At 45.0% G+C, this 60,948-nt stretch overlaps 4 protein-coding genes, 2 long non-coding RNA genes and 1 pseudogene across 7 annotated transcripts; 3 read left to right on the top strand and 4 right to left on the bottom strand.

The window, feature by feature from the left end:
* Positions 1-32,471: 32,471 nt before the first annotated feature.
* LOC136192553 (uncharacterized) lies at positions 32,472-34,062 on the top strand. Its single transcript, XR_010671172.1, has 5 exons — positions 32,472-32,534; positions 32,583-33,584; positions 33,660-33,727; positions 33,779-33,938; positions 33,986-34,062. It is a non-coding gene; the product is annotated as an uncharacterized lncRNA (long non-coding RNA).
* A 116-nt stretch (positions 34,063-34,178) lies between these two features.
* On the top strand, positions 34,179-35,411 carry LOC136192552 (uncharacterized). Of its 2 annotated transcripts, none has more exons than XR_010671170.1 (5): positions 34,179-34,253; positions 34,305-34,696; positions 34,751-34,825; positions 34,889-34,970; positions 35,025-35,411. It is a non-coding gene; the product is annotated as an uncharacterized lncRNA (long non-coding RNA). The 2 variants fall into 2 exon arrangements; XR_010671169.1 differs by having other exon boundaries at positions 34,305-34,690.
* A 3,975-nt stretch (positions 35,412-39,386) lies between these two features.
* On the top strand, positions 39,387-40,501 carry LOC136192222 (uncharacterized; annotated as a pseudogene).
* Positions 40,502-41,800: 1,299 nt separating this feature from the next.
* Positions 41,801-42,609, bottom strand: LOC136192223 (uncharacterized). Its single transcript, XM_065980749.1, has 3 exons — positions 42,327-42,609; positions 42,017-42,265; positions 41,801-41,901 (listed from the first exon to the last, which is right to left on the bottom strand). Exons 1-3 carry the CDS (start codon positions 42,607-42,609, stop codon positions 41,801-41,803), a joined length of 633 nt encoding a protein of 210 aa, XP_065836821.1.
* Positions 42,610-42,650: 41 nt separating this feature from the next.
* On the bottom strand, positions 42,651-43,179 carry LOC136192224 (uncharacterized). Its single transcript, XM_065980750.1, has 2 exons — positions 43,045-43,179; positions 42,651-42,989 (listed from the first exon to the last, which is right to left on the bottom strand). Exons 1-2 carry the CDS (start codon positions 43,177-43,179, stop codon positions 42,651-42,653), a joined length of 474 nt encoding a protein of 157 aa, XP_065836822.1.
* A 1,332-nt stretch (positions 43,180-44,511) lies between these two features.
* LOC136191846 (uncharacterized) lies at positions 44,512-46,178 on the bottom strand. The gene is made up of 7 exons (XM_065980256.1): positions 45,677-46,178; positions 45,601-45,627; positions 45,526-45,546; positions 45,450-45,476; positions 45,291-45,393; positions 45,129-45,229; positions 44,512-45,062 (listed from the first exon to the last, which is right to left on the bottom strand). Exons 3-7 carry the CDS (start codon positions 45,532-45,534, stop codon positions 44,985-44,987), a joined length of 318 nt encoding a protein of 105 aa, XP_065836328.1. The 5' UTR covers positions 45,535-45,546; positions 45,601-45,627; positions 45,677-46,178; the 3' UTR covers positions 44,512-44,984.
* Positions 46,179-59,261: 13,083 nt separating this feature from the next.
* On the bottom strand, positions 59,262-60,712 carry LOC136192225 (tigger transposable element-derived protein 4-like). The gene is made up of 2 exons (XM_065980751.1): positions 60,085-60,712; positions 59,262-59,890 (listed from the first exon to the last, which is right to left on the bottom strand). Exons 1-2 carry the CDS (start codon positions 60,710-60,712, stop codon positions 59,262-59,264), a joined length of 1,257 nt encoding a protein of 418 aa, XP_065836823.1.
* Between the last annotated feature and the right edge of the window lie 236 nt (positions 60,713-60,948).

Here is a 60,948-nt window from a genome sequence, read left to right on the forward strand (position 1 = left end):
AAAAAAGAGAACTCCCTTTTCATAGTAGAACAACATAAACGTAATCTGCAACTCTATTCGAGATCTTGCGTACGAAGACCCTGCCATCATCGTCGAAGCCGAAGCCGTGTCTAAGAAATTTCGAACGGCTTTTACCCTATTTCGGAGATGCCACGCCCTGTATAGCCTTTGCAGGAAGCTTTCAGAAAGCGAAATTGATGAGCTTGGTAGAAAATTGTCTTTATTGCCCGATGCTTTATGACATAATTTCCTAGACATGGCGATAAAAGATTTCATGAGATTCTATAGAGAATCCTTTGAATCGTCGATCATTGCAAAGATGCACTTTCTTGAAGACCATGCCGTTCCGTGGATTCAGCAGTGGAAAGTCGGTCTATCGTTTCATGGCGAGCAAGCCGCAGAATCGATCCATGCCGAGTTCAACAAGGACATGAGACCATATGCTTCCATTAGGTACAACTTCGAAATCTAACAATTAAATTAATATAAGTTATTTAATCGGTTGCGTTATAGAGATCCATTGAAATAGCTAAAGCTCGTCTTTACGAATTACTATGCGAAGCATTCAGCCAACCTAAGGAAAAGGTTTCCTAAGTCCTGAATACGCGCGTGGAGGTACGTTTCAGGCTAATGAGAAAAGTAATTAGAAGAGGGAGTACTAGGCGACGAGGAGAAGGCGGAAATTCGGAAGAGGGCTAGTGGGGGTGGAACGGGGAGTGGGAGGGTGGCGATACGGCAGGGAGGTGGACGGGTGCCGTATTCCCGGCTTTTCTAAAAGCCCTAACCGGTCTCAGAAAATCGGCTCTGAATCGCGTACACCAGGCCGCGGGAAGTTCAGTCTGTCACCGATAGGTTCGTATTAGATGTATCTATCTTTTCCAACCGGTCGCTTGGCTCTGATAAATGCAGGGAAAGAGCAGGAAGGTAAAAAAGAATAAGAGAATTGCCGCCCATAATTTGATAAAAGAAGCTTTCCAGACCTCCTCGAGCAAAGAAAACGTTCCGAAAGTTCATTAGGGCCCGAGAACAACGTCGAAACGCAGTGCGTAGGCGCTACACTTGGACGAATCGCCACTGATGAGCGAGGACGTCGGATAAAAGCACTGCGCATGCGCAGCTCTGAGTTGCCACTTACGCATACAACGAAACAGCCGTGCCTTGTCTGTGATCAGACACCCGTATCGACGCAACGGGGATTGTTTTTCTGGAAGCTATCCACGATTGTTTTCAGGCCTGCCCGAGTTTCATTGGAAGTGACGCAGATGGCAACAATTTCGCTCTGGCCATTACCATCAACGGCGAGAAAAACGTGAAGGGGCATTCTCAAATTATTTAGCTTGTACGTAGCATCGAGAGCGAGGACTTCTGGGAACGATGCAAAGGCAGATACCATATCAGAATCATGAAAGAACAAGCCGCTGAATTCTGTTCCGCCGTCGGTGAATACTTCAACAATCGATCCTAGGAAATAAAAGGTACGAGAAACGATCACAGCTAAATGCAATCTTGTAAGCTTTATTCAACGCCCTACGTGAAACTAACTTGTTATATATGTACCGTAAAGTCGCCATTAAAAGCCGCGGCTGAAGTCAATAGTAGCCGCAGAAAAAGTGCGGTTTATATTCGAGTGTGTGCGTCATGTTTCTTCTAAAAACGTTTGCAGTGGTTTCGGAGTGGTTTTGCATTATGCGAAAAGCAGTTTAGCGCCTTTTTCAAGGTAGTGCGCCGCTTTTCCTCTAAGATAAAGGAATTTTTTCTGCGGCTTCTATTCGAGAGCGGCTTTTATTTAATTAAGGGCGGCTTTTAATGGCGAATTTACGGTATGTATAAGATGTATATATGATACCAACGTGTACATGCCCATGCATACAGTGGTACCTTCAATGCTTTTCAACCGTTCGATTAAGTGGTTAGGATGAAACTTCTTCTTTCCACGTATATTGGTAAGGTCGCGAAGGGTGACAGTTTTGCCTGTCAATTCTGCAATGTGCCCTTGGACCAGCTTTTTGTTTGCTTTCGATTGCAATAGCTCTTTGGCATCTTCTCTTTGGGTGTCGTTTAGCCTGCGCTGACTAGGAAGATGATTGCATACCTCCTTTTATCAGAAAGTAGAAATTAGATGTTAGCTTCCGCGCCCCTACTAGGTCGTGTAATTACTCGATCAACAACATGATTATGATCATCGTTGAACTCGCTGACGACCAAATGCCGTCCGTCTTCTGAGAGAAGGAATTTGATTCGCGCAGGACAGTCTTGCTTGAAGGTGCCAGGTGAGTAAAATATTCTTTTATATTCATTTTAATTTTTTTCTAATGTAGAACTTTTTATTGGGCTGGACACCCTTTCCCTTCGCTGTGTAATTTTTCCCGCCGAAAATGCAGGCAAAATGCATTGAAAATACTTAAGGTCTTTGTTCGCCTGTTCCGCCCTCTTAGGCGTTCGCTTCCGAGCCGCCTCCAGGAGCCTGCAGTCTCGTCGGATGAGCTGGACGGCATTCTCGGCTTCGTAAGCTTGAATCCTCGCTTCCAGCTCGGAATACGAAGAAAATTTGTCACCTGTGCTGAACATTCCGCGAAACATCCGGGTAAGTTCTGTCTGATCTCGCGGTTACGCGACGGACGACTCCGCGTCTAAGTGCCAGAAAAGTGTCTCTTGGCATGCGCGGGACACGTACGCTAACTGCCGGACCAATAGCTGTAATGATATTGGTCCGGCTGCCGGACCAATTCAGTTTCAATTCCTAGTAAGAACTTTTTCTAAGTTATGTAATCGGGCTCGTATACCCTTGGGGGTTAAACGACACCTCTTCATTACTCTCTTCCAACACTTTATTTAATAACACTGTCACACTCACAGTCACACACACTTAGACTAAGAAACCCTTCTCTTATTAGTCCGCCGGCCCACGCCCATTTTTCTCCTTCGTTACCGATTTTCGTAACCTGCAGTACGAACTAAGTTTCGGCTCATAGATCGCTTCCTTTACTTGTGCCATGTTATTCTCAACCGACGATTATCCTGTCTGTGCGTCCGTTCTATGCGAAGAAATGAGAAAGCTTCGTCGAAACTTTCCTCCGTAATTACCTCTTTCGACGCCGATCACAGCCTTTACGCATCGCTAGAATGTACAAGTTCGCCTACATTCGTCCCATTCACGTACGGAAAGAACATTAAATACCCTGTTTGAGGCCTGATGCCCCGTATCTGTTGCCCGTACCAAAGAGCACGCTGTGTGGGAAGGGGCTTGTAGGAGGCATCTCCAGGTATGCGACAACCCACATAAATATAACTACTAATATTTCTGATTTAGTCATGTCAGGCCCACCTCGCAAGAGAGCCAACACTGCCGGCGGTAGTGCAGATGGCAGCCGCCAGACTAGATCGTCTCTCCCCGCCCTCGATTTGTCCAAGTGTCTTCTCTGTCAATCAGAAAAAAAGAAAGCAAGCAACAGGAGGGTTATGGAGCCGCTCTTACGCTGTACACTGGATCAGGCAGCCGAAACTCTACTCCATGCTGCACGTGTTCACCGTGACGTGCGTGTCTTGCTGGAAATTGAGAATGCAGATCTACACGCAAAAGACATCGTCTATCACGCCACGTGTTACAGAAATTATACATCACCGAGAAGTCTTGAGTTAATTTTGAAGAAAGAACTGGCAGAGGAAAAAGGAGGATCCCCACACCAGCAAGCCTTTCTGAAATTGGCGCAATATTTACAAGACAGTCTCTTCGGCGAAACTGCATCGGTTATGTCTATGACGGAGCTCTCGTCCATGTACAAACAATACCTGAGCGATGAAGGCGTCCCTGCCGACAACTATCGAGCACATGTGCTCAAAGCTCGACTCGTTCGCCACTTCGGAGAACGCTTAGCATTTCATCGTCCTAGAAGGCAAACTCAGGCGCAGTATGTTTTCAGTAGTTCGGCTGACCCTGGGCAACTACTGGAGGATATTCAGCAAAAGACCGAAGCCGCGGCGGCCACTGTAATGGACGTCGACGAGACCGATGTCAGTGCTGCAGAGATCAGTTCAGCCGACGAGACCCGTTGCGTCTACTCTGCAGCCACGATCATCAGGCAAGCTGTGATCAATCTTAAAAATAAAGTGCCTCTACCACCGGCACGGGCTGACCTCGAAGTGAACAGGGCCCAAATCCCGAGTCCTCTTTACAATTTCCTATGCTGGTTGATTGCAGGGGATGAATCGGCGGAGGAGCTACGCATTGACAGTCATGTTACGCTCGAGTCCCCAGCACTGCAGAGGAGAGTCCTCTCAATAGCCCAGGACATAGTTTTCAGTGCAACTAGAGGACGTGTCAAGCAGCCCAAACATGTTGCTTTAGCGATGACCTTGAAGCATGTGACGGGCAGTGCTGAAGCCGTCACGCTGCTTAACAGATTTGGGCACGGAATCTCAGAATCCCAGCTCAGTGAGGTTGATACCGCAATAGCTGAAGAACAGATAGAAACACAACGTCTAGGAGAGACAATAATCCCATCCAATATCAGGCAGGGATCTTTTGTTACCCTCTGTTGGGATAATAACGACATTTGCGAGGAAACCCCCTCTGGAGAAGGAACGACTCATTGTACAAACGGAATAGCAGTACAAAGAATAGTGCAGTGTTCCGAGCGGCAGGATCTTCCTAGAAAACGAGGTGTTCCAAACCGTCATAAAAGGTCATTTTGTCTACCTCCAGTTTTCGATGAGGTTGACTACACCGCCGGACGACGTGGACAGCCTGAAGCAATTGCTGCAGATTTGGAAGACGTTACCGTTGAAGCAGGGAAAGAGATAACTATCTCTGACTTCACTTGGCTTATATCACGAATCCTTGGAGCTAACGATGAGAGCGTCAATGAACGTCGTACGCAGATGACGCCAGGTTGGACAGCGTTCAATGTTTTAACTGCCAATAACGAGATTCGACGTAGCGCGGTGGGATACTTGCCTGCCATTCCTTCATCGCCAACACAGATGTCGACTGTATACCAACTGCTCCTGCGTTCACTTGCAGTAGCAAACGAATTATGTCAGGAGAGCGTCGTTATTGTGCTCGACCAAGCAATTTATTGCAAAGCGCAGGAAATACTGTGGAAGCATAAGGAGCAGTTTTCGCGCGTCGTTCTCAGAATGGGAGCATTCCATACATGCCTCACCTTTTTGGCAACTATCGGCAGGCGCTTCGGAGACGCCGGGCTTGCTGATTTGATGACAGAAGCAGGCGTAGTTGGATCAACAGCTGCTGCCGCAGTAATTTCTGGCAAGCACTATAATCGAGCTGTACGGGCTCACAAGATAGTAATGGAAGCTTTGTACCGGGTGCTCTGGCGCAAATTTGAGACTCACGTAATTTGCTCTCACGAGGACGGGCGAGCGACTATCACAACCGATTTACGAGAGCGGATATTGGCTTTGCAAATGTCCGGCTTCAGTCACAGTGACTTCAATTCGATTGCTCAGTCGGATGCACTTCGTCAGCTGTTCGGATTATTCTCTCAATGGGTGTCTGAGTTTAGATCGCCTGTTTCCAAGCTGTGGGTGTCCTACCTGGACATGGTCTGCCTCCTTCTCAACTTTATACGCTCCAGTCGAATCGGCGATTGGAAACTGCATCTCCGCTGCATCCAGAAAATGTTGCCGTGGTTCTTCGCCTATGACAGAATGAACTACAGTCGCTACCTATCGCTGTATTTATGTGAGATGCAAGCCTTACCAAAAACGCATCCTGAAGTTCATGAGCAATTTCTTGCCGGTGAATTCTCCGTGCAACGAGGAGAAAACTCTTTCAGTCAAATTCCAGTCGACCAAACCATCGAACAGACTATAAATCGTGACTCGAAGACACAAGGAGGGATTATAGGATTCAGTCAGAAGGCTGGCGCAGTGCAGAGATGGATTCTTACCGCGCATCAAAGGCCAGAAATGCGAAGTATTTGCAGAGAAATGGCGGGACTCACCCAATATGAACGTGTACACAAAGAATGTGGTGGTATTCGAGTGGACCGTGACGAGAATGCCGTCGAAGCTGTCATCTCGGCTCTTTCGTCGCTCATTGATCCATTCGAAGAATCGAATGAGAACAACATAGTCAACATTACCTCAGGTGCTATCGCGACTGACGCTATCACGGCAGATTTAGAAGGAGCATTCAAGTTAGGCCATCAGCGCTTCTTACAGTTTGTGGCTGAGAGGGTTACATCGACAACTGTCCTGTTCAGTAATCCACTGAGCAAATTGAAACTGAAAACGTTCTCTTCAATGTCTAAACGAAAGACTGTCAGAATCACCGGAAGAGATGTAATTGTTCAAGCTGACAGGAGCCTCTTTGCAAGAATGCTCGTCGTCGCCCAAAGCCGATGCTTTGACTTGAGAAGGGTGCTGTCTTACGAACTCGGACCAGTTCCATGGGCGATAGCAACCGTCGACGGAAATCCTGTGAAAACGGCAAAGTCAAAATTGCTCGATATTGTTGAAAATGGTGTCTCTCCGGCAGAAAGTGTACCGCACGACGCAGCTTGGATGATTGATGCAATGGCCGTATTTCACAGCATAACGGCTCCTACAGCGACGTTTGCAGATTTGGCAAAATTAGTATTTGACATAATTACGGCACCTTTTCAGCAAGGATCGAGAAGAGTCGATTTCGTCGTTGACCGCTATCCAGCGGTAAGCATCAAGGGCAGAGAAAGAGAGCGCCGTACTGTGCTAGGAGCAGTCAAAATTAAAATAGCAGGCCGGACACAGAAGTGCCCTACCCAATGGAAAAAGTTTCTGTCCGTTGACTCAAACAAGGAAGACCTTACGAAATTTATGGCAAGGGAATGGTCCAGATCAGAATATGCGGAAAAGCTATACAACAGAACTCTATACGTTACTCACGGAGAGGTCTGCAGTCGATATACGAGTGACGATGGGCTCCAAATCATCGTCGAAGATATCGACGTCCTCCGTTCAACTCACGAAGAAGCTGATACTCGTCTGCTCCTGCACACTTCCCACGCCGCATCAGATGGCTATGCTGCTATTGTGATCCGCTCACCAGACACCGACGTGGCCATCCTGACGGTCTCCCTAGCGAATCGGATTCCGAGTCATATCTACTTCCGCACTGGAACCAAAAGCAGAACACGTTTCATCGATATAAACGCCGTTCGAGTTAACCTGGGTGACGGGGTGTCTGACTCTCTATTAGGATTTCACGCATTGACCGGCTGTGATACAACTAGTGCCTTCAGGAGAAGGGGAAAGAAAGCGGCATTCGACATTCTTCGAGATGATCAGGACGGAATATCATGCCGAGGATTGCAGCGTCTTGGACAGGAGCTCGATGTTCCGGACGATGTCTACGCCATTTGCGAAACCTTCGTTTGCCGGATGTATGGCTGCAAGACGTCCAATTCTGTCAACGACGCGCGCTATCATCTCTTCTCATCCAGAGCTATTTCAGGAGAGAATCTCCCGCCAACACAGGATTGTCTGAGAAAACATATTGACAGAGCAAACTACCAAGCACTAATCTGGCAGTGTGCTTTGGAGCCTAGGCCGTCTGTTCCCATGCCAATGGGGCATGGATGGTACCTCAAAGGGGAAAGTCTTGAAGTGACTTGGATGACGCAAAGCCCGGCACCTGACGAGTTATTGCTGCTGGTGAACTGCCATTGCAAGACTGGCTGCAATTCAGGCAGATGTTCTTGCAGTCGCGCAAGAATGCCTTGCACGGATGCCTGTACGTGCAGTGACTGCACAAACCAGCAAATAGCACACACAGAATGTGATGATTGTGAAAGTGACAATGACGATACTATTCTTAACTAACTAGGTAGTAAAATAAACAGTACACCCTTGATTCTAGTCATCCATAACGAGCTTACCTTCAGCGATATGGAGATAACGTAGCTACGTAGAAAAATATGCTGCAGGATTGTCATCCATTTGTTGGCCAGCAGTCTATTCCTAGAAAATGTCAAACACAATGCTGACACGAATTCTCAGCGAGAGAGTACCTAAAATGCAATGAATTTCAGCCTCACAAACGACAGATTAGCCATTCGTCAGCGTGGAGAGCTCAAAGAGTTAGGAGAAATGCCCTTTCCCGCCCATCTACGAGAGGAACATACGGGACAATAGCAGTGATTCGCCAGACAAAGATATCTCGCGAACGGACAATCTTCGAAGTTCTTAACCAAGCTCGCGTTGGTACTTTACCTCTGTAAAACACGTTGATGTTGTCAAATGCAGTTCGTACTCAGAGTGCAACGACATGGAACGATATATGGGCGTGGGCCGGCGGACTATATATAGTCCCTCGTGGACAGACCGGTAGGCGTCTGTCCACCTTCTTGTACGCCTACTCTATGTCCCTAACTCTTTGTACCTACGCGAACTATTTTCAGATACTATTGTGCGAGGGCATGCGCTACGAGGGCATGCGCTACGGCGCATGCCCGTACTCATTTGTGCTTACGATGAGGAGCCGAATGGGTCTCCTCGTTACATTTCCGCCGCCTCAAGAGGAGCTCGTCCTCGAGCGCAACGGGGCTCGGAGCTTCTCTCTTGGGCGCAGACCATACAGTGCACCCACGCATAAAGTTCCTCACTTTAAAGCGCGCTAGCGCCTTTGTCGAATGTCGTACGTCATCGGGAATGACATCATTAATTCGAATCCTCTGTCCCGTAGGATTCCAATGATGTATGGCGCGTAGGCGTTCAACAAAGTACGTATATGAAGGTCACGTGCTGCTACGTGATTGGCTCGTAGCGTATGCGACGGTTAGGTTCCCTTGGTGACGCCCTAGCGCGCTACCACTACTCTGATACCGTTTCTTCGTTTTCTACGTATTATGCGGGATGACAATTTCGTACTTGCATAGAAAAGAAACGGGCAGTACCACAGTAAATCGTTCAGCGCGTTTTACTGTCTTTTTTGGGGTGGGACCATGTGCGCGCGCTAGCCACGCCCATGAAAACGAATAACTTCTAAACTACGCGAAAGATTGAAAATCGCCTTGACCAATTTTTTTAGCTTTCCTTTTTATGTCGTTTCGCGTGGGTGCCGAATCGCGAATTGCTTCGTAGGCTCTAGAAAACGCCCTTAGCAACGATACTTCACAGCGAAATTGTGGGCAAACGAAGAATCAAACTCAAAATCGCTTCGACCAATATTTAGAAAAGTGTAGGCTGTTGCTTTCCGAAGAAAGAAGTAGAGTGGTTACCTAGGGATTGACGCCAGCAAACGGCGAAAAGTACTTTTGCAATATCGCGAAGGATTACTCTATCAGTATGCATGCAATCGACTAATCCTTCGACCAAATCTTAGAGAAAGTATGTCATATATACGCGAAACGATAATAAATCTGAATGACGCGGCTAAATCCGGGGAAGGGTCACGTGGGAACCTTATGCATGGGTGCACTGTACCTCCGAAGCGGACGTTCTGGTGAAGGACCGCCTGCCTCTCCACCAGGGTCAACGAATTTTTGCAACTCTTCCCTCCTTCCCTCAATCCAATTTTCGATGAGGGAGCCGTTTTTCCCAAGGCGCCAAGCGTACTGCAGTCAGAAGACGTACAACAGCCCGGTGCTTCTTGGCCCTTCGCTTTCGATTCCTCCTGGCGTTTTTCTTCCGGTTGCTCGTTGCAACGTTATATCAGCTCCTGACCTCAACATAGATGTGGATCACGTAAAATGTCGCGGAAAACAGCAATTAATTAGAATTTATATTTTATTTGCAATTCGCTATTCCTGATCTGCAATTTAGCTTTGGAATTTTTACTCGCCTTTTTAATTTATTGGAAAGTGCTTGTCGCACATTGGATGATCAACATCAAAAGGAAAAGGAAAAAGAATTCATAAAAAGAGCAGAAAAAACGAAGCGTCTAGACAAAAAAACGGTCTCTTTTCTTCAGAATCTCACATGGTTTTGCTTATCTGGCCCGGACGAATATCAAGAGAGAATAGAAGACATAAAAGCCGAAGTTAATCGACTTCAGCTGAAAGTAAAGATGATTCAGATAGTAACGCTGCACTCTCTGATCATTGCGGGGGAGTCGGCACTGTCCACGTTGCGGAATCCAAAGGCAAGCGTACTTTGGCTGCTCGTTTATGGGAAACCACGTGCATAAGAGACCCTCAGAGTTAGTCCCATTAATATACTGTTTTCAAGTCAACTACTTCTAATTGTAGGAAGAGAATATGCAACGAATTTTCGAATCAGTCCGACTGCCATTTAGTGAAAGTTCCTTCACTATCGAGCCACACTCTCTCAGGCGCCATTTGAGCATTTGGCCATGTTTCGTCTAGGAATGCTATAGGCCTTCATTCTTTTCGATATTTCCTATATTCTGGAAGATACTTATTTGTCGACTCAATGATATCTCGTCGTTCGTAAAATAAGACCTTGTCGCTACGCTTGGCTTACCTAATTTTCAGCTTCCGTAGGACTTTGTGAAGAGGCGATCGTCCGTACGGAAAATTTCCGTCTGATTTTTAATTTAGTCAGAATTTTGTCTAAGGTGGGGTATGATAGACTCTCGTAAAATGGAGGCACTGTACGTCTTATTAATTAAGACCCTCATCACTGTAAGCTGACGCGAAACACTAAGTGAACTATCGATTTTACGAGACGGAATTTATGCTCCACTAGGCGGAGTATCAATTCCAGCAGTTGGAATTTATCCTCCGCTTAGTACAGTAAAAATTCCAGCAAACGGAATTTATACTTCACTAGGCGTAGCGAGTTGCAGACACTTGTACCTCGGGGATTTCTTTTGTTTCCTCGTCAGAAAGAACGTAAAGAAAAAAAAAATGTTTCGAAAAACTCCTTCCTAATGACCCCGAGGAAAATCAGAATTAAACGGCCTCAATAAAAAATGTCGCAGGTCTCAAATAATTCTGACTGCACCTTTCCCGGATGGTTGCGTCTAAATGTAAAATGCTGCGTACACAATTGAACATCAATCTCGACGGAGTTGTGCCTGTATTCAACCAATTTTGTTAATGCGTTGTGCGATGTTATGCAATTCTCCGCTTCCAGTTTCTCCAATTCTGATAATATTACTGCCAAATACAATTTTCAAATCGTCCAAGACAATTTCAAAAATCTTCTAAGAAGATTTTAAAAATGGTCCAAGACAATTTTAAATACGCCCAAGACTATTTTAAAGATAGTATAAGACAATTTAAAATTTTGAAATGAGAACTACGGTGACATAATAAGTACCTAATGTAGAAATATAATATGAAAAGAAATAATAAATATACCGAAGACGTAAAATACAAGGACATACGTGTTGCAGTGGCTTCCACAAATTCTCATTTAGAGAAATAAAAGTCAATGTTTAAATACGTTTGTAGATTTTCTTCTTACGTCCTTGTAGACTTTTGACACGTGAAACTTGAAAGATTAATCCAGCCTAAATAAAGGTGCTAAATGTTACTTTCTCGTTTCAGCGCTTCTCCCGCCTGAGGTTGCTGATATGGATCGGGTCCAGGATCGAGTGCAATCGCTGGTGAGAATTAAAACTATTTACGCAGTTATAATTAACTTTAAATTGGATCCTACCCTGAGCAACTCCGTGGTGCGGTGCTGGTACCAAGTGGCGGCGGAGGCATTGGTGATGATGGCGATGGTAGTGTTGCTAGTGAGAATTAGAACCAATCACGCAGTTAATCAACAATAAATTAAGATTGGATCCTACCCTGAAGATAGTCAGGTGGCTGTGGTGCAGGAAGTGGTATTTCTACAGGCAGTAAATTGATATTAAATTTAGATAGAATCCTACCCTGAAGGCATCACCAACATCATGTGGTCGTGGTAATTCTTCTACAGGCGAGAGTAAGACCAATCACGCAGTAAATTAATAGCGTAGAATCAAATGACCTTCGGTCATCTAAGAAGAAAGAAACATAATGTCTATAATTTGAATAATCGCAATATTGTTATTTACTTTCATTTGCTCAATTTGGTCCTTCAGTTTGTCAATTTCAATACCTTATCTTTTTTCTCATCATTGTCTAAAAAGCAAAATTTGCAAATAGTTACTATTAGTTACTATTAGAGTAACCGAATAATTGTCAGCTTCATTTGTCTCTAAAGTTTCTTATTTTCATCTAACAAGGAATATTTTGCAAAATCTGGCAACGTGACCCGGAGAAACGGTCGGATCAAACGACCTTGTAGCCTCAGACCCTTTCCAGCGTGCTAAACGTGGGCGTGGTGGCTGCTTGAACCGTGTGGGCAGTATACGGGGATCGAGCAACCGCTCCTGTTGCTCAATCGCTGATTCGCCGAAGCCCTAGACGAGTTATGACGAACCCAAAACTCTAATGGTTGGCGCACTTAGAAATGCGCGCACGCTACCCAACTCTTTAACCTCAACGGCCACCAAAGTGCCTCGAAAGAGACCCCACTTCTCGACGCCCGCAGAAATGAGTCGAGAACGTTCGTCGCCTTGTGCGACTATCCATTTACGTGTCGAGGGGAACTTACGCCGTTCTGATTTGTGGACGCAATGCGATTACGCCATTTCCTCGACACGCGAATTCGACGAACGTTCTCGATTCATTTCTGCGGACGTCGTCTCTTTCGAGCGCATCCACCACGGCCACGTGTTTTTGGATTCTAACGACCTTGGCAGCGCGGCTGCCACGCACGTACTCGCGACTCTTTACGCTTTGAGTCGCTACTTTCGCCTCTCGCGTGACGAAAACAATGCCTGCAGAGTACAGTACTGTATGCGAACGAAGCGTGTTTGCGTGGGCGTTTCGCATAGCTGCAATTTTCCGATCGATCTTCAGCACCTCGTATGCGAAACTAGCACTTGCGCAAACACGCGTCGATCGCTGTTTATCGCCGACTCTCTGCTGAGATCGTCCCTGCTATTCCGCGGGGCTGGATGCCGAGTCCAGACTACAATAAAAGCTAAAAGCATCTTTCTCATCGTAGATGTTCCTTGCGCAATGCCATGTCCACGCTCTGACGAATCACTTCTATTTTATTATCCGTTTTCGAATGCGTAGGTGCCTGCCGGATACCTTTGCCTGTCGCTTTCCGAGTCGCTAAAATAGGGATGCCAGTCCTGCTCCGAGTGCGTTGACCTGCCTGGCTCATAGTTAGTGTGCAAAATAATCAGGAAGTTCAACACAAGTGACGCTGTCTGCTGCAGCGTTGCGAATCCCCGGATAGCGCAACTTAGATTTCAATAACCGGTGACGTCGCCGTGTTGGCGTCGCTCGAGACTGTCGCTTAGTCCGTCGCAGAGACGTCGCACGTCTTTAAGAAAGTGCATTTGAGTTCTGCTGTAGCCTTATCAATGTGGCGACCGTGAATTGCCAGCTTCTCTTGAGTAGTGCAATATGTTGTCTCATCAAACATTAAAGCAAAATGCTCAGAATCCTTCAATTTTTCGAGAGTTCTTTTATCCAAGAGCTCAGATATAACGTAAGGCATCTCTTGTATCGATTTGGGACTGGTGTAGATAGCCGTTCGAGCTACTCTAATCTTATCTTTAATTTCTACTCTCAACCACGAAGGCAGATCTAGGATCGTTTCAAAATTGGTAGTTTGAGCCAAACGTCGCTTAGCAATGAAATGCCGACAACAAATTGCTTGCTCGATTCCTTCAGCAGGAACAACAGGATTTATACCAGACGCAACGTTAGGCTTTGAAGCGAGACGCTCCAACTTTACACACGTTATGTGTGACTCGCATTCTTCGTGTCTAATTATACTTTCAAGACTCAATCGCGTACAGGGCTTCTTAATCCACGATTCGTGCTTAAATGGCCTCGCTCCAGAGCAGTGCTTCTGGCAAATACTACATGTCATGCCCCTTGTAGAACGATTGTACTTGAGTCAGCTTCTTCCCGTCAGCCACTCAATTTGAAATCGGAACGATCCCTTCGAAGTCGAACTCTTAGAAGTAACACGACTCGAAGTAGAAGCCGCTACGTGAATCGCATTCTCGGCAGTGTCGTCGTCATCTATAAGCTCGCCGTCCGCGTCGTTATTGTTGTCGATGAGCTCACCGTCTGCGTCGTTATCTTCGTTGATAAGCTCACCGTCCTCGTCGTTATCGGCGGCGATATCGACGACGAACTGTGACGAGCCTTCGTCGGCGTTGGATTCTTGATCAGAGACCAACCAACTTGGGAGATTTGAGGCTGTTCTTCTTCCTCACTTTGAGGAGAGTGCGATTGCTCGGTTCGAGACCGCTTTCGAAAGTATTTCAGGAGAGACGTGACTCATAGAAGAAGCTCTTGAGATAATCACGTTGAACAAACAGAAGAGAATCACAAGATTTCCGTAAACGACCTCAATAAGAGATGTGTACGCTCTGCCGCCTCGATTTGAATAAGATAGCGTGCTCTCTGTACGCTTAAATGCTGCCTTTATGCTCGCGGTAATTCTATTTATATGGGTAAAAAGCAGCTCATATGGGTTCAAAAATGGGGAGTATGGGTTGATTTCCCCATTCCGCCCCATGTGGCAGAACCCTGACGACGAAGTGGCTAAAGTGCCATTCAACGGCGACGAAGTACGGGGTAGTTTGGGAGAGTGGGAGCGTTCTCTTTGTAGAGACGATATGAGAAAGGCCGGCGTACTTCTCCTTGAATTCTAACGAAAGCTTCGTCCTCGTTCAAGCGCCACAACTGCTGCCAATGTCGTCGGACCCATCTTGTCTTGCTCTGGAAGAAAAATTCCCCGCTGGAGAAATCAATGCTCCATCAATAGGGGCGACATCGATGAATATGGCCGTGGAAAATATCAGCATGACAGCCTCATTCATGACGACGACTTCTGCTGCCGAGCAAGAAATTGGGCTCGACAACACTCGAACCAACTAGGACAACCCAACATGACAGTCCACGACTTCCGGCAGTTCTCTCTTCTGCCCGATATGATGCAGAAGAGAGATAATGTAAATTTTTAAAAAAAATTATTTATTTATTAATTTTGGTTTTCTTCGTTGCTCTATCGGAACGGAGACAAGCAGGAAGTCTCTACATCATCTTGGGTTCGAAGTTCGGCAGACGGGGCACAAGTCGACGTACAATCATGAATGACGGTAACGAACGGGACGACGTGAGGCTGTATCGTAAAACTTATATAGAGTATGTAGATACTTGCCCACATTCCGATGTGTCGTCTGTCTTCTAGTGTACAGTGGGGTCAGAAAGGTTTCGGCACCTTCCAAATTTGCTCAGTTCATGGCTATACGATCCAAACTAGAGTCCCTGTCTTCTGAGAAGATTTACTGTCTTCCTCTGTAAAAAGTGTAGATCATGACGTCATCGTTACGTAGCCAAACGTAACGATGACGTCGCATTTGTCGTATGATTTTCTTTACCTTCCATGCTCTCTGCGGCACTCTCTCTTCTTTCGGCAATCCCTATGCCGAAGACTCCTTGGCCAGTACGATCTACCACTGATCTTTAAGGTCGGTGATCTTTTATACCGCCCGCAAAAAAGATCACCGGCATAAAAGATCAAATTGAAATAAACGTAATCGTCCTCTAAGGCACGCTGTTACGACGTCACTGCAAGCATTGACGGAGCTGCAAGACAGCAGGGCAGCTTCCATTGTTATTTTGCGCCCTAGCTAACAAGCTCCTGACAATTTGATCTTTTCGGCCGGTGATCTTTTTTGCCGGCGGCATAAAAGATTACAGGCCGAAAAGATCAGTGGTAGATCGTACTGGCGGAGGAGTCTTCGGCATAGAGATTGCCGAAAGAAAAGAGTGCCGCAGACAGCATTTAAGGTAAAGAAAATCATACTCCACATGCGACGTCATCGTTAAGGCCGATGCACACTAGCGACGTAACGTAACATAGCGTAACTTATTGTTACGTCAAAAATATGCAACGTAACGCAACGTAACGCAGCGTAAGAGGCATTCACACTTGCTAATTGAACAATCAACAATGGGGCGTGTGAATCGCAGGCGGCGTTTGCTTTTGTTTCTTCTTCTCCTACGTCGAAGACTGCGTCGCGAGCGTCAAAAAAGGGAGTGGGTACGAAAAATTAATCAATCAAGGGAAGAAAAGGGGGAGTATCATAGCCTTATCAGCGAAATGCGATTATCGGAAAATGAAAGTTTTTACAAATATTTTTGATGACGCCTTCTCCATTTGATCATCTTTTAAGTTTAATTGGACCATCAATTTCAAAACCATCAACAACATTTCGAAAGTCTATCTCTGCGGCGGAAAGGCTAGCTATTACTTTGCGCTATTAAGTAACAGGGGATTCTATGCAAACTATCGCCTTTAGCTATCGCGTCGGACATTCTACCGTCTGTAAAATTATCTATATTACTTGCGCAGCTCTTTGGGATATTGGCTTGTATATATATTCGCACGCCAAAAGCGCTACTAACTAGAAAGAAATTATTGACGAATATGAATCACTATGGAACTTCCCTCATTGTATTGGCAGCATCGACGGCAAGCATGTTGTTATTCAAGCTCCCAAAGGAGGAGGGTCAATGTATTTTAACATTATTAATTAATTAATTAAACATTCTCACAGTCTAGTACTCCTTGCGACTTGCGACGCCAAATATTGCTTTACCTTACTCAACGTAGGTCATCAAAAAAATGCACGGAGAAGTTGCATTTACAATATGTACCGCTAAACGCAGCTTTAGGCTGAAGATATTTCCACTGAAGAAATCGACCCCTTTTCCCAGCGCCGAATGGTTGATTGCTGACGACGAGGATTTAGCCACGAAAAAAAGACTTTAGAAAGCGCTTCGGTAGCGACGATAGCCGACTTATCTGGTCGTCGAGAAACACGTGACTGGGGCACGCTTCTAACTCGTTTCCAATCCCCTTCTTCTAGTATCCGTGTTAAACTGTACGCAGTACCCGTCCAAAATGTTTCCACGTTGCGGAATTACGGATTTTAAGTTTGAAAAAAGGGATATGCATGTTTGTGGTAAGACTATAGAACTGCAACTCCTTTTTCAAAGAAATAGCAGACGTTACGTACATGTAGGTTTGGTCATAAACGGAGAGTTCAACTCATTGAGAGGTCGGTGAAAACATACCTAGGCCGACTAATATGTTTGGTCACAGGTGGCTGAAATAGGCATTCAAAAATCGCCACCAAACATCTTCACTCCAACAAGTTGGCAACAGAAAGCTATACGAAACGGACAGCGACATTGATTTGTACAGCAGATTTAGAAAATATTTCGGCAGTATCCCGCATCCATCTGTTCCTCTCGACATCTCGAGGTAGGCCTGACAACGTCTCGTATGCTCGTTTCCTCAGAAACCCGGGCTTAGATAGTGTTCATGATGTTTATCATGAACCGGAAGTAGTCGGTCTCTCTCAGAACTTGATTTCAACAGATTCGTCAAACTTTGACGCGGTCAAACAGAACGACGCAGACGGTATATGATTTTGAAGTGGACAAAGACGTCTACCAAAGAGAGAGGATCACGGTGAGAAACCCGCAATGCCCACAGGTAAGTCGATAACGGACGCAATCGCGCGACCGATAACGTTCACAATCGCGCGATCGCGCACTCCCGCCAAACCAACGACATGCGCCGAACCAGTGAACCAAAGACACCAATAAACAACGCAACGGATATCGCTAGCGTGCGTCTCGTCTACGAGAACGTCGCTCACGTCGCCAGATCGCGACTGTACTGAGCCAGTTGTTGTGGCTGGAGGCGGATGTAGCGCGTAAACGTCGCGCTCTTCCAGCGCCCAAGAGTACGGATTGTCGAATCGTTGAGACCTCGCGCTGCTGCCGTCGTGGCCGATCCAAAAGCTATGCCGCGCAATAGTGATGCGTCGACGCCCGCTGCTGTCAACGCCCTCCGCACTTCAGCAACAAGCTCACGACAGCGTCTGTCCGTTCTCGAATCAGAACAGCGGACCGGGCGCGGGTCCCCGACGTGCCAGGTACGCCAACAAGGCCTCGACGGGGCACAAATCCGTGCGTGTCCGACCAAGCACGATCGAAACACCCCGCCTGAATACTTCTGGGCATATCACTCTTGAATTGATTGGAGTTGCATCCAAGTTATGGCTGGTTAGACAACGTGATTATATTTCGATCGCAACAAATGAGGTAATTTTTGCTAATTAACTTGAATTGGCCTTCATTAGTCATTCTGTATTTAGTTTCGTTTCAGCTTCTCTGGAGTGCAGCCTCGCACATAGCTGTATAGGGAATTTGAAGCAAAATGCCGCAATCCAACCTATTGATGAAATAGGAATCGATTGCCGTTGCTATGACAATGGCGTCGGCTGTTGATATCAGTCCGCTATCATCGCCATCAAAAGCTGTCGATCCACTGTTTGGCAGATCGCTGATCACTATAACTCGCATGCAACTAACCGAACAACAAAGCTGCAGTCGATATGGTGCAGCTTTTGACATACGATTTTTCTGCTGTGTCGCAACGTCGGTGAGAAAAAGAGCTGAGCGAAAGCTGATTTCTTTTTGATTCTCCACAAGAAACAAAGACCGAAATGACGGAAAGATTCATAGCGCATTAATTTACTGCGTGTCAAGCTGTTTTCGACACCATCGCCACTTCCACAAAGACAGTTCAAAAACAAAGAGGTTTCTGAAAATTCCCTGTGGCGTACGACCTTGTTTTTTGACACATTAGTATATTGTATTTGTGGGAAAAGCTTACAGTTCTGTTGCCTGATCTTTTACGAGCGACGTCGGCAACTTCATTCTCACAATTTTACAAGGAATGCTTGAACTGCAACGCGCCAATAGCACGAACATGCTTTTGGAAGTTGCGCGTTGTTACGGCATTTGTAGCAAAACTGGCGAACCAACGTACGGAAGCGATACAGTTTAGTCATTTTTTCCGCCAGGTTGACAAGTGTCAGACAATGTTTCACAATTTTTGGAAAAGATGGATTAGTCTTCATAGAGGTCCTGGGGGGAAAGGAATCTCTCTTTCTCAAATCGAAATGATCCCGGCTAAGGCCAGAGATCATCAAAATGAGTAAAAACGTTTAGGCTAAATTCAATAACGCTATGTCTCAATACCAACAATACAAAGGAGCTGGGCATTGTGGGGGTTTTTTGATGGAGCGGAAATTTAAGTATCAAATAGACATACTGAATTTTTGACAATTAAGAAAGTGAAGAATGGATAGAGGATTATTTTCGTAGCTGCTGCATGGCATCCCGTGCTGAAGGTATGATCCTAACAGTCTTAGCGCGCGATCACGCAATTGTCGCGCAATTTAATACTTATTGTTATTTTGAGCAATACGATCTTCCTTTTTTGAAAACAAATCAGTGACATCTCAAGCCTAATATTATTATTACCTCAGTCTCATGGCGCAAGGGAACGACTCTGACATCGGTTAGATTAAGGTGAACAGCGTGCAGTTTTTCGCAACACTGACTGCGTTCGTCCAACGGACATAGTCGGTTTATCAGTGGAGCCATTGGAGTGTGTTGCAGCATCCGTTGCAACACAACAAAATATGAGGATTTCTGAAAGAGTGCATCTAAAGAGCGCCGAATTGTTGTACTGTGAACCGTTACCTGGGTCGCATAACTTCGCTCAACCAATAGAAGGGCGCAAGAAGCTTTTCCCATTCATCTCTAAACGTCTTATTTAAAAATGGCGCATCGAATTCATCAATTCGAGTGACGGCACGCTCTTCTTTCTTTCTAAAGGTTATTGGAATGAGATCAACAAAGAGTTCGGTCATCTAATTAAGCAAAATGTATCACATGGTGATAAACTGATATTTGACTTGTGTCGGTATACAGTGAAGTAAGAATAGCGACGTACCTGCCGCCGGCGGCGTTCAAAAATTCATCTTACAGAAAGAAGAAAATGAAATCATTGCCTTTCCTTCTTACCAGGAGGTAAACAATATATTGCAGCAACTAAGAGAAAAAGGCGCTTGAATTTATTATTGACTAGCTAGCTACACGGCAAATTCTTACTGGTCTCTTCGATGTTATCAGCGTCGTTCTGTTCGTCTTCTTGTCATGCGCAAAAGAAAATATTTCGAGTGAAGATGAAAATCAGTTAAAGGGGCACTGTAACGGTTTTTCGATTGTAGCCTAATCGCTTCGTCTTACCGATTGATGTCTTCCTACGAAGCGGTACTTCTTCCAGCTCCTCCGCGTAAAGTATACCGAACGTTTTGTACTTCGGCAGCGTGCGCGCGAGCAAGGAACTATGACGTCTCGAGTCCAATTTCTCTTCCCGTATGTATATTCCCCCGATCGTCGTCGGCGTCTACACCGCTGTTCGTCGGCCGTTTGATCCTTGCTCGCACGCGGACAGCTACTAAGGTATAAGCCGTCGATAGTGTCCTATTTGGGGGATCGTAGCAGCAACCGCTATCGTAAACCAGTGGACACGCCCATTCGCTCGTTTATCGCTTTCTATTGCCATAATGGCGCGTGACGCCATCCATGCCGCTCCGCTATAGCAGTATTATCTCAATTAAGACTAGCTGATTGGGCCTTAGTTATTATGCCTCCTTACGACGTGTTCTTCAGCAACGTTCTCACTCTTGAAAGCATTGAGGACACTATGCACGCCATGATTACGTCCCGGACCACTTTTTATGATAGAAAAAGTAGTCCCCCGGATAACTTTTTATGGTAGAAAGAGTAGTCCCTCGGACCAATTTTTATGCTTGTGCTCGCTTCGGCCGCTGTGCTGCGAATGGGTCTGCCCGCGCACGACGCTCCATATAAACGACGGCTAACAATGATGTTAACCTGCCAATAATACGACTCCCATGCGCGATTAAATTTCTTCCACTTTCGCCGTTGTATGTCGGATTGCTGAGATCGAGCTGCTCGGACGGGCGAGTTAGAGGGGTAGCCATAATCAGACTCCTGTCATCATGGTATGTTCAGAGTAATCTATTGTGCTAGGGTACACTTGCAGCCTTAAATAACTAACAAACAGGAAGTAGACAGAACACAACCTCACCCAACATATATAGATATTAACTGTCGGTTCGTCACACCTTTGCCTCCCGCTCTCTCTGCTGTGATTGGCCTCCCCTTTTTTGCCACTCTTTTTTCCTGCTCCTGAATTCGCTTTTGCACTTTCCCCTGTTTTTTCTCTTCCTGCTTCGGTTCTTCTTCCTTTGTTTGCTTCATTTCTGTCTGCTGTTTTTACTTTTGTCATCGGGGCCGGCATCAGCATCGCTCTCTTTTCTCTCATCACCCTTTTTCGCTGTATGACTTATATTCCAAATTAGAATTCGAGAAAAACCCGCTGCAACTAAGAAAGCAAGTTGAATTTAGTAAAGACCCTGCCTACGGATACCTACTGTTGAACAGCTTCTGCTCTTCCGTTTGTTTCTATCAGTCCAATTTCTGTTGTTCCAGTTCGTTTTGCCTTTCCTCTCCCACATGCTCACGGTCTCTCTGCTGTTTGGCTTCCTCTTCTATGCGCTTCTATCTTTCCAGTTCGTCCCGCCTTTTGTTCCCCTTTTGCTCTCCCTGTTGTTTGCTCTCCTCTACCCGGAGCTTTGATGTCTTCTTTTTTCCTTGCGTTTTCTTTTCCCTTTTCTTATGCTCTCTCTGCTGTTCTTTCTCTTGTCGGAGCTTCTGTTCTTTCCTTTTTCCTCTTTCTGCCTCATTTCTTTCTGCCTTTTTTCTCCTTTTCATCGGTATCGCTTCCCTTATCTGACTCCATTTCAGAGTCCGACTCGGAGAAATAGCCAGATGAGACAACTATTATGAATACGCGTCATTGAATTTAGTGAAAACTCTGCCAACGCGCTCAAACTTTTGCCTAGATTCACCAATGTAACTTTAGATGCGATTTTCGTTGTTTTGATTGGGCAACATTTCACTTTTTATAATTATCGGCTCACGGACGATTTCTGATGTTTCCTTTTCTTTTCCCTCGGGCACTTCAAATGGTATTCCCACGCTCTGCTGCAGCTTGTAATTCTTCGGACCCCATCCTCCTCTTTTCAATGCCTGCCAAAAGGCATTACAGTGTACAGTCAATGGTGTTGTAGTGACTCTAGTCCTGCCAGCGAAAGAAGGACATCCAGACGTCCGCATCGCACAACTATGCATCCCGTGTATTCACAGTGCCCGAATGCCATGAGAGAGTGAGCTCGTTTTGCTTATTTAGGCACAAGATAAGGAATCGAGATTATCACTGTCGTGGGCCCGTGAAGGCCCACTGCGCTTGTGAGCTCTTCCGCTATTCGTCCACTGTAGGATACTTCAATACTGATCTTGATTCAGCAAGACTCGCGGCAAAAGACAGCGAACTTTTGGCGTCAACTGCGAAGAACGAAAACGCGCCAAAATGGAATCCCTGGCCTATATTCCTGATTTGTCACCAGAGATCAAATGAGCGGCAATAGTAAGCATCGCTGCAAACTTACGCGAGATTGTAGCGATTATTCGCGAAATTAGAAGGCATTGTTTTGTAGCTGCAGTCGGGTTTCAGTCTTTTAGGCCGATTATCTGCGAATCTGCGACATGCCAAAAAATAGCCCCAGACTCATTTGAAAGTTTAGCGTTTCTCTCGCGAGATAACGTGGCATTTACATCTGATCTATTCCCCCAGACCTTATCAGAGCCAAAAACATTTAGAAGAAAGCGTCTTTGAATTCTCATTGGGTGATGCCTATTGTTACCTCACTCGCGGCGAGCATGCTCAGTGAAAGTTAGTCCTGCTGGTGCAGGGGGGTGTTATGCACTACCGCGCGCTAATAACCCATCTTCCTCTCAAAAATCGACTTCTCATTGTCGATTTTTGGTGTTGAACGCTTCAAACTTTTAGTTATCGTGCTATTATACGAAGGGATGCACGTTTGACCCAGCGCGGGTTTGTTTTGATACATTCGTCTTGAGGCTGAGTCTGCCTCGAGTGCTCGAGTAGCTTATCTCTTTTAGCCGCTGTACAGACGCATTACACTGTTAAAGGTCGGGTCCAATTTTGAGGCGCTCACTCTAGTACAGTTTTGAGCAGTTCTGAGGTAGCCGGTGCCCCACTCGTCCGCAATAAAGCAGACATTGCGGATTCTGAGCTCTACGAGTTTCTAGACACCTCAGATGCCAATCTGTTAGCATCTGCAGCGTGTGCGCGGCTTCAGACAGATGATAGGGTAGTTACGACTTCGTACTATATATAGCTCGACGAGGAAGTTCGTCGGAATACGGCTCTGTTTGTAGCCGGACGCATGCAGTAGAAATCGAGAGTGATATGGTTGATTTTCTAATTAGTTTGCTAGAAAACAACGCAAATGCGCTCTCTTAGGACGACGTTTTCAGACTTATCTACTATGGCAGCGTAACAATAGGGTGAGGACGGCGTAACTATAAGGCGAGGACGGCGCCTCAAAATTAGGCTGGTTTTCTACACCCTTAGCGACTAAAATGAGCGGTTCTTTGACCGCTTTAGTCGTGCGGCCGAACCGACAGAAGCGGAAATAAAAGGGAGTGCCAAACTTGAAGACGATAAGAGCTATCACCTTCAAATTCATACGATGCATTTATGTCTACAAACTCATACTAGCGATACGCAAAATATTTCTGTAAGTTGCTTATTTTGCCTGAAAAACGACTTTTAGAAATGGGTGTGTCGGCAGCGCGCGGTAGTGCACAACCCCCTGGGTTCAGTAGAATATGCCAAAAATATGAAATATTTTAAGTGTAGACTGATTGGCATATTCCATCCGCCATACGCGTACACTGCGTGTAAACACTCGCAAATTTACGATAATGTTTCTGTAGGCGTTATTAATTAATCTCCATGGCCATCATAGATAGATATCTATGCTGCCAACATTTTCTCGTGTCTTTGCCAAATCAGACTCTCGAATAAGGTTCTTTGTGATTATCATTCACAATTTTTGTGATTATCATTCACAATTTTACGGTTCTTTCTTCGTTTTGGTCGTAGAAAGCTGATTCCAGCCGTTCTGGGCGCGGCGCTGCTTCTCATGCTAATACTTCTTATTCCGCGAGATTCGAGTGCAGATTCCGCCGATTCGAGCGTAAGGATACCTGTGGAGAAAAATAGGCATGATATTAAAATAAAAGAAAATAATTCAGGAACACGCACGGCGTTGCTGATACTCGAATCTGTGTCTGTAGTTGGGCCATAACTGTATTACTGTATGGAACAGATACGTACAAGGCAATCACAGAGATAAAATTACTCTGTGTCAAAGCAGATTCGTTTTCGACTTCTCCCATTTATACTCCGAGTAGTGCACTTGATAGGGCACATAAGTGCAATGTTTTCTATGATTTATACTCAAGGCCTTGCTCCCTGAAAGTAAGTGCAAACGTCCCTCAATAACTTGGCCGTTTCCTCTTTCAAGAGCCGCGCCAATTTATAAAATCCTTGATGATATCGATCATGCTTCGGCGTCGCGTTGATAATTTTGTCAGCTGGCGATAGTTTTGCATTGATCAGTCTGCAAACGCCAATTAATCTTATTGCATCAAATTAGAATTAATTTTACTTTAATCTTAGAACCAACAAAATTTCCACTTTTGACTGTTTTGCGGCGCCACCTGGATTTTAATTGCTTCGCGCCAGATATCTCCCAAAGACATGATAGACAGTCAATAAGACAACATTGAGGCTTACGTTTTCCTTTGGCCGTAAGTGTCGGATCATCTGGCACTTGCAGAAAAACAAGTGAAGAATTTTAATTAATTAAATAAATCAGCTTGAATTCCTATACTTACTCGCACGCCCTTAGAAAGTGACATTACAATTTCAGAACCAGTTATTTTTGTTCTTACTTTTTCCCAGGGGAAAATTAAGCGTTTTGTAACTACAAAAGAAGAACGTCAAATAGGCTCAAATTATTTGAGAACGAGTTTACGTGGCCCCTTTTCCTCACACACTGTTAAAAATATGATAAATGTATTTATACTCTTTGTTGAGTTCTACCTCTTCTTTCTAGTATCAAAACAGCTAAAAGAGAAATGTCAGAATTTCAAAAATAAACCAAAGTTTAGTTACTTCTCTTCCGCTTAAGTCTTATCTCTTCTGTAAAGAAGTTTTAGAAAGATTAATTAAATCAAAATCATATACCTTCTTCTTCTTCTTCTTCTTCTTCTGCAATGTCTCTTCTAATTTTAGACAAAGCTACTCAGGGTTTTGGTTCTTACTTAGACAGCGAAGTCTCTTTACCAGTCGCTCTTCTAACAAAATCGATTGAATACGCAACTGTTGCTCGAATTGAAAACGCAATTGTTGCTCGAATAACTTCATTTCTTTTCGAACAAATGCTCGAATCGGATCCACCTGCTGAGTTTAAAATTAGCTACAAAAGGTCAGAACTCTTTAAAAATATCTATTCTGTCTTACCGACGTTCTTCGTTCCTTCTTCCATTTCAAAAAAATTTTAAAAATCTTGCATGCACGAAATCTGGTTGTTATCTTTTTCGTGTTGCTCATAGGACTCTAGAAATGTGAGAAATATAATAGGAAAATAGCACCGTTTAGAGTCTGATTATTAGCGACATCCTTCTGACTATCTTGCGCTTCTAGGAGAAACGTTACAAATACAAAAATCCGGCAGAGAAACATTCTAACGTACCCACCTGTGTGACGAGAAGCTCAAAATTAACGATTGCTACTTGTACTTATATAATGGAACGTGATTGTGATCCAATCAGGAGCGCTCATTATATGAAAGACGGACAGTGCGCAAAACATTACAATAAACAGTTTCTGCGCAAAACCGTCACTTCTCTCAACGGGTATCCGCTGTTTCGAAGATCTCCGGATGACGGTGGACAAGAAACAACTACAGGCAGATTTCACATCGATAACAGGTGGGCCATTCCGCACAGTCCATTTCTCTCTTGCACTTTTGACGCGCACGTGAACGTTGAATGCAGTCAATCCATTTGCGCTCTGAAATACCTAGTGGCGTACCTAAACAAAGGTAAAGACAAAGCCGTCGTCGGCTTGGCAAATCGGTACAGAAACGACAAAATTATGCGATATCAAATAGCGAGGTACAGAAGTACGAATGAAGGCGTTTGGCGCATCTTGATATTTCCGATTCTATCAGAGAACGCTCTTGAACGCTCAAAACGCAGAGGATCTTGAACAAGAACCCCCCCCCCCCCTTTCCCCCACGACAACGCTAACCGGTTTCTTTGATCTATGCGCTGCGGATGATTTTCCTAAACTCTTCTCTACATCGACGTTCCACGATACTACCGATGGAAAGAGATGCTTCGGTCTGTGAACTACCGGGTCGAGTAGGAAAAGGAGAAGGAATTTGAGGACAAGAAAAGGCCAGATATTGGCATATACGATTTCGAAAACGGAAAGAAGTTGCAGTTAGACATAACCGTCATTCACCCTTTAAGCTTGGTGGTCGTCACCCAAAGCGCCCATGTCAATGGCTACGCTGCGGTTTCCCGGGACAAAGTAAAAAACGACAAATACTTGGAAGTTGCGACGTCGCTGGGTTACCTTTTTAAACCCGTAGCGGTGGAGGTATTCAGCAGATGGAGCCCCGTTGCTTCGTGTTTAGTTCATCATGTTGCTCGACGCCCGTCCGACGATTTCCGGAACAACAGGAACTCTTTCATCAACTACTGGGGAGGAAGCGCCTCTCAGTGTGCCTCCAGCCAGGCAACGCTGGCATTATCCTAAAAAATCGTAATATACTCCCCCACTCCCCTACCCCTATTAGTCCTCCTCCCCTCACGCATGATGTTCGTAGTTTTAGGGCCCCAGTTAACTGTTAGAGGTTGTGCCGTGTTTTCTGTAGTTACCCCTTCCTTGTTCGTGATTGAGAAATTTTTAAAATAAATATCCCCAATGCTTGAGGCACTATGGACCGATGGGTCAAGGAAAAGTGGAACGAAGGAAGCAAGGTCGCCATTTGACGGATTATCGAGGCATTAGCGAATTGACAACTTTAGGGCGCATTTACACTGTCCATCCAAGAAACACAGAATGCCATCTTTTGCGACTTCTCTTGCTGCACGTTCGAGGACCAACGTCCTTCGCAGACCTAACGATACCGTATTCGATACGTATTCCGAAGCGTGCAGAGAACGCGGACTTCTGGCGGACGATCGGCATTGGGACCTCGCACTCACGGAAGCCTCGGTACCAGATCGTCTATAAAAATTTCGCGACATGATTGCCATCATGCTCCACATGCGCGAAATGTCCGATCCCCTTTGCCTTTGGGAACACAAAGAAGCGATGACGCAAGATTTCCTTCGAACGCTTCGCAGACGTGCAAACAACGACACACTACCGTAAACTGACGCAATTTTCAACCGAGCCCAACTTTGCATCGAAAACAAGTTTTCTTTCGTTTCCCAGAGGAAAACCACTCAGCGATTACCACTTGCCCAGTCCTGATCGCTCTTCGGAATAAAACGACGACAGCCTTCCCAGAGAAATTGCCGCCGAATACTCTTATGACACTGCGAATTGCACGAACGACTGACAACAAACGATCGGTCTCTCACGCAAGACCAAAGACACATTTACGAAGGATTACTTGCCTACGTGGCTCGAGGTCCCGACGATAGAATTATTTTTCTCGATGCGCCAACAGGAAAAGGAAAAACCTATTTGCTCAATCTTTTCCTTGATAAAATACGATGGCAAGGCGACATAGCCCTTGCAGTCGCTTCTTCCAGAATTGCAGCAACACTTCTTACAGGCGGCAGAAAAGCTCACTCCGAACGTCCCACGTCAGATAGGCTGTTTTCAAAGTCCGGCGAGCTCATCTCTGATCGTCGAAGCAGGTTAAAACCTAGCAATGTGAACATGTTTTTGTTCTTGAACGATTGTTTGTCTTTAATGTAAACGTTTTAGTTCATATTAAAATAAAAATAGCGTGCGCTAAGTATTGTATCAATATTTATCAATACGAAATGGTGTCAGATTAAAAATATCGATATATCGTATAGTCTTTAAAATACCCGTATTGCCTATCGTTGCTAGCTAGGCAAAAGCGCGCTGTCTCACAACTGTCTGGAACCTCATAGAGCGTCAGAGCGCTTGCGACTGTGGAGAATAAATTATACTATGTTCAAATGTTGTCGTTTTATTGAACCCGAGCGGCCAAGTCGACTTTAATTCTAGACTTTACTTCTAGAGTAAAACAAAAGTTGGAAGTGTTTCAATTTCAGCTTCACAAGAAAGAACCGTGCTGCAGAAGTCGTCTCCATTCCCTTGTACAATGGCTCCAAGTTATTTACTTACCGTTTAGCTAAAAAACAATGAAAATTTGAATAAAGGACCTGAACAGCTACTGTGACACCTTAATTGACCGTGACTCTCCAAAAGGAAAAGAGTGCGATAAATAGTTTCTGGTTGTTTTAATAAAATATGGAGGTTAAGATAAGAAAAAATCATTCTTCCGTCAGAGTTGAAGGGATTGGGATTTTGTAAAGTGGATTATTTTGATCTCAGATTCCTCGACGGGCAACCGATAGAATTTCCGATAGTGCTAGCTCCAACTGATCTTACTCCAAGAACTTTAAAGCCGATTAACTCCAGAATCTCGACCGCCTCTCGCATCATTAACATGAGACTTCCAGAAGTGATTCCTGTGGACCTGGGAAGTCGTGATTCATGTGACCATGAAAACTAATATGTACATAGCAACTTCCCAACAAACACCTACAGCGTCCGACTTTCCCAACATTGTATTTCTTACATTTTTTGCCTACTGATTCAAGGTCGACGAATCCAACAGTGTGCCCTCCTCCGTGTTTGTCACAAACAAGATCGGGGCGAACTTTCATTTCGTCAAAAGCAATTATAAAGTGCCTTTGTACCTCTGAACATTGGCCTCTAGTAAAAGTTGATCATTCACCTCTTCACTAAATCCCGTCGTTTGTGTGGTTTGGTCCTTTAGGTGTGGGTACGAAAAGCCCTTCATTAGCATCAAGTCTACCCTTATACACGTACAGTGACGTCACATGAGAAGGCGGGTGCATTACAGAATACGCGTACGCTACAGAGTCAAGAATGGGTACATACCACATCTCCCTTTCTTAGAGTCGTTGTTGTGGTGTAAACACAACACTCTACCACTGAGTTAAACACCTAATTTCTCCACATAATCAATATATTTCATACCTTGTAATTAATTGTTATTAGCTTTTAGTAGGAATTGAACCCACACTATTTTACTTACAATTGTCACTAAGCTGAAGTGTCGTAGTCCTGGTGCCACATGGGAGGACAGACGTTGCGCCCACTCCTCGTTTGGACGGCTGCGGGTTGTTGTCGTGCAGGGGGATCCACTGCCGCTGAGGTGGATTAGCGATCACTTCTGGTTGAGCGGTTTCCTCTCGCTCTTTTGTAAATGCCATATCTTCGCGTCGTCAGGATTGATGTCTGGATATCCGTCTATCGGCCTCAGTTTGTGACGATTGCGACGGAAGGTCCCCGTTGGCGTCAGAACATAGTAACAACGAGGCGTCACTGCTAGACGGATTGATCCTCTTCTAATTCAGGTTACTCCTTGACCAGATGACGTCGGTTGTAGGCTTCCTTTTGCTTCTCACGAACTCTTTGCTCGGATACACGTAGCCCCTTCATAGGGACTGCTGCTGGGAGTAGTCGAAATTCTACTTTTGTCACATTTGACCGGAGCTGTCGACCCATCAGTATTTGTGATGGTGACCAACCGTGAGACAAGGAGTATTCATGACTCTCGTACAATTAAGTCACCGTCCGTCTTATTAGTGCCAGGTCAAAATCATCCAGATTAACAACGAGGCGACTTTTACTGTAACGCGTTCTTTTTGATGGTGAGGGATTAATTTTTTCTCCCGATTTCTTGAATTCTTTATGGATAGAATACAGGGTTTTTCTGCTAAACCCCGTAGCGAGCGACCACCTCTCCTTCACCCGATTGAAGCTCAAACGATGCCTTTGGGCTTGTACAATCCTTCTGAAAGAATTGCCTGAGTTTCTCGACGAGGACTTTCTCGCAGGATCTGACTCGACGAGTTGACAGAGGCATGCTCGAGCGATAGAAAACAACGACAAGACCAACGCAGACAAAAGCAACTGGGAAGCGCGTACATAGGTCCGCGCGCGAGGCCATTTTTCTCCATAGGCCTCGCGGGACAAGATCGAAAACGCCCAGCGGAATGCTCTCCCTAGCGAAGAACGATAATTGTTGCCAAGGCAGTTATTACTCCAAGTCACGTGTCAGATAATCTATTTAGGGTGATGGGTAAAGTGAGCGTGGACAGATAGTAGATACGGGACTCTACGGGTAGTGTTTTCAGTCATCGTCAGAACGACTCGAAATGGAGCAAAGGGGACGGGAGAAGAAGGAGGAATCGGCTGTCGCGGAGGGTCAATTACTTGTTCGCGTGTTATTTCGTCGCCCGCGTTCCGGTTTCGAGGCCCCCGACGCGTTCGAAGGATTTTACTACTCCTTCCCTTTGCTCGCTAAGCGAGTTTTAGAGTTGGAACGCTCCGCGTTGAGGTTTTGGGCGCGGTCGAGGGGCCGTTCACGTCGGGCGGTGAAAATTGGGGGCCCGAAAGGGGAAAACAGCGTCGTTTTTACGATCCTCGTGTTCACGGGTGTCGTATACTACGCGGTTGGGGGTAGAGCGTGACCCTGAACATGGTTTTCTTACTCTTTTACCCCGGGCTTTTTGTTTTCTCTGGGGGAAGGTTTCCGTAATATGTTTTTGGGTTTTCCAAGGAGACGTTTTTTCAAGCAAGGAAGTTTTGGAACGGTCCGCGAGTAGGTGGAAGGTTTATTACCCATTGGAGTTCTATCAGGTATAGTATCAAGGAAACAAACAGTAGTGTATAATTATTTATTTTTTAAAAGTTTTTATTTGTTAGTGTTATTCCGTCCCTCAGGCTCGTTGGGGAGTTCTATCAGATAAGTGCACCGTAGTTTTATGTGTTGTATTGGCTTTGTTTTTCGTGTGTTGTGCACGGAGGCGATCAAGCGGGAAGAAGGGTCAGTGTCATAAGGTGCGGTATAGTTTTAAGCAATGCATTAGCTATCTTCAATTGCCTTTAAACACCGACTTTAGCTGCTCCAGTGGATCTCTTGTGCATATGTTCGTTGGAGTTTATTAAAGACAGCATGTCTGCCCCTTGATCTCCGTGGAAGGACAAACCAACCTTTCACACCTTTTATCCACAGTGCCACGTGATCCTCCAAAATATGAAGCTTTTAGTTACCGACGTTGAAGAATTGCTTCTGTAAAAACATAGGAAGTCTTTAGTGGCTGATTCTGCAAAACAGGGGAGATTTTTAATTATTGAACAAACAGGAAGCATTTTACCAACTTCTGGCGTCAATTTTCGTATTAGAGAGTAGAGGTTGTGGCAGCTTTGAAACAGTAAAAACACTCTCAAACTTTTCAGCAACAGCTTTTGTCTTCTCTGTGATGGTCCTCGAATAGTCCTTCCTAACATCGCAAATAGCTCTGCAAATAGCCTTTGTGTTATTAATCTACAAGATGAAAAGTTAGCTACTATTGTCTGTATTAGTATAATGTACATTTGCCTTAAGGGCTCTGTGAATGTGATTGTCAATCAATGTTCCCCCAAGATATGCTTGGCGATAGATTCCACAGTCGGACAGGGACTTGTCCACTGCAGAAAGAAAAGCACCTTTTTCATGCCTAGTATATATGGATGATTCTTTTCTCTGTAATACATAGAAAGGTGGTTAAGAGTCTATAAAATTATTTATCATTTCCCATTTTTAATTTTCTTTGATAACCAAGAATGGCAACCTAAAGCGATTTTACTTTTTCGCAGTCTTCGCTGTTTTCGTCGTCTGAAAGGCAATTCCACGTCAAATTTTGAACATAGTCTATAGTTCTATTTTTCTTCAAGGAAAGACGCTTTTTCATTTAACTGTCGGTTCATGGCCGAGCGTGTTGGGTTTCAAGTTCTCGCTCGCCTTCTCCAACGACTTTCCGAGGGACTCGGTTGAATTCCCTAAGTTCTCGCTTGCTTTCTCGAACGAGTTCCCTAAACATGTTTTAACTCAGCTGCGCATTGCCGCTGACTTTCTGGTTGTCCTTTTTCGTGCTCGACTATCTTCAGAATTTTTAATTCTAATTGCTGGCAGGCCTTTTCAAAAAGAGAAAATAATTTGCAAAATATCCCCAAGCTTATATGCGAACTGGGGGGATAGCAACCTAATAAAAGATAAGAGTAAAATTAGTCTCTATTTGTGTTATTTCAACTGGAAAAAGTGTAGACGTAAGTGAATTGTTTTCGTACTTTTACTGCAACAAAACTAAATTTGCCTATTTTGTTTGTTTAAATACTCCGTCAGAAGGACACCAGAGGTATGCACTATATGGAGTTATTATTTCATTTTGCATGTGTTGCTTTGTTCAAGGACGCTTGCGGCTTCTTTCACTGACTACAGCGACAGCGAAGAGGAAGCGTAGTTGCAAAAAGACTTGTATACTGAAGCATCCTTGTGTTGACTGCTTTCGCCTAACTTTAGATCCTTTTAGAAGGTCAATTATAGAAAGTCGCGCATTATGTCATTGTCATCAAAAAGTGACGACAAATCTGGGGTAGTGTATCACTAATTAATAACTCCTTTCTACCATAAAGTTTTCTAGATGTGTCAAGCTCAGCCAGACAGGAAAAGCCGAAAGCTGGAGACTCCGAACCAATCCCGTCGTCATGGTACCTGACGGGGACTCGTCATGAGACGATGAGAACGACGGCGCCGTGTCCGCGATTCTTGGACTGAAGTTGGATAACGAAGACAAGACCCTTAGGCAGAATTTGGCTTAACGACAGGACGATTACGGCCTTTCAAAAATTTACTTCGTAACACCTTTCCTTATATGAACGTCTGCAAGACGTCCTTCGACAGAGAGTAAGAAGCGGATTTCACTGCTTGTCGTCTGCATTTGTCCAAGTGTTGCACGTTGGTGAATGCCACTGGGTGACAGTGTGAAATGTGGATTGTTCAGAAGGAATCATCCGCTTGTACACCAGCCTTCCCAGTAACACTGATGTCAACCACATCGTCAGCATGCTAAATTAGAGTGGAATAAAGTTGCAGGTGAAAATTATGAATTTTCGGAGGCAAAAGGACTTAAGAGTGTGGCCCTTACTCATTGGCCTTTGCAACGTTCCTCAGCCACAAAGATGACCCCACGGCGTACACGTACAATCAAAGATCGTTTAGAAATCATATATCAGTGTATTTTACAAATTTATTTTCCATGATCTTTCCTGTAGTGAAGGAAGAAATTCTGCGCGCTGAAGCGTACAAACTTCCAGCGTACCGTTGCCTCGATTCAGAAAATTCGACCGAACGTGCCTGCGTCAAATATGACAAAGGAAAACAAAAGGCGTTCGAACGATTGCAGAACTTCAAAGATATCGTCATCAAACAAGCGCACAACGGATCAGGCATTGTCGTACAGTCAAATGACTCATTTATACGACATGGCGAGGCACACGTACGCGTTGAAAAAACGTACGCGCCCCTACTCAACGATCCAACTCTGGCTTTGACAAAAAAGATCAATGAAACATTGGAATCATTTTCTCAACTGGGCCTGATCGACAAAATCGAAGACAAGTCCCTCCTGCGCAGCGACGAAACGGTACGGTACGCGCACAAGTGCTCTATTTCCTTAGAAAAATTCACAAGAATCGTAAAAAATCGGTCAATCTTTCAGTTTGGCAGCGCGAATGGTTGCACTTGCGACAGGAAAAAGATGGAACACTCCGCCAACTAATGGACCAGGTAAAAAAAGACCCTATTTGCCGTTCCCAAACGAAATTCTTTTTTGTATAGCAACAGATGACTACGTTTTCCAACAGAGCACCTCTTATCCCGATTACGTCTTCTTCACCCGTGAAATTTATTGGATATGAGCGGTTTACATCACCTCATGTAACAGTGTCATCGACATATTCAGCCGGTATCTAATTCTTCGAACGCTGGAGCGCAAGACGTAATCATCTGTGGCCGCAAACCTACTGCAAGTTTACTGCGATCTAGGCGTTCCAAAGCGCATTCAGTGCGATCAAGGAACGGAGTTCAAGGGTGCTGTTCAAACACTGATGACGGCTCTCAACGTTAAAATAATCACAAGTCGGCCCTACAACCCTGAAAGACAGGGAAAGGTTTGGTCAGACAGTTTGTGTGACATTTTGCTAGCTGGACAAGCTCCATGACCTTTGTGAAGAAGGAATAAGCGTGTCGTGGGTTGATCGGCTACCTGTGTATCAACATTTAGTGAATAATACACCTCACGCAAGTCTTGGTGGTAAGCTTTTTTAAATTGGGCGTACTGAAATGGTATAATTCAAATTCTTAGAAGAACATACCCCTTTCAAAATTTTTTTAGCAACCAGTCTTTGCCCGTTATGTGTACATTTGACTACCGTATTGGGCAGGAGCGCAGTAATCATACCGACGCTAATGACGAGGTTTGTATGACATTTATTAACCATAACGCTTTCCTGAATTTAAACAAACATTTGCGACTTTTGCGACAACGAACTACAGACGTCAACACGAGACATTTGAACAGTTTCTTAGCAGTCTTCCAAACTGAGAGAGGGCGAACGTATTCAAAACCAGAAATCGTCTGAGAGGATGATTGCTCGTGAACTCAAAAGCAACCCACCGCGCGAGTACGGCGTCGGAGTCAATGTCACAATCAAACCGCCGCCGCGGCACTTCCGCTCACGGAGGAATGCAGTAAGAGTCATTTTGTAGCCAGCTCGTTAATAATATAATTTCAATCGCTTTTTCTTTTAGTTAAAGAATTAGGAAATTTCAATAATGCGGTAAACAAGCGGGCGAAACTACGGCAATTACGAGTTGCGGTTGAAGGTACGCTGTTATAATGACGCTGCTGTCACGTTATCCTTATTGATTGGCGTTTCTATTTGGCAGTGGTTAAGAGCGAAATCGTGCAGAATTTATTGCGCACAAGCAGCGTTCGCGGACAAACCTGTCTTGAGATATTAGACACCAAGTAATACATTTTAATGTCATAGTGTGAGCAAATTCAGACAAAATTAATTTTTAGAATTCAACATTAAAGAAAGCGATCTATTAAGAGAAACATGTCCCACACGCTCGAATAGAAACCGCACTTTTTTTGCGGCTACTATTGACTTCAGCCGCGGCTTTTAATGGCAAATTTACTTTTTTTAAGGCGACAGCTTATTTAGAGACAGAGTGAGCCGCAGTTTTTGCAAAGAAATGGCGAGCAAACGATTCTGTGATCCTGCACTCAGTTTCTATCGCTGCTGCGCGTCCTGTCACCAACGTCGCTCTTAGAGCCGGTAACATATGTATTCTGTTTCTTTTTTCTTCTGTTGCACACGGGTGAAACACTGATTGGCAGAGCTTCTTAGAATCTATACCGGATTTGTTGTTGGATGTTTTTCTCTTTCCAAGTTCCGCGTTTCTTTTTCTGGTCCTTTATTCACACTTGTGATTATGGTAGTGGCTTTTTTATCAAGTCTGCACTTATTGTTTGTAAACGTTTTTCTGTTCTTAGATATTAATGAAGGAGAACACAGCATCTTTTTCGAAATGTACTTGCAAAATAAGCGGAATCGTGTCGCGGGAAATTTGCGAAAATTTCTTAGACATAGCCTTTATTGAGATTATGTGTTCGTGCCGTACGTCTGATTTGTTTACGGAAAGATGCGATGGCGCAAGTCGAGCGAAATTTACCTCTACGCGACGTGGAAACTATAAGAATTTTGTTCGGTCAAACGTAGGTTTTTTCAATGCCAGCGTACAGCGAGTAAAACGTTGTCTTCCTGCCAACTTCCTTTTTTTATTCCTTCGTTGGAGCGACGTTAATTCTATATAGATAATGGGCTTCCCTCGGTTTCTCCGCTGTAAGCAGGTTACTGGAAAACTAAACATTTTCAAGAGGTTTTCCGTCCTTTTAGGTAATGCACCAATCTGTTACGTGCTAGAGGATTTTACTCATGTTTGTAGTGCAGTTCAGTTATCTTTGTGAGTCCATTGTGAAAATTAATTGCTGAGCGCAAAAGATATGAAGGGACGGATATGCCCAGATGATTGAATCGAGTAGCGTGGCAATGCCGAAGGAGCAGAAGAGTGCACTGCGGATCATCAAGACTTGGTAACATTCAGCATAACTCGTCGCCTTTTTTCGCTTCCTAAAGACACGTTTACTCGAAGTAGACGGCGGAGCCAAGAGGGCACCCGAGGACGGTGGTTCCAGACGAGTGGCAAGAGATCGGCGTTGAGGCAAGAGGCGAGATTGGTCGCACTTGTGATCAGCAACGGTAAGGCTCAACTTGCCGAAGGAAGTCTTTAGGTCGTCAAAAGCTTGTTGCACATTTTGACCTGGGCTCAGAACGAAAACGCCGTCGAGGTAGGCCAGTACTACAACATTCGGTGGGCGATTCGGAATTTCGACCAAACTTTGATGAATTCCGGTTGCAAACAGCGCTAGGCCAAGGCGATCTCCCTGGTGTACACCCTCCTCCGAAGAAAGAAGAGTCGCGCCGGTCGGACTTGAAAAGACCAGCGAGCTGGGACGGCCGTACATTTGACAGAAATGGGGCATTATTGATGGAAGCGATGACGAGAGACGGTTCGCAATTGCCAGATGATCAATAGAATTGAAAGCATTTTTGACGTCTGTCTTAAGCAGCACCCAATCCTTATTCTTGTCGAGAAACGCTTGAATATGATGCACCACACCCTCAGATCCACATGATGACGAAAGGCAATGTTGAATAGGCGCAAAGAAAGATGAGAAAGATATTTTCATATGCATAAAAATAGCTTTTGCGGTAATGCGGCGAATTGCTTGTGCAACAGCGATGGTACGAACGTCGCCATTTTGTTTAGGCAGGGCGATAAGTCGAGAAGAAGAAAGAACGCCAGCGGCGAAGTCCGGCTAGCGACCGGTAGCGACGTGCGAGAGAGTAGACAGCAAAATGTAACCCGTTGTGGAGGCGTGTAGCACACACTTAAGATGTTCAAAACTCCATCCCGAATTACCAGCAACGGAGGCGCAAGGAGAAGATCGCTGAGGTTGAATGAGTTGCGAAGAAAAGATGCGCCATTTTCTGCGAAACACTTCGGAGAATGGCTGACGAGACGACCAAACCAATGGAGGAATTTTTCGCACTGACTCAGTCTATGTTGGAGAACCCATTCTTGTGGCCAATCCTCAGCGCGATGAATTTTGCGAAAGTGATCGACCATTCTGCCGGCGTTCGCTTTGAGCCCACATCCTTTGACAACGCATACGAGTTTCGACGCTCGACATCACGGCGCACTGTTAAATTAGAATCCAAAAGAACGACGCCGAAACGACATGCCGGCGAAGCGGCTTGATTTTACTGACGGGTCGGACGCGTAACGAAGAGAGACGACGACGAAAAACACCGATAAAACGGCAAATTCAGGAGAGATGAAAAGGCGACTGATATCCGGGGGAGAGAGAATATATTTCAGATACATAAAATTAAGCTCAGCTGCGCTAGTGTCGCAAGACCAACTAAATATACAATACTATATCATAAACTGTTCGAGTTTAACGGATGCGAAGCTGAGCTTCGCGTTCCGAGTATAGGTCAATACGGAAGAGTAACCACACACACGGGAAAGCTTATGGATTATTACACTACAGACGCAGACGGAACATTGAAGAAGAGATAGATAGACGACGACGCCAATAACACATTAAACTACTTTTGCCGGCCCGACCTTCAGAGCGTTGTACAAAATTTCCGAGGCGATTGAGGAAATCACTTGCGTGCTTGCCCAGCGCCCGAACTGCTTCGCAACAACCGGAACAAGGCACGATGATGATCCGTTGACACGAATAACAAATGAGTACATTTTTCTCTCCTCGCGGATCATTGCTGCAGCCCCATCTTCAACAGCCGCGCGACGACACGCCTCAGAACTCCAGGGATGTGCCAACGAGATATCGAGCTGGAACGATTCTCCTTTTCCAGTTCCGAAAGCGACGATATCAGGGCGATTATCGTTATTGACATACTCATGACGGGGCTAGACACGGCAGGAGAGACTCGGATCTTGGACGCAGTCAGCCCAACCAGATACGATACGGTTGTGTGCCCATGTGAGACCGCCGCCATGCTTGCACGTGACAAGGTGGTAACCATTTTGATCATTGGGCTTTCTACGTAGATTTGCACGTCGTAATGCATGCCGGAAAAGGAAGAGGCTGGCCCAGCCTCAAGAACACTGCTAAGCGAAAATCGCAAGGTTTCAGGGCCAGCATCCTTGAAGCCTCCAGCCAACGACCGGCATGCTTTCCTTGGCACGGAGACGCGGTAGATCCTTATTGTCAACAGCTTCCGACAAAAGAGAGAGACAGAGATATTTATTATTAGAAGAGACAGTGCACGGACAGGACATAGGCTAGGACAAATGTCAACAATAGTGAAGATAGCTAGAGTAACGCGGGTGAGCTAGCGGATGTGGGCCAGAGCGTCACGATCTGAGACAGATAAAACGCACGCAAAGTAAACAAAGTAAAAAATTTGCGCCTGCTGAGACAGCTATAAAAGCACTTTCGAGATTTGACAGAAGAGGATACCGAGAGAAAAAAGCCATATTAGCCAATTGAAATCCGAAGTAGCCGCTTCGACTACAAGAGCCAAGGTAAAGGCGCCGGCTGACTTAGGATCGGGACGAGATTCATCGACTTTAAGAAGAGAGAAGAGAACGTCGTGACCGACAAAGCAGAAAAAAAGAAAGCCAACTTAACTGCTTGCAATCCAAAACAGCCCCTAAAACTCCGTAGAGCTAAGGTAAAGGCGCGCACCGAAGGATCAGGACCAGCTTCATCAACCTTGAAGAATATTGTCTACTATCTATTCCAGCTGACTTCGTACTCGGAAGTAGATAATGAGATTAGGCTCCGCCTACCGTTTCTATTCTTGGATCAAGCTCCACCTCTTCGTAACTGAGATTAACCGGAAATGCGAACAATGCATACGTTTTTTTACGCATAAGTTCTATTGTGTACATGCTTCCTACATTGTATGACGCAATAAGTCGTCACCTTTGTAAAAGAATTCTTGGGGCGGGTGGTCGACCTCTTACACTGCTCTGCCATTGTTCATGATCCATTCATTGCGCCGAGTCTCTTCCTCATATAGCTCTCTAGGACTCGAGGCAAGCGAATCACTTCAAGAGAGAAGAAATTGGTCCAAAACGTCCGCGCCTTTTTTGAAAGAGAGCGTGGCTCGAAATATAAGATTAGCACGTCAAGGGTGATTGATCGTGTGTGTGCGGCAACAAAACTGAGCCGAGATGTCGTTTGCCGGATCAATAAGGAATACCTTGAAACTGGTTCCCAAATTTTAGATTCTCTCTCTAAAAGAACGCGCTACTCTCAAAGGAGAATAGCCATCCATGTCGATGACTTTGATCAGGCAGCTATAAGAAGAGCAATGCATTCTCTGTACGAAAGGCGCACATATCCTACCCTGGACAGTCTTCTTACGGAGGTGAAGAAATTAGGCGTGTTTCCGGGAGGGAGGTCGACGCTCTTTCGTTTGGTCAAGTCGATGGGATTTCGCTATGCGGAAAGAAATGACAAAATATTTGTACGAGAGACGAGATATCATAGAATGTCGTCACAAATATTTACGGCTAATTCGCAAATACCGTTGTGAAGGGCGCAGTATAATATATCTGGACGAAACCTGGGCCAACTCTCACATGGCTCTTGAGAGAATATGGATAGATGACACTGGAGCAGGAGGCTGGAAGCGACCAAGTGGGAAGGCCAGAGGCTAATAATTCTCCACGCAGGTTAGATCTACCTTTCTCTGCTGTAGTAATGACCTTTGACTATAGGTTATGAAAAAGGCTGGATCCCGGGGGCAGCACTTGTCTTTGTGTCTAAAACAAAATCAGCCGATTATCACGACGAAATGAATGGGAAACACTTTACAGAATGGTTTGAGAAGCAGCTACTGCCAAACATCCCTCCTCAGTCGGTCATTATCTTGGACAACGCTCCATACCATAACGTTGTTGTTGAAAAAATTCCTACAAAATCGTCTAGAAAAGGTGACATGCAGGAATGGCTCAGACGACATGAAATAGAAATTGACAGCAAAGATTTGAAGAAAGACTTGTTTGAGAAAATTCAAAAAGAAGCGTCACAGAAGCGCTTTGTGGTTGACGATCTAGCCAGAGAAAAAAATGCACACTGTTCTTCGATCTCCTGTAGCCCACTGCGAACTGAGCCCAATTGAGCTTGCTTGGACTAAAGTCAAAGACTACTTGAGAAAAAACAATCAAACGTTTCGGTTGGCTGACCTGCAAAAGCCTACACCAGCAGCGTTTCAGTCAGTAACGCCGGAAATTTGGGCAAACTGCTGCAGAAAAGCTATTGACGAAGAGAATCATTTTTGGGAAACTGACGAACTACAGGAAGATGCAGTGGAACAGTTTTTGATTGATCTTGGAGTTGACGATGAAGACGACACTGACAACGAAGAAGACGATCAAATCGAGTAGGACGACGAAGATATGGACGAAGACGACAGGGGTTTGCTGGAGGACGACAGTAGGGAGGGGCTTAATTAATTAGCTATAATTGGGTAACGCCCCCAGAAACCTTTGATATGCGTAACTGGTGTCGAGCCAAACAGGGGCGTCACTCGCGATCAGTTCCGGGCTAAAACAAAATCCAAGCTAACGCACTTTCGTTTGGTATAAAGTTGACCTTTCTACGTCCTACTCCGGCGCCGCTATCGATGATTACAAAAGTACGAAGTCAGCTGGAATAGAGAGTAGTCTGCAAAGGCGATATTGGTTTGCGTGCCGTCTGCTGCTCCCGTTTGGGGGTCGCCGCCAATTAAGAATGTTTCTACAATGACCGGTGCGTCATTATCGATTTCGTAGAATTTTTCTGTCGCTTTTTTGCCGGCAGAAATTGCATCTTCTTTTGGGATGCTCGGGTAGAGGGATTTTACATCCAACGCTACAAGTATTGCGTCGTCGGGAATGAGAGTTTCTTCAATAATTTTACAAAAATGTCCGCTATCCTTAACGAAACTCGGTAAGGTTGGGACTATGGGTTGTAGTATGGTCTCTACGATTTTTGAGAGGCCTTCCGTGGGCCCAGATGACGCGCTACAAATTGGGCGCACTCCCATAGGATTTTTGTGAATTTTCTTTAAGAAATACATCAATTGGGGTCTGACCTCTTCTGGGTTTTTCAGAAGAAAGGCAGTCGTTTCAGCGTCAATTACCCCTTGGTTAGCTAGGCTCTCTATGGTTGAATTTATTGATTTAACCAGAGCTTGAGTTGGGTCTTTGTCATATATTTAATACGTATTTTCGTCGTCCAAGTGTTCTTGTCCTTTAGTAATGTAGTCGTTGACGTCTTCCACTATAATCGCCGCCCCCTTGTGAGCTCTTCTAATTACAATATTTTTATTGTTTGCTAAAGTTTTTAGCGCACGTCTCTCTTCTTTTGTGACGTTGCTTTTAGGCGTTTTCGGTCGCAAATGTTTGATTGCATTCTCTAATTTAGTAATAGTTCTTTCTAATTTTTTGTTTGTACTTTTAGGGGGGATCCAGGTACTTTTAGGAGCCAGTGGGTGTTTTGACTTTGATATGGCGTTTTTTCTTATTGCCCAAAAGTAACCTATTCTTATTTTTCTAATAAATGATTTTAGGTCTTTGAGTAGCCGCGCTTTGTTAGGTTTTGCTGGTGTAGGAACAAATTTTAGTCCTCTATTTAATACTTTTATTTCTAAATCGGTTAATACAATTGAGAATAAATTCACAACTCAACAATTATTGGCTTTTTCATTGTCTTTCTTGGCCTTGATCTTCTTCTTTCTTCTCGTTCTTATCTCCTTCCGTAGTCTTTGCATCTTCTCCGGTTGTCTCTTCTGTCTTCTCTTCTTCTGTAGTCCCTTTCTTGGTACTCCCTCCTTTGATAGTCTCTCCTTTGGTAGTCCCTTCCCTGATAGTCCCTCCGTTGGGCTCCTCTCGTAGTTCCTCTCGTCTTCTTTTTCTCGCCGCTCTTCTCTTTCTCTTCTTGTTTTTCCTCTTTGCCATTTCTTTCAATTTCGTCCAGCACTCTGAGCAGTCGCAGTTTTCGACGCCAATCGTACTCCCAGTCTTCCATTCTGTCTTCCTCCTTGTATTTGCGTTTCCACGGCATTTCCTTGCCCCTTTCCCGTTGTTTCTCCTTCTCTCTCTCCTTCTCCTTGTCTTGTTTACTCTCCTTCTGTTCCTTGTGGTCTTTTTCTTTTTCTGTTTGTTTTTCTAATTTTTGAAAGAGAATTGGGGTCAGATGTTTGGTTAACAGCAATGTTTTGGATCTAACTTTTGTCGTTTTTAATTTTTTGAAGATGTTTGACCTTTTCTGCATGTTTTCTTTGCATTTCGAGTAATTCCTTTTCAGTGGCCTTTCGTGCTCTTTTCTCCTGGTAATCGATATCTTCCCAAAATTCCTTTTCGCCTGGCAGTATTCTTTTGAGTTGTTTCGTAGTTTTCTCGTCTTCTTTGATATTCGCTGTCATTTGAGGTTCTATTTTGGTGTGATGGTCGATCAGGCTTTTCATCGTGCTGATTTCAATGTTCTTTTTCTCGGCAGAAAACGTGTCCATTCAATCCGAGGCCTTTGCCAGCATTGGCGTGATATTCACCGTTACTTTGAGACCCTGTCAATGAAGTCTTGAAGTTCATTTTTTCGTGCTTTGGCAATTTCTTTATTTCTTTTGTTCTCTTTCGTGCTTTTGACGAGCTCTTGAACCGTTTGTTTTCGCTGCTCGATTACATCTGGTGTGAGCTTGTTTTTTGGAATTTTGAATTCATTTTTCTCTTCCGTTTTCTCTTCTTTTTCTTCTTCTTCCTTCTTTTTCTTTTCCATAGCTTCGGTTTTTTCTTTCTTTCGTAGTTGTTCTTGTAGCTCTTTGATAATCTTTGCATTCTCTTCTAACTGTTTCGCCATCGCTTGTTGGTGTGCGCTAGCCATGACGTCAACCATCTTGGGCGTGGTTGCGACCGCATGGCGGGGCCCCTTCGTTAGGACATTCTCGCACCTCTTCTCCTTCGACGTTTTCATCCTTTTCGGATACTTCGTCGTCGTCGTCGTCTTCGATTTCTTTGTTCTCGACCGTTCCATCGGGGTCTTCGAAGCCGTCTTGATCCTTCGGTGACGTCGTTTTGACGACCATGTTCTTCGTTGGAGTATCCGGCACAAATAGGACTTCGTCCTTGTTGACTTCGTCGTCTTCCGCGAATAAACGTCGGCGTTTGTGAGCTAGAGTTAGCTTTTAGCGTCGTCCTTCGTTTTTGCGTTGCGTTGATGCTCCGCTGTTTTCTTCGACTTCGGTTTCTTCGTGTGTTCCTTGTTGCTATTCTTCGCGTCCATAGTTGATCGATACCGCAAAAAGCAAAAATCACCCGGGTAAATTTTCGGCGGTTAGGCCTTTGTCAGTTTTATCGAATGGCGTGTTCCGGTGCGTGCGCATCCTTTTATAGGAGCTGGTGATGTAATGATCATGTGATATCCGGGATTTCCATATAGGCGTTCCCTGTAACAAGTGTATTTTTTAACGTTTCATATTGGCATTCCTTGTGACAGATGTATTATTTTTTAATATTTTTTCTCTTGTATAATTTTGTAACCCAAATTTAGAGAATATTCTCGAACGTCATACCACCTCAACCGCCTGGATTAATTGACCGAAAAAATAAGGTTAGCGGGTAGGGTAAGGGTTAGGGATTAGGGTTTAATTGCCCCTCATTCCCTAATTTCAAACTCCACGAACAAAAAAGTTTATTCGTAAGGTCAATTTCTATCCTGGCAGGAGTAGGATTGCCAAACGAGTATATCCGTCAATCAAGATGGGTTTCTTTAGTTGCCGGAATGGTTTAGTAATTTTAGAGTAGAGTTTGTAGTTATTTGGAGTGTTAATTTGTGTATTTCCTTATATTTTTATCATTCATTGTCTTAACGCGCGTTAAAACAAGAGCGAGTTTCATTCATTTTGTTTTACGCGGCTGAATGTTGGTTTTCCTGGTCGTTTAGCATGTTCTTATCATCCGGAGCGGCGTTATTGGCTCGAATGACATCGGTAAGATTCGTTTCTGTTTGGTTTTTAGCCCGTTTTCGTCGATTTCCGTTCGAGCGTTTTTTCGTGAATGGGAATCGGCGAAGTTCTTAGTCTTTTTGTTTTTGAATTTTCTTATTGGTTGTTTCGCGTCATTTCGCTCCGATCAAGTTGTCAGATAAGTTTATAATTCGCCAATTTTCGGTTGTTGGCTTTTTCTCGTTTTTTTGATAGCGTGCGTTAGATTGACGGGTTTTTAACATCCGTTTTGATGGATTTTTTTATCTTTCTCTTTTTTCTTCGTGGTGGAGGGTAAGGGTCAGGGTTTGGGTTGGGATTAGGTAGTATTTTTATTTCTTTTTCTTCTTTCTTTGTGGTGGTGGGTAAGGGTCAGGGTTTGGGTTGGGATAAGGTAGTATATTTATTTCTTTTTCTTCTTTCTTGGTGGTGGTGGGTAAGGGTCAGGGTTTGGGTTGGGATTAGGCAGCGTTTTCTGCTTGGTCGGATTGTTTTTCGAATTTTGTATTGAAGCTTTTTGGGTGTAGTGTTTTAAATGTTTTTATCCAGTGTGTTTCTGTTGTCAGTAGGTCTTCCTTTTTGACTTGCTGCAGTGGTGTGACGACGATATCTTCTTCGAAGGTGAATTTGTGGATTTTCATATGTTCGTATATTTTATAATTCTTTTCTTTGAAGTGGTTACGGTGTCTGGTTATTCGTTCTTGGAGGGTTTTGGAAGTTTGGCCAACGTATTGTTTTTGGCAGTGTTTACGTAAAGGTGAGCACATATATGACGTTTTCTGATTTACAGTTCATTTTTTGTTTTATTGGGTAGGTTTTCCCTGTGTGATGGCTCTTTAGTGTGTTGGAGGATGTCAGGGTTCGACAGCATTTACAGTTTATGTAGCGACAAGGGGTTATTCGTCTTTCTATGTTTGGAAGGATTGGAGAGAGTGGGGCCTTGTCCCTTTCAGTTTCTGGTTGAGGTTGGTTGGAGTGCTTCTCTTCTATAAAACTTAAAGTGAAACGAAACAAACGCTAACATCAAAGCCAAACTAGAAAATATGGTTTACCTTTGTCTGACACGTATTATTCCTTTCCTTTTCTGCTAGAAAAGTGCTACCAGATGAAAATCCGCAAGAGAATCGTGCTGGTTCTGACCTTCTCGAATTCCCTAACCAATATCAACTACGAAATAGGTCAGAATTCTTCAAAATATCTCTATTCAGTCTTACCGACGTTCTTCGTTTCTTCTTCCATTTCAAAAGAAAATGTAAAAATCTGGCATGCGCGAAATCTGGTTGTTATCTTTTTCCTGTCGCTCATACATGTAGGACTCTAGAAATGTGAGAAATATAATAGGAAAATAGCACTGTTTAAAGTCTGATTCTTACCGACATCCTTCTGCCTATCTTGCTCTTCTAGGAGAAACGTTACAAATGCAAAAATCCGGCAGAGAACCACTCTTACCGCTTCCATACTAACGTCGCTCTGACCGGCAAGAAAACAAGTGAAAAAATCAAAAAATAATTTATCAATTTGTACCCTTCTTTTTCTTTTTCTGTTTGGCTTCTAAAAAATCAGACTACTAGAAAATAGTTAAATTACATTTTGTCTTTACTTCTCTATTCTCCTCCTCCTCCTCCTCATAACTGCTGACGTCGACTTCTTCTGTTAATCTATGTTTTATGTTTTCGGTAAACTACTACCGTTTTGAGGCCTTCGGTGAGGCCAGATGCACTCCCATGGGATTTTTATGGATGTTCTATAATTAAAATACCGTCATCTCTTTCCTGCATTATTTCGGGCAGAAGAGTCGTTGTCGAACTGCCGAAAGTCGTTGACTGTCATGTTGGGTTGTCCTCGTTGGTTGGAATGTTGTCGAGCCCAATTTTTTGCTCGGCAGCCGAAGTCGTGGTCATGCATGAAGCTGTCACTAATATTTTCCACAGCCATATTTATCGAAGTCGCCTCTATTGTTTCAGTATTGTTGTCTCCAGCTGCGAATTGTTCTTCCAGAACAACAACAGAATAATCCGACGATATTGGAAGCAGTTGTGGCGCTTGAAAGAGGACGAAGCCTTGTGTAGAATTCGAGGAGAAGTAGGCCAGTCTTTCTCGTGTCGTCTCTACAAAGAGAACGCGCCCACTCTCCCAAACTACCCCATACTTCGTCTAAATGGCACTTTAGCAACTTTGTTGTTGTCGTTGTCGTCATCTTTTTCTTGTCTGTCTCTTTCGTCTTCGTCTTTTTCGTCTCCACCTTCGTCTGTCACCCAGCCGTCGTCGCCCGCGTCGTCCGGTTTAACGGCGATGGCTTGAGGCTGAAAGTCCCTGCCATCGGCGCGATCGACGATGTCGTCGATCGTCGCGACATCCACCATAACGACTGGGAGCCCCAAAGTGGGCGACACCGGCGACTAGGCAATGGAATTTAAGTCAGGCGAATGGTAATGAGCTTCTAATTCATTTCACCTCAGCAGGCGTGACCCGATCTTCAGGGTTGGTACAGTGCCGGCCAGCATAAACGCCCCCCGTTGATATTTATTATCTTGGCGCGCAGTTTGAATTTGGTAAGGGGTGGCCTTTCTTTACTTTGTTCCTTCAATGTGGAGTCCATAAATCTTTAATAGTTTCCTTTGGTTACGCCATACATGTAGAGAAGATTGTCCAGATAAGGCATCTTGCTCCTTTGATCGTTTTACAGCAAATTCCTTAAGAAATTTTTATTCCTTGACGTTTTGTTTCGCAGTTTTTTGTACTTCGTTTACGCACTATCTGCAAGCAGCTTGTCAGAAAGTTTTTGCATTTTATGCGCGCAATCATGTGTTTCAATTATTCGCGTACGGAAGAGAAATTCCTTACCATTTCTTCATTTAACGAATAACAAATTCTTTTCTTTGCATTCCGTGCTTGATTGATCGCCTATTAAAAGATTGTTAGAAAATATTTTGCGATTTGCTTATTGGTTTCAGAAATAATAATGGTATTTAATTTCATACGTGACACGTGCACAGCGCATGCGATTTTGCTTAACGCACGCGTTGCTCAGATGTCGTTTCGCTGTTTTTTCACAATTTGTCGGCTCCAAGGAACGCGAATGCGTCAAGGATCGTCGTCATTAAGCGAAGGAACCGAGATTACGTTATTACGTGAAAGAGACAACGCAAAAGACCAAAATGCTATTCGAGCATCGTTCCGCGGCTCGACAGTGGGGTATATAGAACGTGATGTGGCTTCAATTCTGGCTCGACCTATTGATGATAACATTCTGGTAGTCTCAGGGTGAGTAGATCGCTCTTGAAATTCGCGTGCATTGCTAGACCGGCCGTTCTCAGCAAATTGAGTGGCAAGCCCTATTCTTCTCATCCTGAGGGAACTACAGTTGGCGTTACCGATCTTGGGACATCCAGCTGAAAGTGGAGTTTACTGGTCAAACGACGATTGGAAGAAAAGAAGAAATTTATCAGGATTTTTTATCAAAGAAATACTATTCTTGGAAGGAGGTGCCGGCAGGGTATAGAGGCTCTACCATACCTGTTGGAGAATCAATGGTCATTCCAGTGCTGTCAGAGAACGTCGAATTAGACAGTGAGGAAGAGAGCCAGGTAGTTGTTTCTTCTAACAAAATTCAAAAAAGGGCGACAGACAGTAGAGACGAAGAGAATGCTCCTACTTCCGAAGTGGAGAATGAAGACGATGAAAACGTAACGGGAAACAGAGAAGAAAACCTAGATACAGTAGAAAGCCAGTCCGAGGAAGAAGAAGAAGAGAAAGAGGAGAGTGATGTGTCATCGCCTCCCTCAAAGATCCCCCGGCTAGAATATTGCTGGAATTGCGGGCAGAGACTGCTATGTAAGCGTACGGATGTTACACTTAGTTATTGCTGGAAATGTGGCGTAAACCTGGTTGTTGTTTTTCAGTGACAAACAAACAATACATGTTCACTAAAAACACATGCTTACAGCTGTTCACCAAGAATTCGCCTATGGGATTTGTATACTTTTGCAGCGTTCTCTACAGTCCATCCACTACTGCCTTTCGCGTAAGCTTCAACGTATTCGCGACATTTTCGAAAGAATTTACGAATCATGTCGGTTGAGATGGAATCAAACACGACTGAGATTATCTGTCTCAACGAGACGATGTTATACCTGCACTTCTCTCTAGCAATCCTTTTTGCGACGCACCAAACCCTTTCGATTGGGTTCAACTCACAATGATACTTGGGAAGAAATCTGCAAATGTGCCCTCTGCCTTCGATCGCCCTCTCCAGCAAAGACTTCTCATTGGCAAAGTCGTCATGCTTCTCTAGAATGGCGACCATCTCCGCACGCTTTAGTCCAGCACAGTTGACACCTCTCTCTTCCAGAACAACTTTGAGACCTTTCGGTTTACCGTCGGGGAACACCATTTTAAAAGGCCTGCCGTTCCAGACAGTATCTCTCATTGTCGGCTGTTTCTTTCCTGACGACAAATTCATGCGATCAGCAACGAGTGCGTCTTTTCCTTTTGATGCATGATTAGAACTGTGGTCGAAAATCCACAGCAGTGTGTACTGATCTCTCGGGTACTTCTCTTCCGCGATGGCTACGGCTTTCTCAACTTGATTTAAGAAGTGATCGGCCGTCCAAAAGCCGTCCCTATTTTTCCCGAATTCAAATTGCCTTCGCGCTTCTTTTCCTGGAATTCTAAGGAAGCCGTCGTGTTCTTCAATAAAGTCTGAGATCATGATCCCTGCCCCTCTCCCCTTTTTCCGTATGAAAAATTGGTCGTCCTGACTCCAAGCCAATGTCTGGTCTTCGTTCGATTGGAAGACAGTCTCATCGTGGAAGATGGTAACGAGGTGCTTTTCCGCCAATGGATTGCCAAGAAAACCAGGTTGCTCGACGTCAGGCAAAGCATCATTAGGCAACGGCGGGACAAGATGGTCTTTTTCCAGCGATTGCAAATTTGACACGTATTCGGCACGACTTTTTACAACATCTTCCCTCTCATGCCCATCCATATAAACCGACTTCTGTGAAGTCTTTCTCCGCGAAAAACCCAAGTCATGCAGAAAACGTTTTGCAGTCGTTTCGCTAACCTTTTTGGGAAATTCGTCGGGTAGTTGCAGCGAAGGAAGAAGTTGGTCATTGATGTAGCGCTGGAAATCTTTGATTGTCATATTTCCTTTTCCCTTGACGCACGTATTTTCACGAATCCATTTGGTAGCTTCGCGTCGAACATCTTCATCATGCATGATGCTTACGCGACGATATTTCCCACGACCGTATGTAGGGAATTTGCCGCCGTTTGATTTCAAGTCAGTCATCCACACTCGAACGCTCTTCTCACCCACGCCGATCATCTTTCCCACTGCCTTCGCAGCACCTTCGACAGTTTTCTTTCCGCTTGTCCGCAGATGTCCGTAGAAGAGCGCAGACACCATCTGGCGGACTTCACGGCCGCGCTCAGGCTCACGAATCCACTCCTGAGCAATGGAATAAATATCTTTGTCCTGAAGAACAGCGCAATAGTCGTCGTCGTCGTCGTCGTCGTCGTCGTCGGAATTTTCAGCGTCGTCGTCGTTCTCAGCGTCGTCTTCATTACCGGCAACAATGGTAGCATCGCTGTCGTCGTCCGAAAGCGAAGGATTGGCCACGACTGGAGTATTGGACTCAGTATTGACTGCGGGACAGGGGTCGGACTCTTCAAGCGTAGAAGGCCTCCGAATGGAATCCGACGACGTTTCATCCGATGTTCGACGTCTTTTTCGAATCGAATCCATTCTTTCGAGGAGCGCTCTACGTTTTTTCCATCGATTATCGTTGCCCTTACTCTCCATTGTTGAAGCTTTATCCGGGTGATTTCATGTGGGTCTAACGGTCAATTAAGGCAATCAACCAATCAGCATGCGTTCACGTGAGCAACAAAATAAATATCACGCTTACGTCATGCAACCGTATTAATTCAAAAATGCATTCTATGCACTTTACAAAAATGCCAATGCTGAGCTGCTCGAGATGATTTACAACACGAAAAAACAGTCACAAAGCGGGGACGTTTATGCTGGCCGGCACTGTACCTTTTCCGGAGTGTCCGGCCACTTTTGAGAGAAATTCTTATGAACATTCGGCTATAAACGCAGGAGAACAAAAGAGAAACGCCAAGGAATCACCTTAACGCACTAGGGCGTGACCAAGGAGACATAGACATTTGGGAAAACATCTAACAGTCGCGTACGTAATCAGCCAATTTCAACGACCCACGTGACCGCTATGTTAAACAAACCCTAGATCATCGGAATGCTGCTATGGGACAGTCGAGTCGAATGATGTCATCGGCTTCCACGTGGAACGAATGACGCGACATCTAGCGCGCTTTAAAGATGGTGGCTTAAGGCGTAAGTTCACTGTGCCTGTGCGGTCTCTTGCTTTAGCAAGTTAACCGTCGTTACCAACTAGTTACCTGCCAAGATCAAAAAATCTTTTTCACGTCGACAGGTCCTTTCATTGTTTCACCAGGTGCAGTGTCAACGAACTGTGCAATACTTCGCATGATGAAGAATTTCTTTACGCCAATTTGTGCCCTTCGTGTCTTTTTCAATCTGGCACGGAAAATTATTGAAACTGTTAGGATCCCCCGCGATGCCTGGCCGCGGCCTCTAGGCGACTCTTTGAGAATGATAATAATTGAGCGACTGTCTGCAAGGTTTGTATATTTCCCAACTGACCAACGCATGCGCCCCAGGTTATAACATGCAAACATATAGTGGATCGCAACAACTCACTCCCTTCTAGAGGAGTGTGCGTCCTCGTACATGTGTACAACCAACAAAACAAAATAAAAGGAGCAGCTGCCTAACAATGTGGGTAACAAAAACGTCGAACAACAAGAAATGAAGACAATGTGAAATAATTTACAGCTGTTAATGGGTGAGACTAACAACAAAGCCGTCAGGGAAACGACTGGAAAGCGTGCCCACGTTGCGTTGCTTAGGACGCGAAGAAGTATAAGTACGAGTATTAGAAGTAGAATTAGAGCGAAGATACGGGTTACGTGAGCCTCAGCTTCTGTCGCATTGAAATCCTTTTCGTCTGAAGTAGCGGCGCTTTTGACCATCCTTGGAGCAGGATTGATCCGAGACGAAATCGGCGCTCGTGTCGTCGCACGGCGGGGCTCCGGTAGCGAAGCGACTTTCGCATCCTGATCACCACGACGATCCTCGACGCTGATTGAAGAAGCGTAGTGAGGCCCTGCGCCGTCGCGCGGTAAGACTGGCTTGGACCCGTTTGCGGTCAGTGATCCATCTGATGTAGGACCCTTATCGTGAGCAGTAGTCAAATTGGCGGTGTCGGACGAAAGTGCTGGAGTAGAAGAACAAAGACGAAAATTGTTGTGAGGATAATAGCGAACAATCCGTTGAACATGAGCCATGGTCGATTTCTGCGTGTCCAGATGAACAAGCTCGTACGTAACGTCGGAGAGGCGGCATCGAACACGTACGGGCCGTCGAAATGACGTCGTACCTTTGGCGAAAGACCAGGTGTGCGAACGGACGTATGAAGTAGAACCAGAGAACCAGGTTCGAACGAAACGGCGATATGACGCGAGTCATAGTATTTCTTTCGGCGAACGTCGGTTTCTGTTTGAGCGGCACGAGCCAACTCGAAGGCTCGGCGGAGCTTTGAAGTGAGAACAACTTCGTAGTCGTTGATTTGCCAATAACCGGATTTCAAGTCGAGTGAGGTAAAGTAGCGATTTCCGCCGAGGAGGTCGAGGCTGTCATCAATCCTTGGTAGAGGATAGCCCTCGTCGATCATCAGTTCGTTGAGCAGACGGTAATCGACGCAGAATTTAGGATTCGGTTGTTTGTTTGGCGCCGTCGGCGCTGGCAAATATTGAGAGGGGGCTGTACTAGCCGCGGGAACGGAAGTGATTGATTTCGATGCCGAGGCCGCCAACTGTTGAAGGATTTGCGAATTCTGTTACATCAACTGCGCTGGCTGCTGCACGAGCGTTTGCAACAGCTGAACGGTGGTGTCGGACGCCTTACCCATCGGGCGCGATTGTGCCTGCGGCGCCGACGCAGCTGGCGGGCGATCGTATCGCAAGGCGTAGCAATCGTCGTCGTGAGCAACGGTTCAATTGTGATTCCAAATTCGTTCGGCGGTTTCGGCAGTCCTGATCGCCTCCTTGAGCGATTTCGGTGGTTTCCGTTCGAGTTCGTCCTTGAATTCGCGACGAAGTCCGGCCTGAAAGCGAGATACAGTTATCGTCACCGAGACAACGTCAGGATCTGCGTTCTGGAGCTGTAAAAGAATTTGTTTGAAGCGCGAAGCGAACTCGGCTACGGTCTCACGCGCCGTCTGTTTGCAGACCATTAACTTATTAGTCCAATGATGCGTGGGATAGCGCGGGATGAATTGTTCCTGAAGGAAAGCTTCGAATTGGTTCGAGGTGAGATTGCCGACGTCGTCGTTTCCCAGGAAAGCGCGGAATTCGGATCGGGCATCTGCAGAGAGAGCCATTGCAGCGGAGGCTAGCTTGCAACGATCGGGCCAGCGTGAGAATTTCGCGGCGGCGTTGACGTGGAAAAGCCAATTCTCGACGTCTTCCCCGCGGCGTCCGAAGAATCGATCGAGCTTCACTGACGATTTCGCTTCGTCAAAGTCCGATTCAGGCGTCGGGAGTGCGCCGTCGCCCGCGCGTTTCTTCTTCCGCTTCTTTTTGCGAGTTGGCTCGGAATTGTCGGGCGTGGCCGCGCTGTCTTCGAATGATTCCTCGGTTGGGGTTTGCGATCGAAGAGGATCGCGACACCTAGAGACATCGAAAAGTAATTCATATTGGTGATATTTCGCTGTTCTTCTCTCGAGAAGACAAAGTTGAACGTCGTTCGTTCGCGAGCGGTTCTTCCCAAATATGGCGTCGGAACGCTGAAACAGACACGACGGGATCGTGTGAATGGTAGTAATTGGTAAAAGCAGCGAGACATAGTGAGAGATAGAGCAGATCCGAAGGTACGAACAAGTCTGGCGATCCGCCGAATCGCCGGCAGCTGAAGTACGCGAGCCAATTCCTATGACCCGCGAAGATTTCGAATAGATTTGAACTCTCGCTACGCTTCTGTATCCATTGTCGGGCCATTTAGAAGCTCATAGTAGCCGGTGACGGAATCGCAAGCTTCGAAGCGCTCTCCTGAAATACTGTCCCCCCAACTAAAAATTCGTCGGACCTTAAAACGAACCTTTGTCTTCAAAACTTCGATTGTTTCACTGAAAACCCAAAGCTTATCCATTTGGTCTATACCTATACCTTACTCAAACCCATTATGTGGAAGGGGTCATTTAAGCGGAAGTCCTGACATCTAATTGGGCTTCGCGAGAGCATGCGCATTTCAACTTCTTTTTATTGGGTGACGTCGATTATTACAAGTACAGACAATGGCATGCGCATTTGATAGCCCGCCCTGCCGCATGACTCCGCGAATCAAAACTTGTCGTAGACAAGAGGGGAGAGATAGATAATTAAATAATTAATTCTAAAAAAATTGAACATACTGTCCCCTCATACAAAGGCAGTTATTGATGACGGGGTCTTGTCCAGGACACCGGCAGAGCAGTTTTTGATCGAGGGATCAGGACCCCAGACCTACAAAAAGAATATTTAGCCCAATAGACACGTACATCCTTCCTTACACTTGAATGCCATTTTGTATAGAATTCAGGCGCGGTGGCGACGTTATTCGTTGAAAACTTCTGCTAGTGAATGAAAAGAGCCGCCGAATTGATCTTGACAACTCGAGACGCCTCCAATCATTCGAATCAAATTTAATAATTTATTTAATAACCCGGATGGCTTTGTCGCCGATCCGTCATCGCACGGAGCATCCGAAACGTACGGAGCCACGTCGATCCATCGCCGAAGCATGGCTGCAATGCGCGCGCAACAAAAAATGAGCAATCTCTGATGTCACAAGAAGTGGAATCTCTGCTTTGAACTGATCTACGTCGCGACGAATTCTAGATGTCCCTGGTCGATGCCAACAAATATCAGAAACTGGAACAGTACGTCATGCAACCTCTATAGGAAGAATCAAAATCATGATGTTTCAGTTCCTGCCAGAACTGATGTCTGTTGCAATGAACAATAATGTGCTACAATGAGCTGTTTTGCCTAGTCTACTGTCACATGCAAACGAATTTATTGTTATGTATATACTATACGTATAGTCATGTGCTTCGAAGCATATTAAAATATAATCGTTAAGTATGACGTCTCTGTCGAGCAACTGATGCCAATTGTCGATCTCCCGCTAAGGGGCCCCTTTGCCGTGACAGAATTTCTCGGATTTTTTTATGAATCTCTTCCGTCGTGCCGCCGGCAGATGTTCTTCGTCTTCGGTACAGTGAGTTGCACTGGGAAGGCAATCATGTGCTGCAAGGAGTTTCCGACAGCGGAAAGTCGATTACGGCTCGGTCTGCCTACTCGCGCATCGGCTTGAGCGGCGCGCAGTTTCGATGTGTTACCCGACCATTGTATCAGGCGATGCAACTGGCGACGTCGTTCGGCTTCTGGATCGACCATCCGCAAAAGCCGGAAGAGGTGAAGGTACTGGCAATCAATTCGTACAAGAAGCATAGTATTTTAGTTACGTAGAAATGAAAAGTAAATATAATCCATATAGATCTACGCACGGCACACTAGAACGGGGAACAGGAAAACCCAGATGCAGTAAGTTGCAATTTTTCCTTTGGAAACATGCAGCGGTAACAGACAGGCTCATTACTGTCTTTGACATTTCTTTATTTCTTTTTTAGACTACTTTCACGTCTCGTCGTCATCCCGTTCGAGGCTGTGAATGCGTTAAAAACGGATGAGTAAGATGAGGCGTTTTGGCACCTTCCTGCTCGGTGGCGAAGAGCATCCAGTAGCATCGGCTTCTTCATCAGTCTTGGACATTGCTACTCCCAGAAAGCAAATGATGGAGGGGAGACTCGCTCCATAAAAAAGAAAGTTTTGAAATAACTGCCCGCCACTCTTTGCCGCACCGCGGATGGATACGCGGATTTGATCTGGTTTACAGCTGGGGTAGATTTGAAGATTTTGTCTCATAGTCGTTCAATGCTCACTTTAGATTGCCCTTGAATGTGTATATTTCGAAAAAGAGGTCGTGAAAATGTTTAAGGACCTTTCGTATTTGATTATTCGCCAAGTCTGTCCGAAAGATAGCGCTATTCCAACGGCGGTCGAAGAGCGTGACGAAGCTGACCTTGCTCTTGTGGGCAACGTTATCGTTGCAATGGGCTGTCGGCAGCAAACTGCAGCTGGGGCCAAATCAAGTACGTAAGGATAGTCCGTTCCTCAAACATTTGAGAGTTGGGCGTTGCGCTGGTGGGAACATTCGTGTCTTTTGGGCATTGCGAGTACGCCGAATGCCTAATTTGTTACTGCGTGAGGTTAAATGTCCTTCTGACCATCGCGAACCTCGAGACAATCGTTGAAGGCGCTTTCCGACAGGCCCTAAAGCGAGTAGGTTGGGTGCGCAAAGATCAGAAGCAGCAAATCTCATGGTTTCTGCTCGCTGTTCCTGAGGGTAAAGAGAATAATCTCTCGGAAATCAGGCTTGAGCCAGTACTGACGAAGAAATTCAAATGCTCAATCATCAAAGCAAGTATCATTCCAGAGAGGAAGATGAAGACACGGCGAGACAGTAAGTTTCTGTGATATAGTCTTTACCCGATCCTATAATTTTCACTTTCAGTGATACAATTTGGCTGCTTCAAGCAATCTGACATTGAAGCGAAAGAAGATGGGCGTTTACTTAGTGCACGCGAAAATGAGGATCACGCTTATCTAGTTGACGCTGACAATCTCTGTGAAAGCGACCACGACGATCTGATCGAATACGATAATTTGGACGAATCTGATGATGGCGATAACGACAATGAGAGAGAAGAAAAACGCGAGGAGGCAGAAGGCAAGGAGGCGGAACGCAAGGAGAAGAAACGCAAGGAAGTGGAACGCAAGGAAGTGGAACGCAAGGAAGTGGAACGCAATGAGTTGGAACGCGGGGAGAAGGAACGCGAGGAGGAGAAACGCAAGGAGAAGGAACACGAAGAGGACAATGAAGAAGAAGAAGGGAAAATTCAGAAACAGAAAGGTAAATGACAAGAACTGTGTTTTAATTAAGCGCGATAACGGTCGTATTTAAGATGGAACAGACAGAAAGAACCAAAAAGAGCGTATTCTGAAACAGATCAAGCGAAGGTAATCCATTAATCCTAAATTCATGTAACGCTTATGAAACATATTTAGAAAAGCTGAGCGCTCGAAAACATATCGAGAGGCAGAGTTGCTCCAGACATGCTTTTTCCAAAAGATCTGCCAAAAATGAAGAGAAGGCCGCGTTTTTTGAGTCATCAATATATACCTCATCAGGTATAGTAATGAGGACCCGGCAGGGTGTTACGTTTGGTTGTTTTTCTTGCTCTAATCATTGCGTTAAAAAAGGGTCGTCAATCTTGCTCTAATTATTGCGTTAAAAAAGAACATGCAGATGCTGAATCACGTGATCGAAGAAAATAAGAAAACGTTGGCCACATTAAACTGTTTGCCGACTTTGCGCACAATCACCGGATTGATTAAGTTCAACGAGATGATCTGGATGACAACGTTGACTAGGTTGACCACGTTGACCTGGTTGACCACGTTGACCATGTTGACCTGGTTGACTAGACCAGGTTGACCTGGTTGAGTAGGTTGACCAGGTAGATAAGGTTGACTACGTTGACTAGGTTGACCAGGTAGACGAGGTTGACCTGGTGTACACTAGCTGCTCGAGGCATTCGACGCTAGAAAAGACGGCACGGGTACGGGTTCCTTAAAAGGCAGACGTAAAAGAAGAACCGTCGAAAAGTACGGTTTAGTCACGAGTCCAACGAATTGAATTCTTGGGCGAGAAGCTGGATCTGGAGGCAGAGCAGTACTGTAGCAACAAGGAAAAGAAGAAAAGTGAAATCCAAGATGGCCACTCGCCTTTTGGATATCTCGGCCGCCCGTTTTTTTCCGTCGCTACTGAGACCTGATATTGATTCAAAAGACATCGGAAGAGATGCATGTGCGCTTTGCCGCCGTACCTCTCGACAAACTACATGTAGACGGAGAAACGGATCGAAAAGGGAGGTTCCGTCTCTTTCTTCGCCTCACGCCATCCAATAAAGGCAGTCCTGAATATTCTCGTCCAGCAAGACGCCTTAGACTTGACAGAAGAAAAGATCAAGTTTTCTCTGTTGTCCGTCGCCAAGAAGAAAAGCACGATGGACATTTTTTCGTCTTGTTCGTCTTTAACCAACGACTTGTTCAAAATTATAGACAAGACGCCAAAGTTTGGAGCTGCACAAGAAATTTTAAACATTAAATCGGCTCTGCTCCTCTGGAGACTGATTCAATGAGGTACCTTTCCCTCGTCTACCTGAATAGCCAAATTGGGAAAATTTCCGTATACAGACTCGTTGGGAGTCTTCGAATCTCTCTTTTGTATGAGATGCCTCGAATAAACAGTCAACTAAATTCGTTCTCGTTGCAGCACTTGCTTTTCGAACTCGATAGATATCGTGAATTTCTGCAGAGAGTCGCAATGCCCCGTGCGGTCGACATCTCGATAACACTTGATCGATTAACGAGTCGCGGTTGCGACATTGACGACGGCGCGCCAGAACCACGGCCAGACCCGCACAAACGCCGCGCGCGTATCGACGTCCCTATCGAGTCTCGGGGAACAAATCCAACTCAAACGGCAATAAAATCGCCTTAAAGCACGTCGAGAAATCCGGCTTAAAAAGCGTCCCTTCATTGACGTCTCGACCGGCGTAGAAAAAAGCGAGAAGTTGCTCTACGACGATAATCCACAACTTGGCATCGAGATCGCTATCAACGACATTGATCTGATCGAGAAAAAAGTTGACAAAGCCGAGCGCTTCGACAAGGCCGAGCGCTTCGACGACAATCGTTCCGACGTTGACGAGATCACTGTAGACAATAATAACAATGACGTCATGTTATTATTTTCGATTTTCGGAAGTGGCGTACGCGTTAATTCCGTGAGCGTACAGTACGCTGGAAATCGCTGATCATACTGGCCTGTCATAAAGTACTGTCGTATGTCTTCAAGTTTCTGTTTAGTTCAAGGATAAAATTGCGGAGGATTTCGGCTTTCGGATCAACTGTATCTAGTGTCTTAATGCAATTTTTCCCGCTTCCACTAGTTTCCCTTGTTGCGCGTGTTCAATTGGTGTTACTTTGATGTGATTTTCCACGTTGAGTTTTGTCTTTGAAGTGTTGATAAATCAGGTCGTTTTTAAATTTTAGATCGTTTCTACGTATGTATTGCAATTCTTTCTTGTAGGTCTTTGATGTTTGTCGGTCAAACAATTCCGCGAAAAAATATAAAGTTACATGGTTTATTCATAGTTTACTCTTTATATTTACTATTCCATACCATAAATAAAGATGTTGCACATTGGAAAACGACGAAAACAACCACTTTTCTTAACCGTAACGCGCACTACTTTACGCTCGACACTCCGAAGACCGGACTTTCCACGCGTTCCATCACGGCAAAGGACTTCACTTACAGTGCGGTGCAAAAGTATAAGCCACTAGCGCCTATTTAGCTATAGTAAGCCTTCAACCGAAAACTTAAGGTTTTACCGATAACAAATATAACCTAAAGATATTCTTCTTACACTTACCTTTTCAAAATAATTTTTAGAATTTGCTACTTAACTGCTACGTCTAATTTTAATTAGATTACTCTATATTAGTCTCACATAGGCCACATAATATTCCGACCTGCACAATGAGCACGTAAATAAGCGAATAAAGCATATCACCGATTAAATGGGCCAGAATTTGACGGAATCCGCTTTGCAATACAGTCGAACCCCGCTGCAACGACCACCCTTCGGACACGTAACAGGCGGTCGCTAAAGCGAGGTGGTCGTCCACCCGAAAATGTAGTGTAGGCGGCGAAAATGCAGTGTAGACGGAGAACGTGTAGTGTGCAATGTGTTTTTTTATTCGCTGTCACTCTCAACGGACTCTTCATGCACAACAAATGACATGATAGATGTTTGTCTGCCTTCTAATTGCGAATGAAGAAGTTTTTCCTGAAGTTTACCTTCAAGAGAGACGCAGTCCGAAAGACATTCGTTGTAGCCTCGTCAGACGGCAAATAGCTTCAGACTCTCTGTGGCAGCACGTGCTTCAGAAATGGATGTGATGTTCGTCTCTGCCACTTCTTCTTCATCCTCGTGCTCTTCGCAATCTTCATCCGAAGATTCTTGATTTCTCTCTGAAACAAATTCGTCCAGCAGGTCATTCTCCCAGCCTTTCTCCAAAACCTCCGTTGTCGGAGCGCTCTCGTCGAAAGCAATATAATTGGCAGCATCTGCACTTTGTGGAAGGCCAAGACTAGCTATGTGCTGCTGTAAAACCTGTTCGTCACCGTTCTCTGTAGATGATTCATGGTCTGAAATTTCTTCCCGCTGTTTATCGAAACCGGCTTTTCTGAAGCAATTTCGTACAGTAGCTGCTTTAATAGCCGAAACAGACAATTTTATCCACAGACATGCATCAAGAACGGTGAACGACTTTGCCATTTCGGATGCCGCAAGCCACGACTCCATCTTGCAGAGGACAGTTCGAAGCATTTTAGAACGATAGTGACACTTCATGTTCTGGATAACGCCTTGGTCTAGCGGTTGTAAGAACGACGTTGTATTAGCAGGGAAGAACTGAATTTTCACGTGTGAAAGTTGCAAATCGCCACTTTTGTGAGACGACGCGTTGTCTAAGAAGAGAAAAACATGTCGATTCTCAGCAAGCATTGTTTGATTGAAACGTTTGATCCAAACGCTGAAAATTCGCCAGTCATCAAAGCTTTTTTGTTTGACTTCCATGTGACTGGCAATCGATGAAGTGGAACTTTTTTAAAGCAGCGGAGTTTCTTTGAATGGCCGATAAATAATGCCGTCTCGAAGTCACCAAGAAGGTTCACGCACAGAACGACGGTAAATCTCTCTTTCGACTTCTTTCCCCCAGCACTGTCAGTCCCCCTTACTGCTAAGGTTTTTTCTGGTAGGGCGCGAAGAAAGAAGGCAGTCTCGTCCACGTTGTAGATATTCTTCTCGTCATGATTTTCAATTATGGCTGGAAGGCGCCCAATCCAATCATCCACGGTCAGTTCATCGACGCTCGCTCGCTCTCCTGAAAGAATTTTGGAACCTATGTTGTGACGGTTTTTGAAGCGTGCCAGCCAGCCGTTCGATGCTTTAAATTCGCTTTTGTGTAAATTTTTAGCAAATTCCATTGCTTGACATTGAATCATTGGTCCGCTAATGGGCGTTCCGCTACCGCGCGCTCGCTCAAACCAGCGAAAGGTCAACTCGTCGATGTCTTCATATTCGCTCCCGAATCGAAGTTTTTTCCGCTTTGGATTACTGTTTCGCTCGTATTCGTTCATTGTTTCAACCTTTCGCTTCAAAACCTGCTGAATCTGCGATTTGCTTACCCCGAACATCACTGCAAGCTGTCTTTGACTCTTTTTCTCGCCTTCGCGAAGCACTTTCACTCGATCTTCAAGTGTAAGGGATGTTCGTTTTTGCTTAGACATGACGCAACAGGTAAGCGGCAGCTGCACAAGCGAGTAAACAGAGGATGCGCACGACTGGGGCACGATACGAGGTGGTCGCTAAAGTGAGGTTAACCGGTCTCTTATGCGGGTTAGAAATGTACTAGTAAACATATGAAATATTCCGTTCTACTTAGAAGTGGTCATTGTAGCGGGGTGGTCCGTTAACTGAGGTGGTCACTAAGCGGGGTTCGACTGTATTCTGCTCGTAGTGTGAC

This window comes from Oscarella lobularis, chromosome 10, assembly GCF_947507565.1.
Source record: "Oscarella lobularis chromosome 10, ooOscLobu1.1, whole genome shotgun sequence".
NCBI classification, from domain to species: Eukaryota; Metazoa; Porifera; class Homoscleromorpha; order Homosclerophorida; family Oscarellidae; genus Oscarella; species Oscarella lobularis.

What these genes read in the sequence shown, in the direction of transcription:
- LOC136192225 (XM_065980751.1), bottom strand. Translation starts at nt 60,712, where the DNA reads ATGTCTAAGCAAAAACGAACATCCCTTACACTTGAAGATCGAGTGAAA. An exon ending in TCTGTGCGTGAACCTTCTTG is followed by an intron (nt 59,891 to 60,084) that starts GTGACTTCGAGA and finishes TTCTCTTCTTAG; the next exon opens with ACAACGCGTCGTCTCACAAA.
- LOC136192224 (XM_065980750.1), bottom strand. Translation starts at nt 43,179, where the DNA reads ATGGTCGTCAAAACGACGTCACCGAAGGATCAAGACGGCTTCGAAGAC. An exon ending in AAAACGTCGAAGGAGAAGAG is followed by an intron (nt 42,990 to 43,044) that starts GTGCGAGAATGT and finishes ACCACGCCCAAG; the next exon opens with ATGGTTGACGTCATGGCTAG.
- LOC136192223 (XM_065980749.1), bottom strand. Translation starts at nt 42,609, where the DNA reads ATGGACACGTTTTCTGCCGAGAAAAAGAACATTGAAATCAGCACGATG. An exon ending in AAAAATTAAAAACGACAAAA is followed by an intron (nt 42,266 to 42,326) that starts GTTAGATCCAAA and finishes TTCAAAAATTAG; the next exon opens with AAAAACAAACAGAAAAAGAA. An exon ending in AGAAGAGAAAGAGAAGAGCG is followed by an intron (nt 41,902 to 42,016) that starts GCGAGAAAAAGA and finishes AAGGGACTACAG; the next exon opens with AAGAAGAGAAGACAGAAGAG.
- LOC136191846 (XM_065980256.1), bottom strand. An exon ending in AGATAGGCAGAAGGATGTCG is followed by an intron (nt 45,394 to 45,449) that starts GTAAGAATCAGA and finishes TCACATTTCTAG; the next exon opens with AGTCCTACATGTATGAGCGA. An exon ending in ATAATACGTGTCAGACAAAG is followed by an intron (nt 45,063 to 45,128) that starts GTAAACCATATT and finishes TAAGTTTTATAG; the next exon opens with AAGAGAAGCACTCCAACCAA.